This window comes from Hibiscus syriacus, unplaced genomic scaffold (genome assembly GCF_006381635.1).
Source record: "Hibiscus syriacus cultivar Baekdansim isolate YM2019G1 unplaced genomic scaffold, ASM638163v2 tig00113725_pilon, whole genome shotgun sequence".
Lineage (NCBI taxonomy): Eukaryota > Viridiplantae > Streptophyta > Magnoliopsida > Malvales > Malvaceae > Hibiscus > Hibiscus syriacus.
In genome coordinates this window covers 15,097,788-15,169,876 of record NW_024063471.1, presented here as the reverse complement: position 1 = coordinate 15,169,876, position 72,089 = coordinate 15,097,788, and the positions used below count along the sequence as shown (strand labels likewise).

At 31.8% G+C, this 72,089-nt stretch overlaps 1 protein-coding gene and 1 pseudogene across 1 annotated transcript; both read right to left on the bottom strand.

Moving 5' to 3' along the window:
- Positions 1-8,946: 8,946 nt before the first annotated feature.
- Positions 8,947-10,023, bottom strand: LOC120187457 (expansin-A20-like). The gene is made up of 3 exons (XM_039191165.1): positions 9,801-10,023; positions 9,405-9,723; positions 8,947-9,335 (listed from the first exon to the last, which is right to left on the bottom strand). Exons 1-3 carry the CDS (start codon positions 9,931-9,933, stop codon positions 9,029-9,031), a joined length of 759 nt encoding a protein of 252 aa, XP_039047096.1. The 5' UTR covers positions 9,934-10,023; the 3' UTR covers positions 8,947-9,028.
- Positions 10,024-38,214: 28,191 nt separating this feature from the next.
- Positions 38,215-42,236, bottom strand: LOC120187568 (annotated as a pseudogene).
- Between the last annotated feature and the right edge of the window lie 29,853 nt (positions 42,237-72,089).

The window sequence follows — 72,089 nt, the reverse complement described above, 5'->3', positions numbered from 1 at the left end:
GGAAGAACCCTTACCTTGGCTATGAAGGGCACGAGACTAGGAGGAAGAATAAGAGAAATTAGTTTGTTCTTAGTTTTTCCCTTTTTACCTTTTTTAAATACCCTAATTAAAATGTATTTTAAATTCATTTCCCTCTAAAGGACCAAATTACCCTTTCGTTATTCTATTCTTACTAATTGGTCTTAATCACAATTTCTAAAACATTTTCTTATACTTTACCATTTATTCAATTTAATCCTCTAAATTTTTAAATGTTTTCAATATAGTCACTGACCTGATATTTGAGGTATTACACTTCACATCATTAAGCCACATATTTGCTGCAATTGGGCCCTCATTAGTTTCTCCTTTAAATTTTGGAGCTCCCAAACTCTTTAGCTCTTTCATAACTAATGTTCTAGGAGCCTAGGGGGTAGGAGAAGGTGGAGACAGAAGAGGAGGTGCAAGTGTTATCTGATAGCGTGCCAATATCGCCTCTAAAGCATGGAGAAAAGTTCCATGATCTGGAGCTGGCACTCCCTCTTGTGTCGATGCTCCTTGTTAATCAAACTGAATATGAGGCACATGATCCACCTCGTTACTTCCATTACCAGTTCCTTCAGGAATCGACTGCTTAGTAGCTCATCTCGAGCCTTCTGAATCAGACATCTAAACAACCACATTTCAAATTTATGTTAAAAGGAGTAGAATCAATAATCAAATCTTATAGCCATACCATATCAGTAACATTGACATCTTAATGGCATGTACACATTTTCCACATAAAACAAGCTCGGTTTAGGCTAAATGTGTAGCTCTGATACCAATAAACGTAACAACTTTAACTCATATACGTCCCTAAATATGAGTCAAAGATGTCACGTGACATTTACAAACATTCTACAGTTGAAAACCAGTACAAATTTAAACCTTTGAAATTTTCTAATTTAATACTTTCAATAAAATAATTTAATCGCGTAAAGTCAATATATAATATTTAAACAACCAAATTGATATCAGTTTTAGGTAGCAACTTAACAATTTGATGTTGTTTCATGTCATAAAGTAAACTACCTAAAAACTGCCAAATTTTAAATTTCATTTCGATAGCATATAAAATATAATTTAATAAACTACTATTTATGCAAAATACTATTTTACCTACAATTTGTTATACTAAGTCCATATTATTTATATTATACAGACAATTTTAAAACTACGATAACCGAACAATATTATAAAACATATAATATACATGCCACTAATAAGTCAAAAGATCAGAGGATGATCAAATTGATACTGAATGAGAATCTGATTTTGACAGGTGATGCTCAAGATACTTCTCACTCCATAGACTTTTCCTTTCCTTTACCTATGCGTGAAACAATCACACATTAAATATAACTTAGTCAGGCATTATAAAAAAAATAAGGAGTGGTAAAATATAAAAATAACATAATATTTCAAGACAATATAATTTATTCAAATAAAACACTTGAAATTCCAAACAAACTTAAATAAGCCATCTCATAAAACATGTAAAATCAATATTTCATTATTTTATAAAATCGTGTCAACCAATGTCAAATCATAGTAATTAATAAATATTCAATTTCATTCAATCACATATTCATCACTTTCACATTCCAAATTTATTGCCCAATGTATATCTAAAGAGAACTCAAGGTAAGTGAGTCACTCGAGTGTGCGCAATATGCACATGTAAATGGTCATATACCAAGAATAGTAATATGCACTCAAAGGTGCCCATATCAATCTGCACCATAAGTGCCGCACGTGAAGTATCTCATGGCATGCCAGTTGTTCCTACGACTCTCCAGCAACATACAATGGGTTTTACAATAAAATCATATCATTTATATAACCATCATACCTATACCAGGAAATTTCGAAATATCATTTATAAAGAATCTATATGTTGGGCAATTCTTACCCTAAATAAAACATAAATTATTTCAGTAAACATTATGGAAATATTTCGTAATTTGATTCAAAACCTTTCCTTAAAAATTATCCGAGGTTGACCATCGCAAGTCTTCCTCGACCAGTAATTATTAAATAAATAAAATGCACTCAACTTTGCCTCACTATCGAACCATTACAACGATATTATTTTTAATCACGTACTTGATCCTTTGTCTTCAATTCAATTCAGTTACAAGATTTATTGTAGTCTAGACAACATCATGTACACAACATAATATTCAAAGTATATGTTAGCATTATACTAACATAAACAAAATTCAATAATAAAATCCATAAAATATAATTTGATAATTATTCGATATAAAATCATTTTATTTCTCAATAACAACTTCAATATTTCCAACATAACACTTCAATTCCTTATATTTTCGTATTTATCATCAAGACACTCAATTTCATAAACCTTACAACTTAGTCACCATTTATGAATTCTTTTAGTATTCATACCAACTTTTTCAATTAATTCAAAATGGCCCTTCACCATTTTTTTTCAATTTAATTCCAACACTAAAATTTCCAGCACTGAAATAATATTTTCAATCTAATACATTCTCATTTGTAAACATGCAATTCAATCCTCAAACTTTCCAACATATTCGAGTTATCCACCAAACCTTACCATATTTTGCAATTTGATCGAAAACAACATTCTAACTTCAAATTCTGCATTTAAATAACAATTTCCAGCATTGATCACTCATAATTGAACATTTAAACATCATTGTCTCATAATTTCCTATACTTGCAAAATGGTTCCTTTACTATCAGAATGTTCCAAAATGATCCAAATCAACTTCTAAAGCATGTAGAATTATTCCAATATCAAATATAAACCATAGAATTTTTTTGAAAATTTCCCCTATTAGAAAAATAGGACAAGAATTCTATTAGATTTCAAGCATGAATTCAACCTCCTATGATCAAATTCATGAAATTGCAATCATCCTAACATCAAATTCAATCAAAATTCAACCAACTCCTTAAGAACCTTAGCTTGGTCGAATTGATTATAACCATTTCTATATGATTTTGATCACCACACATGCTTGGAAATTATTCTACAACACCAATAACATAAAAAAACATCATTTATTTCTTCAAAATTCAACATGTTCTTCATGAACCCTAATCATGAATTTTATCATCCAAACATATTTTTCATGAGCTAATTATACCAAATGATAGAGAATATCAAGTAGATAAATTCTCTATCTAATAACTTAATCCAAATCAACCATGGAAGCTTAAAAAAAATTGAAAATCTCACTTACCTAGCTATGGGGGTACACGGCTTTGAGAATAAGAAGGCTAAAAATTCTCTTGATTTTTCTATAATAATATCTAATACACATGGCTTAATACTAAAATTCAATTAATGATAAATTATCATTTTACCCTTAGTGAAACATGATAACTTCAACTTGCCACCATAATATGTTCCATTTTAATATTCCAAATTCAAAGATAAACAAATAAAATTTGACTTTCCACCTTTAACCTGGAAAATAGAGCTTAATTCAACTGATCCATGTTAAATTTCACTATTCTAAACTATGGAAATATTATTTCTAACCTTTTTCCATCATCCTTCAAAATTTCTTGAAATTTCGATTCGATCTGATTACAAATTCTTATAAGACTTTACTACATTATAGCTCTTAATACAAATCCCAAATCAAAATTCTGATTCCCACAAAAACGTCAATTTCATAATAAACTATTCATTTACAGGATGAATTTCTTCTTGGGAAAATTACCATTTTGGTCATAAATTTTTTCCCCAGTTTATACTTTGGTCACTAAACTTTCAAGATTTTTATTTTAGTCACTAGTCCAAAATTTGGATTATTATAGTTTCGCTCCTTTGAGCAATCATTTTTTTCTTTTTTCCATATCATCAATTTTCTTTTCAACCGATCCAAACAACTCTTTTACTTCTACTATCAGTTCACTAACTTCATTAATCGCCACACTCTTTCTCAGTTTCTCCAGCCCATAAACAACTTTTTTTCAAGATCACCAACACAACACTTCATCCCCTCAATTTTACCTCTCTTTTTATCAACTTCTTCCACCATTCCAACGAATTCCACATTACTTTTTTCCACAAACTCCATTCCATCATACTTTTGGGTCTCAAACGGTTCCTCCATCCTCACTTGTCTATCATGAACCTAAAAAACACTTTGTTTAATTTGAAGCAACTCAAACATAACTAAATCAAGTTTCTCTAGCATAATTTCATTCGTACAACCCCCTTATAAGAATATTTATCTTCAGTATTTTCTTCCTCCATGGGAGGAACCTTCAAAATTAAATTACAATATTAACCGAACTTTTCAAATTTGTTATAAACGAAGTTTTAAAAGCATAATAACCAAACCCAACTTTTCTTACCTTTTTTTCCTCTTCAGTCACATCGATTTCAACTTTTCCATAATTCGCACCATATCTTCCTTACACCATGCAAGAATGCATGACATCCCAGGTTTTTTTACAGTGGCCACCCTTGCTGAATTCGACCAGAAATCAAACAACACAACCTGAATTCAATATGAACTAAATCATTTTATCCTCACATTCAGATTATTTAAATAAGTATTATAACAAAAGACATATTTACTACTTATTTACCTCTAATACAACAATGCAACCATTAAGGTATCTGTATTTTTTGAGCTTCTGAAAGCTAACTATTGCTTCAATTATTTTGTCAACAACAAATTTCTCCCAATTTAGTTCACCCTTCATCCCTTCCTCAACAACAGCTTCAAATTTTCCTTGCTCGGGGTTGTATCACTCGTTAGAAAAAAGAAATATCCCAACCATGTACAACAACCCTCTCGCCTTTAGTTGATCACCATCATATTTATCGGTTTTTATCTGTCTTAATATTATACGTCACACTCAGTTTTATTTCGAATCCCCCTCTGAAATACTTCTTCAACACAAACCTTTTATTTTTCAACCCCAAAATAGCTACAACCTTCTAAACCCCAACGGTAATGAATATCCACTGAACTTGATTCTACGGTTTTCTACATCAAAATTCTCTATCAAGTCCTGACACAACTCCCTACGAATTGGTCGTGCCTTTATTTCAATCGAAGACTCAAATCATAATTCTTTAACAACATCCAATTTTTCATTTCCTTTCAACACTTCCATCAATTCATTCATTCTTATCAATCTACATCTTGTCGACACTTCCTACATTTATTTAAAAACAAACAAATTGTTATGTTATGTTCTACACAACTTTTATAAAGCAAGTTACAACTTTATATAATCATGAAAGTATGACAAATACCTTCTTTTCATGTGCACTCCTACATGCATTATATACTTTTTTTTTTGTTTCTCCAATAATTTTACATAAAGATCATTCTCCTCTTCAGTCATCAACTTCCATTTTGCCGCTGCTTCTTTCCTCGCCTGCAATCAACTTTTGTTTATCAACAATGTCTATAATACTCTATCTCTATACCTTCTCAATTGATTCTAGATATATACATAAACAACTTTTTATTATCAAAAACTCCCTTCAACCGTCGACATTCACTCACACTGTAAACATTTCAAATTTCTCATCAATGTAAACATCTAAAATACTTTTAGATTATAAACCACCATTCAAACAAGTATTAAATAAATACATGGTTACTTACTAGGGGGCATTGTTTGCTTCAGCCTTTCTTCTGTCTCATTGGTCTCTCGATCCTCCAAGTCATTTTCTTCTCAAAGAACAAGCGACATGTCGTAACCTCCCATGTCTTTCATATTTTCCTCTCATAATTTTTCTGTCGTTTATGTCATCTTCTTCTTCTCCTTCTTTCTCATTCTTTACAATATGTTTTTCAGCTAAACAGTTATGTAAAATGTATATGCATTTCATTTCATAATTGATTAAATCCATAATTGATCATTATATTAACCGGTCATCTACAACTATATTTTCTTCCATTCAACCTATAATGTTACATTCTACTTATTTTACTAACCACACTACTTTTCCATTTATTCAACCTATACCATGAATTGATCGATTATATTACATCTTTCCCCTATAAAGTATGCCCTAATCCTTAAATCATAATTGAATAATTTAAAATTTTTCAAGCTAGGATTTCACGTTCAAATTGGGATTTCAGTTGGGTTCTTCACTATTAATATCTATTGCTTAGATGGATAACATATTCTCAACACTAATATCCCTCTTTTTCTTCTCTGTTTCTAGATTATACCTTCCTAGAACCGGATATGTTTTCTATAAATATTTGATACTTTTCCCTTTGTATCGAAATATGTAAAAGTTTGATACTTTTCAAGCCTTCTCGATTTCCTTCCTCTTTGTACATTCGAAAATATCGATACAGAGGGTAAAAGTTTTGATATAATCAGCTTTTAACACAAACTGTCCTACCTAGAAATAAAAAATGTTATCATCTAATATAATGATGTTGGTTGACATTTAAAATGTTACCCTTCTATCGGTCACACAATAAGTTAAAAGCATCTTTGTTATTAATATAATTAACATTTACAGTTGCACCGAAAAATGTTATCAGATTTTAAGTTGGTGTGGCCTTATTCATTCACAGGACAACATAATAAGTTCGTTGCTATCTCAAGAGTAGGTTACGATCTGAAATGTTATAAATTTAAAAAATATTCTCGAAAATTAGTATCGATACTTACCGGCAAAATAAGTTACGTGGTTAAGCCATTTTAAATTATTTTAACTTCCTTGCAACCGAATATATTATACTTAATTCAACATTTTTGATAGTGTTGAACCTATTTTCTTAAGTTTCTTTTAAACTTTCCGATTGCACCATTTTTTAGCCGTATATTACTGTCTTTCCTTAGAATTCCCCAATATCATTGAGTGTTTGAAGAGTAAGACTAATTCTATTATTATATTTATAGTAAGTGGAGAAATTTTAGAAAAAGTATTTCATAAAAAATGAAATTAAAAAGAATAATAAAATATCAAGCACTAATATTATTTTTTATTAAGCTAATATAATTACAAAGTAGTATATTTCGAAATACACTCAACCATTTAATTGTGAACGCTTAATCATCCTACTACAGTCGCTGCTACTCAAGCCTTTTAAGAACAACAAAGAGTACCTCTATATGAAATGTAACTATAAATTTATTATTAATCGAAAATATCACATCAAATTTTGTCATTGAAATAAATAAATTCATTAATATCAATAAAATTCATATATAAAATTTTTAATAGTCTAAGATGATATAAGATATTTATTCATAATTTTTTTATTAGTTATTAAAAACTTACATATACCTAGTAAATACGGTTGCTTGAACTCAATATTTTAAAAGAGAATAGCACTACTTTGATGTCACTTAATAGGTTTAGAATCTATAAATAAATCAATAACAAAGGACTATTTTTTATGAAATTAAAATTTGAGTATATTTCGTATAAAAAATGTATTTAACTATTACTATTTTAATTAAAATAAAAAATAAATTAGTTTGTTGGTTGGTCGATTTCTCATATGCCGGCCGCTTTCAAAATTGTACGCTTTGAGTAAAAAAAAGTAGAGGCTGAATAGCGTAATTCAAGCTTTTAAATTCATCTCCCAATCCCATTCCCATGACCGTGAACTGTATTCAGTAGCACCGGTTCTCAAAAATGCATTCGAGTAAAAATTAGATTTTATTTAACTACTTTGATTTTTTAAAAGAAAATATTTTTTTAAAATAAGGTCTAAATATAATATTTATGATATTTTTTCTTGAATTAAAAAAATATTTTTAGACGATGGATTTAAATTATCGTAGATATTTGTGAATTTAAAATTTATGTTGTACAAGATAGAGAGACATAAAAGGCATAATCTATAAAAGTCGTCTTCCAAAGCACACAGTTCACCACTGCATAGGCAGCTAAGAGGGGATGTAGACGAGGTTACTGCTGCCTTGTAATTGTCTAATTAACTTCATTGACCAAGTTATATATTGTTGTTTTTAAGGATGAATATAAAATTTTATATTAGTAGTGAATTTATAAAATTTTAAGAAATAAATAAATAATTTATCTTTTATTTTTTATTTTTTATTTGACAAACGGTGACATTAGTCTTGATGTAGGTCGTTGATAGTCTGTATTTTCTATTTTTTTTATTTTCTTATATTGTTTCTTATTTTTCTTCTGTTTTATTTTTTTAAATTTGTAATAACTTTGTCTTTATTATACATTTTCGCCTTTATGACATATTTTTCTGTCTTAGTACTTTTTTTTATCGTTTGATTGTTTTTTGTTAAAATTTTTCAAGATTAGATTTAACGACGCTTCGACTGATTGAAATAATACTTATTTGATATCATGTTGATCTTTATTTTTTGACACTCGGATTTGATTTAGATACACATTTTGTGTTTGGAGATAGGTTTTTCACAATGCTCGACTTTTATTTGAGATTGTGACAATTTTCAATACTTTAATCTCTCGTTATGGTTTGTTTACTAATAGATTCAGATATGTTAATATATATCTTTTATTCGATTTTTTAAAATAGATTTTTAACATTTTCTTTGTAAGCTTCTTATATGATCTTAAATGATTAGATTTTTTATATTAATGATTACAGATATATGTGTTGCTTATATGTTCATTGTAATATTGGATTTTATTTTTTTAATAGAACTAGTAATTTTATATGCATTAAAAAAGATAAAAATATATTCTTAATAAAAGATATAAAATATTTATATTATATAAAAATTTAAATTTTTTCATGTGGGGATCTTAAATTCTTAAGCTGCAAACTAAAAGTACATCAGCATCCAAAACATATCCGCGACTAGTATTAATCCCAACTCTGAGTACCATGAGACGACCTATTCATGTCTCTACTTTTGACTATTATACCGAATCCATGGCATGACCGGAGATGTTGTCATCTCCCACTACCTCTTCAATTACAACAGTAAACTACCAGCAGCAATGGTTCTCTTACCATCTTTTCAATACATTAAATCTCAATACGTATATATAATTGCCTTACTTGAATTGTTTCCCTTCATACGTTCCACCGAACCGCCAATTCAACGGTGCAACACCGTAAGACGCAACCGTCCGGCCGGTACTGGCGGTCACCTCAAAAGAGAGTGGCTGTCCGATAAGATTAATGTTGCAGTGCCAGTTCTGTCCCCAGTTCCTGGCCATTGGTATCCACCCTGTTTTGGAGCCCTTCACTTTGACTGCCACCACTTCCCCATCCAATCCCACATTGGTAATCAGCACCTGAAAGAAGTGAGCACTCCCACTCATGCTGAATCTAATCCCGCCCCTCCTTTCACACTTCACCCTACATATCAAACACTCATTTCATTCATGCGGAAAAAAAGTGTTGTTTAGTTTGAACATGTTTTTTTACCTCTTATACTGAACAGGCACATTATCAGCTCTTTTCTCTGCAATTTCGGCAAATGCAGCCTCAGACATCTCAAAGTGTTCCTTGGGGAAATTACACCAACCACCGTAATCGGAAGAAAGGCCATAATTCGGTGGACAAAAGTCAGTAGCCGTGAGGATGACGGAGGGGCTGCCTTGGAGACACCATAAGATGTGGTCAACACATCTGACCTCAAAGCAAGCTCCACATGTGCTGCCTTTGTTGAACAACATTGTACTAAGTCCAGCACTGTACTTCCCATAGCTGGCCTTATGAAGGTCCCCGTAACCACAAGCTCCTTCTGCAAGACCAGACCACTGAATGATATGAAGGGCCAATATGAAAGAGAATTATTGGAAAATTTTAAAAAAAAAGTACCAGTGATGATGGATCCATCTGTTTCTTTGGTATATGTTGCAGATGCTGACTTCCATTGTTCATCCTTGAGAATGGCCTGGGATTTTGTTAGCAGTAGAATCAAATGGATTACATGAAGTAGAAGGGCAGCCATTTGAAATAAATGAGGCCTCTCTCTTTTTCTCTCAGAAGTGAACTTTTGAGTTTTTCCTTTATTGGGATTGTTGTGAGGACAAGGGTAAAGAAAGCCTTCTACCCTTCAAGGGTAAAGGACCTCAGAATTGGTAATATAGGTGGAAACCGCATTCCAAGTGCATAATTTTGAAGTTAAGAAAAAGGACAAGCAGGATTTGGAAGTCCTTTGTTCACATCGTGGGGTTGCATTGCACCCAAAATCAGATTAAACATGGTATGTTTCTTTTTAGTTCCCATTTCATTTATTGTTTTGTTTCTAGTGGGAAATTTGGTGCAGAGGAAAGAGGGAGAAGGGTTTAAGGCTTTGATGTGGTGGCAGACAGACAGGAAAGGCGGAAAGTCTTGAGAGAATAAGAAAAATAAAAGAGTAATAATTTAAATTAAGAATCCTAATAACATAATTAGATTTGTTTGTGCAAATAAAGTCAAGATACATCCATTTCTCGTCTTTTTATGCAACCAAAAGAAATAGGTGAAAAATAGGGTCCCTTTGACTGTTTGGACATACATTCATTTTCCTTTCTTTTTTTTATGCTTTTGAATAACATCTATAAATACGCGGTTAGTGATGGGTTTTTTTTTGCTAGCTATCCCTGCCTGGATAATTTGATCATTATACAAATCTGAGTTGTGCTTATAGTTAACCTGAAACAGGGTTTTTATACTCTTGAAAATAGGGATTTTTATGGTAGTCGATGTTGAATCTTGCTTAGTATTAGTAGGGAGAAATTATAATAGAGGCTTTTTGCTTGCTCATCATTTCACCATGATTTTATTAAATCAAATTATTAAGTGAAGATAAAATAAAAACAAGTTTGTTATTGTTGAAAGAATAATAAATAATTGAATAAATTGATGTCATTTATATAAATCATGTCACTTAGTAAATAAACTTATTATAATAAGTCATATCATTTGATGAATTGACTTATTTTTTAATTTAAAGTCGCATCTATTTAATTATATTTATTCAACAAATCTCTCCACTAAAAGGTCTTAACTATTTGTCGAAAGGTCTTAACCTTTCAATCATTTCTCTCCTCTATATATAGGATAGTTAAGACACAAATCTTAGACACAAGTTACAACATGCAAGTTTAAAACTTTAAAATAGGAAAGTACTTAGAAAATTCCTTCGAAATTCGTTTTTTTCAGTGAAAGAGAAAGGTAAGATTGTGTTCGACTGATTACTATGGTTGTGCTTATTGGTGTGATCGTTTATTTTTTTTCCTAGGAGACTGTCGTAACCGATTTCTGACGATACGACGAGTCTCGACTCATTTTGTGAAAACTCGATTTTGTAAAAGAAATGTTTCGAAGTGACCATCGACCTTTTGGGTTAGGTAGGTCGAATACCCAAAAATATTCTTTTAAAAGAGTTTTTTTTTTAAGAAAAACGTCATTTTAAAAGATGCACTGATCCACTTGTAACCAGAAAATCAATTTTTTAGTAAGAAAAAAAGGTTCGGGGGTTGATTACGTGTGGGGAAGGATAAGCACCCCACAACGCCCAAAATTGGTACCCATTGATTATATATTGTCTCTAAATAGTAAAAATCTAAGAGTTCGAATATATATTTAAATTATGATTTCATTATTCTGAATTCAATCATACAAAAATTTTAAGGACAAAAAATTCTAAAGAAAAATATAAAATATTCTCTTATTTCCAATTGAAGAGAAAATACTCCCTAAAATACTTTAGGACGAATATTTCTATTTCCAACTAAAATAAAAAGAATATAATAATTTTTCTTAAGAATTCAATATTAAAATAATTTTTATTCAACCCAAAGAAAGAATTAAATTCATTAATCTTTTATTATATTATTAGAAAAGATAAGGGATATTCAATAATTTAAAAATACCCAGACATAATCCCTAATAAAATTAGCAAATTGTCTCGATAAGTTTAAAATAATGAATATTTCCTTTTCCCTTCAAAATTAATCAATTTTCAATGCAATCAATTTTTTAGGTTTTTCTAGTGGGAATATTTATTTATTTTAAAATATCGAAAAAGGACATCTAGTTATCTTAAGGCTATCCCTTCTTAATATTTTAAAATACATAAATACTACCCTTAATCCAATTATGTAATCGGTTAAGTTATTCTAATGAGGCTTTTAAACAAAATAAAATATGATACATTGAAGCACTTAGAGAAAAAATATAAATACACATGGATTAAAAGATCAATTCTAAATTTATTTTTAACTTTATATTACTTTATAAATATATACATATTTTCTAAATATTATATTAAACATAGAACATAATATTTATTCTAAAATATAATAAAAAAATATTTATATCATTCTATAATATTATGTACAAAGTAATATATAATAATAATAATAATACAAACAAAATAACTATATAAAACATAAAACATACTTTAATGGTAAAATAAATAATATACGTATGAATCTACTCACTATATGGTGACAAAAATAAATATATAATAACCTTAGGATCTTAAACATTAAATAAGTAAATATTCTTAGCATTAAACAAGAAAATAACAAATAGAAACACTAGAATCATGATAAAACCATAAACATAGGACTAAAATAGAAAAACATCAACATCAGTAGCCAATCTCGAACAAAAAAAATAATACAACCAATAGAGGACTAAATTACAATAATATAAAATCATGCATCTAATTCGTAAATCTTGTAAAATAAAAGAAACTAGGGACCAAATCACAAAACATGATGAACTAATAGGGACCTAAGGATAGATTAACCCTAAAAATTACTAAAACGTGAATCACCTTAAACATAAAGGACCAGAAGGGTGATTTAACCTAAAACTAGTGACCATAGTGTATGACAAGCTAAAGGTCCAGGGACCTTATCGTGGTTTACCCAAAAAAATTTAAATATCAATGCCCCATCCCTTTCCAAAATTCATTTCTGCCCGTGAATTTCTAAAATTCCCTTACTCTTTCTCTCCCTTTTCTCTTTCCTTCAACCCACAGTGGCTGCTCCCCCACAAGCCAAAACCAAAACCTAGACGACCGCCACTTGCGGTGGTCCAGCAACCCTAACTCAAACATGACCACCCTCTCATTGTTTCGACGACGGCACTACCCCGACTAAACCTCAGTAGCAGCAAGGTAAAACTACTCCCCTAAATCACTATTTTTTTTTATTTTTCGAAATAGAATAGAACCAAAAGTAAAAACAAAGATTTGAATACCTTCAAGAATAAATGCTGAAAAAAATGGTTGTATTGCTTTGATATTTTTTTTTTCTATTTTTCGGTCTGAATAACCGAGCCAGCCCTTGCTCTTGTTACATGGTTTGGTTCTTATAACCAATTTACATAGGTTTATAAAAAAAAATAAAACAATCCTAGGTCTACAATAGTGTTACTGTGTTGATGATGGTGTGCTTTTAATGCCCCGGATTTTATGGGGTTTTGTTGAGCAGGCTTGGGAAAAAATGGCAGTGGAGGCTGAAGGCATGATATCCCTAGGTATAGTTAGGTTAGGGTTCTGTTGGGTTTGAATGGGGGTTATGGGATTTAGGGGTTATGAAAAATAGTGGTTACAGTTGCCCCTCTTTGCTCATTGTTGTGAAACAAGAATGAAGCAAAGATAAAAACACCATTTTTCATATTGGTCTCTTCTTATCACATTGCAACATCTTCACTGCAAATGTCAATTATTCTCTTTTCATGATAGTTGACCCAATTGTGATGCCGATCCAGCTCCTTATGTGATGGATTTAGATGACAATGTTTGATCCATCTCATTCTGTGATGAACGAAATGTTGGTAATGTTCCAACTCCGTATGCAATGGAAACAAGTTAAGGTTCAACAAGTTCTTCTCATTATGAACTTCTTCTCCCTCATCGGATGAGTTCTTCTCATTATGAACTCTTCACTGAAAATGTTGATCCCTCGAGTGAGGTGTTGCTGATTCAACTCCATATGCAATGAATCGAACTAAGGTTGAACAAGTTCTTCTCATTATGACATTCTTCTCCTTTTTTCGGATGAGTTCTTCTCATTATGAACTCTTTTGGAAATGTTGATTCACCTCCTTCTGGGGTGAATTTGAAAGGAACAGGCTTTTTTCATCACAAACCTTCTCCTTTAAGACGGGTTCTTCTCATTATGAATTCTTCTGGAAATGTTGATCGGTTTATCCTCTCTTTGAAGAGTTTTAATCCTGCAAAAAAAATCTTATGTCGGTGATTTGTATTTAAAGTACCCGAAGGTAATTACCCGATGGTCCTTAATTCTGCTGAGATCCATTTCTTTCAATGGTGAAAAATATAGAATGATTCTCTGCTGAAGTCGAGAAATGAAATCTTTGTTGACTCTTTGAATTCCTTAATACTGCAAATTGCTGAGTTTTTGTCTTTGTTGGGTCCATCTTGGAAACGAGAATGCTCATTCTCATTGAAGTGGCCTAGAAAAGTCAAGTTGGAAGAAAGGCATTATTGAAAATGCTTCTAGGGAAAAATCTTAAGAATGACTCATGCGACATCCCATAAAAACGGTCCTAAGAAAGACTCAAACAATTCTCTAGAAAAATATCCTAAGAATGATGAAATAATTTTTCAAAATAGACTTTACAGATATCCTCATGAGAGGAAAATCAAAATTTGTCTTGTGTATGAAATGTATGATGCGAAGATGCAAATTCAGGTATGAATGCAGGTTTTCTTAATCTATTGGAAATGGTTGCAAGAGCAGTCTTCATTGCTAGATCAGTCTTCATTCTTTTCCTGGTTTGATTTTCTTCTTTATCTGTCGCGCCTGAGTTTATTCTTTTGAATCTTGACTTGTGCATCTTGCCCCAGTAAAAAAAAATTCTTTTGATAAATTTAGCTTCTTCAAAAAGATTCTTTTACAGTTATCAAGAAACCCCTAAAATTAGGCTTAGCTTCCTTTAACAACTCTTTGGAGATAATCATAAATAAACCCCTAAAAATCAGGCTTAGTTTCTAAAAATTCATTTGAAAACATCCTGCCCGAAGGTCTTATGGATAGCCCGAAGGACTTATGGATAGCCCGAAGGACTTATCATCTTGCTCGAAAAACTTATAGATGACCTGAATAATTTAAGCATCATGCTCGAAAGACTTACTTATCAAGAAACCCTTAAAAATCAAGCTTAATTTCTTAGTTGTCAAGGAACCCCTAAGAATTAGGCTTAGTTTCCTTTTAAAAACTCATTCAAAATCATCATCAAGAAACCCCTGAAAATCAGGTTTAGTTTCTAAAACTCATTTGAAAATATCAAGAAATCCCTTAAAATTAGGCTTAATTTATTTGAAATTCATTTAAAACATTAAGAAACCCCTAAAATTAGGTTTAGCCTCTTTTAAGTTCATTTGAAAACATCGAGAAACCCCTGAAAATCAGGCTTAGTTTTTAAAAGTCTTCTTTTGTTTCAGAAAGAAACTATCTCCAGCGAGATAAAATCTTCTATTTCGAGGGAAACTATCTCAAGCGAGATAAATTTTGGTTTTAAGAAAAACAATTTTGAGTGAAATGAATATTCTTGTTTTGAGTAAAATGTCTTAAGCGAGACAAAATATGTTTTGAGAAAAGTAATTTGTAATGAAACGAAATGTCTTGTTGTGAGAAAAAAATGTCTTAAGCGAGACAAAGTCTGTTTTAAGGGAAACTATCTCAAAGGAGACAAAATTTGTTTTAAGAGAAATTATCTCAAGGGAGACAAAATTTGTTCTTTGGAAAACTATCTCAGGTGAGATCAATTTTGTTTTAAATATTCCAAAATTTTTGGAGAATGTCTCAAGCGAGACGATGCTTGTTTTGAGAGAAATATATCTCAAGCGAAACAAAATTTGTTTTAAGAGAAAAATGTCTCAAGCGAGACAAATTTTTTTTTTTAAGAAAAACAACTTTGAAATTTGTGTTCCGAAGGAAAATGTCTCAAGTGAAACAAAATTTGTTTTAAGATAAAAATGTCTCAAGTGAGACAAAATTTGTTTTTAAGAAAAACAACTTTGAAATTTGTGTTCTGAAGGAAAATGTCTCAAGTGAAACAAAATTTGTTTTAAGATAAAAATGTCTCAAGTGAGACAACATTTTGTTTTGAGAGAAATAACAACCAAGAAGGCAGAGAGTCTGCTTGTTCCCGCACGTTGAGGAAATGTCTTCAGAAGATATAATTGTTGACTTCAGGAAGTTAAAGCTGTGGATGGCTTTGTTCTTTTAGGTTGAAGACATCTGGTCATTTTCGAGCTTTTATTTCTTGAAATATCGAAATGATGTATTTATGACTACCTATCTTGTATGTTTATGGGTGTCATGATGAAGTTTGTATTTTATGTGTTTGATGAATTATCGAATATTTCCTCGAGAGAGGGAAAAATGTCTTTAATGTACATGATGATTAATGTTTGATGCAAAGGTGCAAATTTCATGTGTCATGTATGTATGTGTTGATGTATGTACGTTTTCTCAGTGGGAAGTAGAATGGTTGCGAGAGAAATCTTCATTTTATCCCTAGCTCAGTTATTCTTTATTTCCACTAGGGTGAACTCTTAAGAACCTCGACCTGAGACAATTTATTTTCCTTGTCCCATCAAAATTTGCCCAAAAAAATTGGTTTTCCCTTGCCCCAGCTTCGATCTTGAGCTTTGGAGGGATATTTGTTGAATTCCAAGATATGTTTCCAGAGATATTATCTTGTTTGAAAATGTTTTTCTTCCTTTGAATTTTTTAAAATTTTAAAAAATATCAAAAGATTTTTTTTTAAATAATGCATTCTTCTAAGTTTCACAATTGCAACAAATCATAAAACAGGAGTTCATTGAATATCAAAAGAATCAACTACTCTTTAATCTTTGATAGTTACAAATCTTTGACAAATGTTAGGATCGAAAGGTTGGTTTTGAGGTTGGCTACCTAAATTTAAGGTTTGGTTTCTCAATTCATCTTTTTTTCCTTTTCTCGATCCTCGTGAAAATTAGGACATGCCATTCTCTTTTTAGTTTAACATTTTGATTGGAGGTAGACAAAATGTCACAACTAACATAGTCAATTGCTATACTTTTTAGAAAACTTTTGTTTTAGTTCTCTGAAATCTTCTATTTGTTCAAGCTTTGTAGGATCATCTAGTAAAGGTAGTGCATAAATATTGGTCTAAAAATGAGAGTTTTGAGTGCTCGTGTGATTTCGACTATAACAGGTGTTCCTCAACTCCCTTAGTCCATATTCACTAAAACTCCTTATTTAGTAAATTTGATTTAATTTGCCATAGTTGGGCTAGCTGAATTCAGCTTTATTGTATTTATATATTATAATTGCCTTGGTTTGGCTAGCTGAAGAATTCATGTCGTCACAAAGTCTTTGACCTGACAATCACAGTGGAGCAAACACTGAATTGCTAAGTACCCGATCAATGTCATGGTTTGAATGTAATCTATTCATAAAGCCAGGGCTTTTGAGTTCCCTCTATAACCAATTGCTTTAGCGGAATAGCTCAGCTTTATTGTATACATATATATATCCTAGGTATACGGATTTCATTTCTTAAGCTTGTCAAGGAGAATCTATTATATTACCGATGTTTGTTATAGGTAAGAAAAATCTCATCGTTAGAGTTCAATTTCCAAGAACTGACCTAAACTAGATTCAACTACTCGACCATTCTATCTGTGAAGATCATGATCCTCATTGAACGTCATTAACATAAGTAGGAACCAATTAGCTTAGCAATCTCATGTGCAAGTTGCCCCATTTTGTCAACTCCTAACACATACCTGAATGCCAAACCCTTGATTGACTCTGCATGTAAGGAGAAAACTAGATCGGTCCCTTCAAGATAAGGGTATGAATTATGGTGTATTTCTGGAGTAGGATCAAGGGATCCTTGTTTTGCAGGGGTTCAAACTTGTCATTTATCAAAGATTTACAATCTCAATTATTAAAGAAGTTTTTTAATTAACTTGATATTCAAAGAATTTCAAAATTGCCAGTTTGATTTAATATTCACAATCCTTAAAATAACATAAGTTCATTCAAATATCCTTACAAGAAAGTTGGGAAAAGACAAAAAAAAAAATTCCAACAAAATAATCTCAACATTTGCAACTGAGGTGGATAAAAACCTCCACTTGTTCATCTAGAATATCCCATTATTCCTAGACAGTTGGATGTCTAATTGGATTAGGGTATTTACCCTTATTTGATCCCCATATCTCGATTATTTCTCGTGTCAGGACTCCCTTGTCAACGAGCTTTTCTATCTCCTCCGTCAATGATATGCATTTATCAGTGGGATGGCCCAATGCCCCCAAATAAAAATCACAAGCACTATTCAGGTCATAGCCATAAGCAGAAGGGTTAGTCTTCATTCTCAAAGGCCTTGGGGTGAGATATTAACTCTTTATTAAAGGGGATAACAAGTCAGAAATGGGCACTTGAAAAACCTTAAGGGTCGTGTTTTTCTAAGACATCTTTTGTGGCCAGTCTCGGATTACTTCTCTTTTGATTTCCTTCTCATCATTTCCTATTTCCTTCTCATTTTTCAGCAAAAAAGAAGTATCGAGAGTTGAATCCTTTAAATTTTCCCCACATACTTTACTCTCATCGTTTTTGCTCTTTTCTTTCTTCATGTCTATTTCTGTATGCTCTTCATTTGTTTTGACCCTATCAATTCTGGGATCCGACTCCCAATTACTTGATTGAAAATGACTGATTGTTAACATCCACCTCTATAACTCCATGAGCCAACAAATCTTGTACTTTTCGTTTGAAGTTACCACAATTCTCAATGGAGTGTCCTCGGGCTTCGACATGATATTCACAAGAAACTTTCTCATTATACCAACTCTGATGAGGCGGTAACAGCGGCTTAGCCAAACGTGGAGTAATCAATTAGGCTTTGAGCAACTTGGAATATAATTTTCTATATGAAGATGAAGGGAAACTGAGTTGAGGCTCTTTTGATTTCATTTTCTCTTTGACAAATTTATGATCATTTTGAAGACATAGTGAAGGATCATTGAGATATTCATTTTGAAGGTTCAACTTTTGAATAATGTATTGTGGGAGACATTGGCTTGCAGATCCTCCCTCATTGATAAGTTTTAAACTTTTGGGGAGTTTAGGTTTTCCATCTTCAAAGTATAACAACCCTTCCGTGATGAGGTTTGGAACCTTTAATCTCATAACCGCACAACTTTCCATCGAGTGACTAAAAACTCCATACTGATAACTGCATGAATTTTTGACACCTTTCCAATCTGGACGCAAATAAGTATGAGGCTTTAGAGGAATAGGTGTTAGAAGGTCACTTTCAAAGAGAAATGGTAACAATTCTGAATATGACCCTGGAATCAGAATGAGAGGTATACTCTTCTTTTTCTTCTTGTTCTTTCTAGCCTTATTTACTGGCATTTGAACTTCCTCTATGCCTCTCTTCTTTGAGTCAGACTCAACTTTCATGTTAAAAGTTTAACCCTCAATCTTCATTTGTCCTAGTTTGATCTCTGTCACATTTTCTAGAATCACACCCGATTATCAGAATTGACTCAGATTACCATATTCCTCAGTATGTTCTTGATTATTTTTTGTCATCATATTGGCCACACAATCAACATTCAAAGTCTATTTGAAAGCCTCTATAGCATGATCCTCTGGTGATTTCTCTCCATGAATCAAGACATTCATCATTTGCATCATTTTAAACATTTGCTCCCTTGACTCATCCTGAAACTTCTTTTCTTGATCATTCATTTCTTTTTGAATCTTGACAAGTTGCTCTTGGAGTTTCTCGATTCTATTAACACGTGCTAAAATCTCATTCATGGCTCTTATCTTTCCGTAGGAAGACCAAGTTGACTCCAATTTTTAATTTCTGCCATGGAATACTCTATAAATTGCTCCCAAACTTTTATGTGTGGAAAACATTTGAAATGAATAAAATGTGAATATGTACTATAAAAAATGCTTAAATAAATGGCATGCAAAATGTAACGATGCAAATGTAGATGCAAATGCAACTAAGGTGTTGATTCCAAAGTAATCGTCATAAAACAACTTCCAAAGAATATACAATGTCTCAATACACTGAGGTATGGAAACTACAAATCACGTTGTATTGCTCGACTTCTTCAATTTTGATCGAATATGCAGGAAACAATCTTCTTTTATCCTTGGCTTGATGAAAGAAATTCCAATGTTTCGACTTCTTTTCCAAAAATGCATTTGTTGAGCGACCATATACGACTGACATCATCCACTATCTCGTGTTGGTTGTCGTTGTTGCCTGATGACTTCAATCATATTATTATTATATTTTTTTTGCTACTTGTATCTACATCGTCGTAGCACCCTTGAAAAGCTTATTTTACTGCATCATTTGAGCTTCATGTATTCCAGCTTGATGTACCTCTTCAGTTGTTTCCTGGAGCACTCTTCTGGACCATTGATGCGTTTTTGCATTTCTATTCTACCTCTTCGAGTGACATTTTCGTATTGAAAGCCTCCTAATGAGACTATTAAATCGGGAATCAATACCTTCTATGACATGATATGTATGAAATATGTGTTAATTCCAAGGTAATTATCCTATAACAACTTTTAAAGAACTCACAACGTCCTAACATGTCAAAGCGGATAAAAAATATCTACCCCTTTGTGTGACGTTGTTGTTTTAAAAACCTTCTAATTTTGATAAATAACTTGGGTATTAACAACATATTTATGCACAAAATAAAGCAACAAGACTAGTAAAAGATGTTAGCAAAAATAATAATCAAAGAGAGTAAATGTATGTTAGTGAAATATGAAAAGATTAAATTTAACTGGTAAATGAACCATAAAATAAAGTGAATAAAACACATAGAGGAAATTAAAACCCTAACCGCATAATTTCTAGTTCACATGCATTTATTAAAAAATATCTATTGAATAAATTAAAAGACGAATGTTAGAGTTTATTTCTTCTTTGTGTACACTTATTTAGGTACCTATGGACAAAGTTTCAGCATGGTCTTATATCGGGTGGGTTTCTACGGTTTACTATATGCAAAGTTTCAGTTCTAGGAGTAAATGTACTCGAATTGTCCTTGTCGGTGCCCCCTTGGGTGAGCCATACCCTCAATCCTCATCCATTATAGGCTTAAGCAGATCGAGTTTAATTCGAGAGGGTACATTCCCCTATGCCTGACACGGAGAATAAATTCTCACGAAGACATAGGGCATATAAACCCCGAAAACTACTAGCTAGGTCTGAAACGGAGAATAAATTCTCACGAAGACATCGCTTTCACTCCCACTTAAAGAGAAAGAGCTCGGGTATAGAGATTATGTTATGCAATGCATGTGTTGTGTGTGAGAAGAAATTATCAAACCTTTGACAAACAATCACTCAAAATCGAACTAAAAGGAATCTAAAATTTCAATATCTGAAAATTAATCAAATGCAAACATTAATATACAAGGATATAAAATAAAATAAAAATAATAAAATAATTGAAAGAAATCAAAAGAATCGTAAATTAAATAAAATCGAATTCTCAATTCCAACTATAAAGACAATATATAATCGATTTAAGGCATGATCCACTAAATCCCAGTGGAGTCGCCAAGATATCGTAACCGATTTCCGGCGATACGATGAGTCTCGACTCATTTTGTGAAAACTCGATTTTGTAAAAGAAATGTTTCAGAGTCGCCATTGACCTTTTTGGGTTAGGTAGGTCGAATACCCAAAAATCTTCTTTTAAAAGATTTTCTTAAGAAAAACGTCATTTTAAAAGATGCAATGATCCACTTGTAACCAGAAATTCAATTTTTTAGTAATAAAAAAGGGTTTGGGGGTCGATTACGTGTGGGGAATGATAAGCACCCCCACAACGCCCAAAATTGGTACCCATCGATTATATATTGTCTCTAAATAGTAGAAATCTAAGAGTTTGAATACATATTTAAATTACGATTCCATTATTCCGAATTCAATCATACAAAAATTCTAAGGACAAAAATTCTAAAGAAAAATATAAAATATTCTCTTATTTCCAATTGAAGAGAAAATACTCCCTAAAATACTTCAGGACGAATATTTCTCTTTCCAACTGAAATAAAAAGAATATAATAATTTTTCCTAAGAATTAAATATTAAAATAATTTTTATTCAACCCAAAGAAAGAAATTAAATTCATTAATCTTTATTATATTATTAGAAAAGATAAGGGATATTCAATAATTTAAAAATACCAAGACTTGATCCCTAATAAAGTTAGCAAATTGTCTCGATAAGTTTAAAATAATGAATATTTCCTTTTCCCTTCAAAATTAATCAATTTTCAATGCAATCAATTTTTTAGGTTTTTTAGTGGGAATATTTATTTATTTTAAAATATCGAAAAAGGACATCTAGTTGTCTTAAGACTGTCCCTTCTTAATATTTTAAAATACACAAATACTACCCTTAACCCAATTATGTAATCGGTTAAGTTATGCTAATGAGGCTTTTAAACAAAATACAATACAATACATTGAAGCACTTAGAGATAAAAATATAAATACACATGGATTAAAAGATCAATTCTAAATTTATTTTTAACTTTATATTACTTTATAAATATATACATATTTTCTAAATATTATATTAAACATAGAACATAATATTTATTCTAAAATATAATAAAAAATATTTATATCATGCTATAATATTATGTACAAAGTAATATATAATAATAATACAAACAAAATAACTATATAAAACATAAAACATACTTTAATGGTAAAATAAATAATATACATATGAGTCTACTCACTATATGGTGACAAAAATAAATATATAATAACCTTAGGATCTTAAACATTAAATAAGTAAATATTCTTAGCATTAAACAATAAAATAACAAATAGAAGCACTAGAATCATGATAAAACCATAAACATAGGACTAAACTAGAAAAACATCAACATCAGCAGCCAATCTCGAACAAAAAAAATAATACATCCAATAGAGGACTAAATTATAATAATATAAAATCGTGCATCTAATTCTTAAATCTTGCAAAATAAAAAAAACTAGGGACCAAATCACAAAACACACTGAACTAATAGGGACCTAAGGATCGATTAACCCTAAAAATTACTAAAACTTGAATCACCTTAAACATAAAAGACCAGAAGGGTGATTTAACCTAAAACTAGTGACCATAGTGTATGATAAACTAAAGGTCCAGGGACCTTATCGTGGTTTACCTGAAAAATTTTAAATATCAATACCCCATCCCTTTCCAGAACTCATTTATGCCCATGAATTTCTAAACTTCCCTTACTCTTTCTCTCCCTTTTGTCTTTCCTTCAACCCACGGTGGCTGCACCCCCACAAGCCAGAACCAAACCCTAGACGACCACCACATGCGGTGGTCCAGCAACCCTAACTCAAACCTGACCACCCTCTCACTCTTTCGACGACGGCGCTACCCCGACTAACCCCCAGCAGCAGCAAGGTAAAACTACTCCCCTAAATCGCTATTTTATTTTTTGAAATAGAATAGAAGCAAAAGTAAAAACAAAGATTAGAATACCTTCATGAATAAATGCTGAAAAAAACTGGTTGTAGTGCTTTGATATTTTTTTTCTATTTTTCGGTCTGAATAATCGAGCCAGGCCTTGCTCTTGTTACATGGTTTGGTTCTTATAACCAATTTACATAGGTTTAGAAAACAAATAAAAATAATCCTAGGTCTACTGTGGTGTTACTGTGTTGATGATGGTGTGATTTTAATGCCCCAGATTTTATGGGGTTTTGTTGAGCAGGCTTGGGAAAAAGTGGTAGTGGAGGCTGAAGGCATGATATACCTAGGTATAGTTAGGTTAGGGTTCTGTTGGGTTTGAATGGGGGTTATAAGATTTAGGGGTTATGAAAAATGGTGGTTACAGAGACCGACGTCCAACGTTACGCAAAGCACCGATGAGAGGACTAATCTATCTTAAGAAAATTATTCATACAAACCTTAACAAAACTTCCTTTTGTATTTATCTGATTCCGCTTATCCTCAATTTCATGCCAAAATACAAGTAGAAAATTCCATTTCTCTACTTCAATTCTTTATTTATTTTGCTTCGTTCAATTTATATAATAATAATTATTATTATTTTATGTCTCAGATTAATTATTTTTTTCTAACAAGCTTAAGATAAATTTCTTTTTTTTTTTTTAATTTGAAATAAGATTCTTTGAATTTAATCCTACTCGTGTACGAATGAAGTATCAAACAGGCACAAAACAAATATTGTTGGCTATTTGCAGATTTGAATGCAAACGGTGAGGCATTCTTTGCAAAACTAACATGTTGTTTGTTTCTTTGCTCTTGGTGATGTGATTTTTTTTTATTGCTCCCTATTTTTGATGATTGGATATGTCAATCATGGAAATTTGTATTCACCATGCTTTAACGTTGCTAATGATGGTTGTACCTTTTGGAGCATTATGAGTCTTTTCAATAATAAAGGAAATTTACAATTCATCGAAAATTGTTTGGAAACATAATTTCAGTAGAGGATACTTCTATGTGATTTAGTCTTACTTACAAACATTCAAATGAAGCTTACCATGAAAGGATGCACTTGTTGTCTAAGACAAGAATGTGGTTCCAAAGTGTTTGCTGCTTTGGAATTTGTAGAATTGACAAGTCATTCCAAATTGGTTAAAGACTTAATTTTATTCAAATTGTTTTCTTTTGTCTACAAGCCAAATCATTGGAACAAACATTAAGGTACGTAGAATATTATATTTTCTTTGGAAATGTTTAGTCTGCGTAGTATAATAATTTGCATGACGTCTTCTTTCTTGCTTGGACCTTCACAAACGTGATTTGGTTGTGGCAATTTGATTATCAACATGTCATTGGAAATTGCCAAATTGAGTGAAGAATAACGAAAGAGGCGTAATTATAATTATGAAAATTTTCTAATATTTGGTGTAAGTGGCAGCCTTCAATGTTTTGCATGCGCACACTGCACCTTAACCCACAAATTCTTGGTTAAGTTTGATTGTCAATGATGATAAGAAGGTTTGAGGTCCACCAACTTTTATTGATGTTGTTTTTTATAAATCTTCGGTGCAAGTGCAACCTTGGTCAAGAATCAAGGCATGTTGAATTCAAAACCTCATGTTTCAAGCGTGGTTAAGGCATGTTGGACGCAGTCTGATTATACGGTGATAAGGGGAAGCCAAGAAATTCAATGTGTGTTGGATCTTTCCAAGTTCAAAACATGTTGAACGTTGTAGGCTGCATGTCAAAGAAAATTCCAAAAGTAATTTGCAGGTTCAAAGCAATTTGCATTCTATGTAAATTAATTTATATACAATCCTTGGCAAAGAGATACGTTTTACCGTGATAAGGTACGACTACAAGAAAAGAAAAGGTTTTCTTTAACAATTGGTGATTCGACGAATCAATAAATTAATTGAAATTCTAATGTTGAATCAATAGACCACTGCACCACTGCATTATTTCTCTTTGCAAAACTAACATGTTAGTTGTTTGCTATTGGTGATGAGATTATATATATATACCTACGAAACCTTGTTGGATTATAAGGCTGCTTGTTGTATTTAATTTCTTCAAATTCAAGTTGTGCCTTATTTTTTCTTGTTGCGATGACCCAAAGATTAATGGTCAAAGTCTGATTGGCATCGATGAATATTAATGAATTTTGATCAAGAATTCAAGGAAAAATCATTTGGAAGTAACAACTCCGTTACATATTTTATTATGCTGTTTAATAGAATTGAAAGATAAAATAAATTGAGTATTTAATTTATTGTTAGAATTATTACAAAGTCTAGTTTCATGTTTTAAACGAAACATTGGACAATCCAACTGATTCACCTAAATTGTGATATGAAATGTTGTTTCCAGACTTCGAATAAATTCAACTTTATCGATGACCATGATTCACAATGAGAAGCATGTTAAATTCTATGGATAGAATTTCAAAACATTAAAACAATGAATGTTATATTTGACCATATTGAATATGATCACATATGTGCATGATGATCCTCCTATTATTAGAGAGGATGTGGTAAAAGTTATTATCACATTTAATGTTGTTAAAGTTTGGAAACATTTTGACTTTCTATGCTGGAAACATATATTGAATTGATTATTGGATACATTACATGAAGTGTATAGTATCCATAAGACAACTAAAGAATTATGCATTATAAAGAATTGAACATGAAATGATGAACATCAAAACTTGGGTTGTAACGGGACATGTGGGGGAGTTGTTATATAAGTTAACTACCTTTTAAATATGGTACCACACAAGAAAATGGAAAAGACTCCATATGAATTATGGAAAGGCAGAAAACCTTCCAAAAACTACTTGAAAGTGTAGGGATGTCTAGCAATTTGAAGAATACTCTTGAATTGCTAAAAGTATGTACCCAAAATATGCATATATTGTGATAACCAAGCAACAATTAGTAGAGCATACAATGCAATGTATAATAGTAAGTCAAGACACATGTGTCGTCGACATAATATCATCAGACAACTGATCTCAACTGGATTTATCTCCATTGGTTTCGCAAGATCAAAAGATAACATTTCAGATCTGTTAAGCAAATCGTTGAACTGAGATCAAGTTGATAAAACATCAAGAGAAATGGGACTAAAGCCTATGAATTTTTAAGGCTCTATGTGAAGGAAAATCCAACCTAGTTGACTGAAGATTCCAAGGTCTAGGTTCAATGGGACAACCTAATTGTATAAACCTTGTGAGGTCACTGTGGGGGTTCTTATCTCCTAGTCATTTCCTATGATGAAAATAGTGACTAAATTGTGGACAAAGTTAAGCAATTCTTTTAATGACCACTATATGTCTCGTTGAGCCGAACAACATAAGTTACCTATGTGAGAGTGAAGTGGAGTCGCTTCAAGGAGACTATTGGGGCATAGTTCTCTATGCTCTTGTAGAACCAGGAGATGTCCACGACTATATGGACATAACCATGAGAACTGAATCTTGCCAGGGAGATTGTAATACCCATTTCTCATATACGTTTTCCGTACACAAGTCACATGTGTCACATGACTTTTTAAAACATTTTTTTTATTTGTAACTCGTAAAATTTTGTTTCTAAATTAAAACAAAACATTTTATATATAATAATAATTAAAACATTTGCCAACTTTCCATAGTTAAAATAATCTTACTGTTATAACATATTACAGAAATTATAAGTCAAAATACAATTCCAAAGCATTTTCTTAAGTCCAAATACATGCCATCTAATTATCAAAAGTAGACATAAATGTCCTACAATTACTGATGAGGCAACCTTTGATTGATGATGTCCACTGTACTCCTTACTCCACTAGTCTTTGTTATTTCCTACATGTGAAATCAACACATGCTAAGTATTTACTTAGTGAGGCATAGTAATACAAAATGAATTGTACTTAAATATAAGCGTATCATAAATTATCGAAACACGAATGAAAATCGTATAAATCATATTAATACATAAGCTAGATTGGCGAACCAAGCTTCATTCACATAGCCTGATAAACTATATTTAGTATGCCCAGCATACCTATCAATCAATATTGTTCCAATGTAATCGTTTATTTGCCTAATTTATGTCAAATGAAATTGCAAGGTACATGCATTGCACCAAAGTGCCGAAATGCAAATTCACAAACTCATTATGAATTCCATGGATGCACACATAGTGCCAAAAGCACACATAATACTGATATGAAAATGCACCGTTATGCATTAAACAAAATCGAATGATGACTTTTATACATATGATTGTATATCGAAATTGTAAATCACAAACTCATTATGAATACCATGATTGCACATCTAGTGACAAAAGTACACAGTACTGATACGAAAATGCACCATTATGCATTAAACAAAATCAATCGATAACTTTTATACATGATTGTATATCGAAATGAACCTTTGACTCTCAATGCACATACAATGGGCTATTCAATCAACTTAGCATATTGCACAACATAAATGTTCATCTATTCATTTTAGAGCAGTTCATACTCTACAATTACTCTTGTATCAATTCCATAACTTTATCCTAGTATACCTCACTATTATGCTTTAAGGATGTCCGACTATTCGACAACTTTATCCTTGCCTTTTTGTTTACTAGACTCAGGGGCCTAATTACGATCTAAAAAAGTATCCATAATTACACATACATAAAGATATTAGTATACTATCTAATATTTACACAAAATAATAATACTTAAAAGTACTAATATTTTCAAATTCTAATAAAATTCATCCTAACTTAAAATTCCAGGATGAATAATATCGGTACCACTCCTATGGTATCGATACTACTATATTATGGTACCGATACTCCCTTCAGTATCGATACCATTTTTGCATTTTGGAATCCATTTCTCAATAATAGTATTGATACCTTCCTCTTGGTATCGATACCCCATTTCAGTACCGATACTACTTGCATAAGTATCGATACTGTTCATTGTGTTCATCAAATTTAACTCTATAGTATCGGTACTGTTCTTCCAGTACCGATACCGTTACCCAAATTTTACATATTTTACTTCAATTTCTTACCATATTTTCACCTAAATCTCTTACTTTTATCACAAATCATATCGTTAAACTTATCATTACTTAATCCAACTAACTTACATCCATAAATCTTCTCATAACATCAAAATCTCTAATGAACACTCAAAACTAAGAATCACACCAATTTTTCCAACTTGTTTTTAATCACTTCTAAGGCTTCTAATCTTTTATTTACCTCTTTGGAAAGTCAAATATACCATTAAACTTCAATATCAGACCAAATTTCATCAAATCATTTAAAAACAATTTTCTTAAATCTCAAATAAATCATTCATCATTTAGTTTTAATCCTTCTTAAACTTTCCTTAAGCCTCTATAACACTTAAGGTTTCAAAACCAACCCAAAAACGAAATGAAAACTAACTAGATAAAACCTTACATTTTTTATGGGGTATTGGGACGTGAGGAAGAAGAAGAAGAGAGACCAACAGAACATATCTTCGTAGTCTCCTATTCACTTTTATTAAATAACCCAATTAAATTAATATTAAATTCATTCAATCTAAATGACTAAATTGCCCCTTTATTCTTCCATTATTACTAATAAGTCTTAAACACAAATTCCTAAATAATCCCTTATAATTTTCAATTTACTCAATTTAACCCACCAAACTTTAAATCCTTTCACTATGTTCACTGACCCGATATTTGGGGTATTATAATTCCCCCTTAAGAAAATTTTTCCTCGAATTTTAAGACGTACCTGATGCGAAGAGGTGTGGAAATTACTTCCTTATGTCATCTTCTCTTTCCCAAGTAGCTTCATTGACTTTATGATTTTTCCAAAGTACTTCAACTAGAGGAATCTTCTTGTTACGCAATTCTTTGTTTCTTATGCTAAGATCTGCACTAGTTCTTCCTCGTAACTCAAATCTGGTCGGATCTCTATTTCATCTAGTGTGATGATATGCGATGGATCTGATCGGTACTTCCTGAGCATCGACACATGGAAAACATTGTGGATCATGTCCATATCGGGAGGCAAAGCTAACTGATAAGCTACTGGTCTAACCCTTTTCAGAATTTTATAAGGTCCAACAAATCTTGGAAACCGCAACACTTTCTTCCAAGGTGATACCTTCAAAAATACTTTATCCCCCATATGATATTCGATCTCTTTCCTTTTTAGATCAACATATGATTTTTTTGTCGATCGGAAGCTATCTTAAGATTATCCTGAATAACTTTCACTTTATCTTCCATTTCTTTCATTAAATCTGGGCAAACTAAATCTCGATCTTTAAGCTCAAACCAATTTAATGGCGTTTGACACTTCCTCCCATACAAGGCTTCATACGGAGCCATCTTAATACTCGATTGGTAACTATTATTATAAGAAAATTCCGCTAAAGGCAAATATCTTTCCCATGATCCTTTGAATTCAATCACGCATGCCCTTAGCATATCCTCCAATATTTGAATAGTTCGTTCTGACTGCCCATCTGTCTTTAGATGAAAAGCCATACTGAAATTCAATCGAGTACTCAATGCCTCGTGCAAGGACTTATAGAATCTCGAAGTAAACCTGGGATCTCGATCGGATACTATCGAAACTGGTACTCCATGCAACCGAACTATCTCTTTTACATATAACTACACATATTTATCCATCGAGTAATCTACCCGAATTGGATTAAAGTGAGTTGTCTTGGTCAATCTGTCCATAATTACCCATATTGAGTACTTTTTTACTGGGTGTCAAAGGTAGCCCGGAAACAAAATCCATTGTAACTCATTCCCACTTCCACTCAGGAATGGATGTCGGTTGTAGCAATCCGGAAGGAACTTGATGTTCAGCTTTTACTTGCTGACATGCCAGGCATCTTGCAACAAACTGTGATACATCTCTTTTCATGTTAGACCACCAATAACGACTCTTTACATCCTAATACATCTTATTCCTGCCTGGATGCATTGTCAAAGGACTATAATGTGCCTCGGAGAGAATATATATTTCTTCAGTTCTTCATTATCTGGAATGTAAAGTCTTCCACGATAATATAAACATCCATCAGTCCTCATTTCGAAGTCTTGGCCTCACATTTTTCTACTTGCACAATTCTTGCCAAGTATTTATCATCTTGTCCTTGTAGCTCTTTTATCCGATCTGTTGAAAACATTTTGATGTTTCGATATAACAAATAAAGTGTTAATGAATTTTAAGATTTTATATTCAATTTTAAATTATATATTGGATTCAATTATTCGAATATCAAAAATATTACTCCAAGTTTTCAAATGTCAATTTTACTCCTTAATTAAGTGTAAAATTGTGTTTTAATCTTAAAATATTTTGAAACAATTTTTACAAAGTATTTCGAACCTTAATCGAGCCAAAAATGAGTTTTAGGTATAGGTGTATCGATACACTCTTCGGATGTATTGATACCCCTGAATTTCGAATGAAATAATGGTATCGATACATAACCGAATGTACTGATACCCCTCATGTCATAATTGGCTCCGAGAAACATCGAATGCAATTAGTGTACCGATACCCCTAGGAGGTACCAATACACTTGGTCAAATAATGGTCGAAATATTTAAATTTTACACTGGGTGTAACGATACCCTTTGAAGGTGTACCGATACTCTTACGCTCCCAACAGATTTTTTTAAATGGAAAACATACAACAACGACTTTATTGACTTCACCAATGATCCCCAATGCTCAAAATCAATCCAAGGTGTATTTAAACAAGTTCTGAAGCCATTGATCAACAAGAATTAAGTGAGAATCAAAGAGAAAGCCTTAAACATCAAGTTTGAGAATTTTAATCCTATTTTCTATTCAATATTCATTTTTCTTTCAAGAACACCATTTGCGCTCAATTGTATTCATTTTTTAGTGTTCTTTCTTGTTCTATAATTGTGCAAACAATCTACATTATGAGGTTTTTCTGTAAAGTTTGCGATTTTGTAATTTTCTCTTTGGGAGAGAGTGTTCTCAAGAACTTGGGGTATAATTCTTGAGGGAGTTGTAAGGTTGCTCTTTGTCCTCAAAAGAAAGACAAATTAGTGAATTTGTGGAAAATCCTTAGTGTGGATAGCTAAGGTAGTGGACGTAGACTTTGGTTGAGAAAGTTGAACCACTCTAAATTGTTGTGCAAATATTTTCAATTTTCTGTCAAAGCTTCCACCGAAATTTTAATTTCCAATTCACCCCCTCTTGGCTATTTCGTCGATCGATTAAATCAACATGATCCAAGAACATCAACTATAACTTACGCTCAACGATCAAGGAGTCATCTTCCTTTAAAGACATACGTACATCCAAAGCCCGTAAAGTTGCTAAAGTCTTTCGGCTAAGTGTATCTGCTACTACATTAGCCTTCTCTCGATGATAATCAATGATCATATCATAATCTTTTAAAAGCTCAATCCATCTTCTCAGCCTCAACTTCAGTTCTTTTTTAATCAAGAAATACTTTAGACTTTTGTGATCTGTATAAATATGGCACCGCTCTCCGTACAGATAATGATGCCAAATCTTCAAACCAAACACGGCTGCTGCTAAGTCTAGGTCATGTGTTGGGTAATTTCTCTCATGAGTTTTTAGTTGTCTTGAGGTATAGGCCACAACTTTCCCCTCTTAGATAAGCACACATCCCAAACCGTTATGAGATGCATCACTAGAAACTACATAGTCTTTACCCGACTCAGGTTGTACAAGCACTGCTGCCTCGGTTATAATCTTATTTAGCATTTCAATACTTTCTTGACATTTCTCAAACCAAACAAAAGGCACATCTTTCTGTAATAACTTTGTTAGCAACAAAGCTAACATTGAAAAGTTCTTTATGAACCGCTTATAATAACCAGCAAGACCCAAGAAACTCCAAACTTTCAAAACATTCCTTGGGGGTTGCTAATCCACTGTAGCTTGAATCTTTTTGGGATATACTATTATACCTTCTGCGGAGATTACATGGCCAAGGAAAACAACCTCAGCCAACCAGAATTCACACTTGGATAATTTGGCATACAACTTCTTCTCTCGAAGAGTCTGAAGAACCACACGAAGATGAGCATCTTGCTCCTCTCTTTACTTTGAATATTCTAAAATATCATCGATAAATACCACCACAAAATGATCTAGGTAGGGTTAGAATACTCAGTTCTTCAAATCCATAAATGCTGCAGGAGCATTAGTCAATCCAAATGGCATCACCACAAATTCGTAATGTCCATACCGAGTCCGAAAAGTTGTCTTTGATATATCCTCCTCTTTAATCTTTAATTGGTGGTATCCTGACCGCATGTCTATCTTAGAGAACACTGCTGCGCCTTTCATTTGATCGAACAAATCATCAATCCTCGAAAGAGGATATTTATTCTTTATTGTTACTTTATTTAGCTGTTGGTAATCTATATTTAATCACATAGACCCGTAATTCTTTTTTCACAAAAAGCACAGGTGTTCCCCAAGGAGAAACACTGGGTTTGATAAATCCTCTGTTAAGCAGCTCTTGTAATTAGGCCTTTAATTCTCTTAGTTCCATTGGAGCCATTCGATACGGAGCCATAGAAACAGGTTCAGTATCCGGGTAAACATCAATATGAAATTCCACCTCACGGTCTGGAAGTAAGCCCAGTAATTCTTCCGAAAACTCCCTAACTGTTGGAATATCAACTAATCTCGCTTCTTAAATTCGAGTGTCTATTACGTTGGCCAGAAAAGTTGTACATCCTTTCGACATCATTTTCTTTGCAGTCATTGCTGATATCACATTAGATGGTGATTTCGTTTTTTCACCAATCACTACGATTTCTGAGCCTTCCTCATCTTTAAAAAATAATCGCTTCTTGTGACAATCCACCCATCCATGATGAGGAGACAACCAATCCATGCCTAAAATAACTTCAAATTTTTTGAAAGGCAATTCCATTAAGTTTTTCGGGAACACAATCACTTGAATCTTTATCGGGCATTTTCTACATACACGCATTACTCTTGTACTATGACCCATAGGGTTTACCGCTATCATCTCACTAAAAATTGGTTCTAAAGGAATTTCTTTAGCTCTAACCAACTTTGTACTAATATAAGAGTGTGTAGAACCAGGGTCAACCAAAACAAATATAGGCTCATCGAAAAGATGGAATGTTCCTGTTAAGATCTCAGGGTCATCTTGATTTTCACTAGTCTTAATATTACATATTCTGGCTACTCCACGAGTCTCTGGTTGCGGGATTATCTCATATTATCCTCTGAATCTACCTCTTCCTCTATTTCTATTCGAGGTTGCTACTGATCTCTCAGTTTAAACTAAATTAATCCCGGATTTCTTACAAAAATTTCGAGCATAATGACCTATTTCACCACAATGGAAACAAGCTCCACTAAGAAATCTACATACTCCACGATGAAATTTACCACAAGTCTGACATGGAGTATTTCTTTCTCCAGAAGCTCGACTCGAGCTAGCAGTAAAAGACTGTGACAACTTACTTTTCTGTGAAGCTACAACAGAACCATCTCTATTGTTGTATCATGAACTCGAACCTTGCCACTCTTAGCATGATGGGAAGTTGAAGAAGTTCCAACTCTTTTTCCTGTCTTCATACTTTGCTCTGCTGTTAGAGTCTCTTCTTGAGCTCTTTCAATAGCCTTAGCTCAATTTATAACTTCTTGTATATTAGGCAAGTTTAAAGCCAACATCATCTTTTCAACTTTGGCCTTAAACCCTTGATGAAAAAATCACGTCAAGCTTTGTCATTGGGAACTACCTCAGTAGAAAAATGACTCAGCTTGTTGTACTCAGTCTCGTACTCATGTATTGCTCGATCACCTTGTTTCATATTAAGAAACTTCAGCGGCATCACCCGCCTAAACTGCTCACCAATATACTTGTTCTTAAATTCCTCCTAGAAGAACTGCCAGACCACTTGCTCCGGTGGTGCATACATTGTAGCATTGGTCTACCACACTCGAGTTGATCCTCGAAGTAAAGATATAGTTGTGCCTAGCTTTGCAGAATCCAAACATTGAAGACTCTTCATCATCAACTTAATAGCATTTAACCATAAATCAGCGTCTATAGGACCTTCGTCCTCTTCTCCCCGGAACTCAGGAGCTCCCAAACTTTTCAGCTCTTTTGGGATCAACATCCGCGGTGATGGAGAAGCAGGGGGAGGCAGAGGAGGCTGGAATAGAGTCAAAATGGAATCGAGAGCTTGCATAAAAGCTCCGAACTCTTGCACGAGCATACCCTAATGTGCAGATGCACTAGCATTTTCGGATGGGATCAGATGCTCACTATTAGCTTCATAGTTCTCACTACTTGACCCTTCTCTATCCTCTTGATCAGTCGCTCTCCACGAATTCATAGATTCTGATATCTAATAAAACATACATAATAATAACACTCAAGTTAGTAAGGAGTGACATCAATCATCTAACTATATCATATCAGTAACCTTGACATCTTAGTTGCATGTAAACCCCTTTTTTTAAAAGTAAAATACACCCAATTTTAGTCGAGAATCGGCTATACCTGTAGCTCTGATACCAATAAATGTAACACCCATTTCTCATATACGTTTTAAAAAATTTACGTATTTGTAACCCGTAAAATTTTGTTTCTAAATTAAAACAAAACATTTCTATATAATAATAATAATTAAAATGTTTGTCAATTTTCCATAGTTAAAATAATCTTACTGTTATAACATATTACAAAAATTATAAGTCAAAATACAATTCCAGAGCATTTTCATAAGTCCAAATACATGCCATCTAATTATCAAAAGTAGACATAAATGTCATACAGTTACTGATGAGGCAACCTTTGATTAATTATGTCCATTACACTCCTTACTCCACTAGTCTTTGTTATTTCCTACATATGAAATCAACACATGCTAAGTATTTACTTAGTGAGGCATAGTAATACAAAATGAATTGTACTTAAATATAAGCATACATAAATGATCGAAATACGAATGAAAATCTTATAAATCATATTAATACATAAACTGGCTTGGTGAACCAAGCTTCATTCACATAGACTGATAAACTATATTTAGTATGCCCAGCATACCTATCAATCACTATTTTTCCAATGTAATCCTTTATTTGCCCAATGTATGTCAAATGAGAATGCAAGGTACATGCATTGCACCGAAGTGCCGAAATGGAAATTCACAAACTCATTATGAATTCCATGGATGCACACATAGTGTCAAAAGTACATATATTATTGATAAAAAAATGCACCGTTATGCATTAAACAAATCGCTCGATAACTTTTATACATGATTGCATATCGAAATGGTAATTCAGAAACTCATTGTGAATACGATGATTACACATCTAGTGCCAAAAGTACACACAATACTGATACAAAAATACATCGTTATGCATTAAACAAAATCGATCGATAACTTTTATACATGATTGTATATCGAAATGCACCTTTGACTCTCAATGCACATACAATGGGCTATTCAATCAACTTAGTAGATTACACAACATAAATGTTCATCTATTCATTTTAGAGCAGTTCATACTCTACAATTACTCTTGTATCAATTGCATAAACATTATGAAAACATATTGAAATACTGTAAAACATACTTTAAATTAAACATTCGAGGTTGACTCATCACAAGTCATCCTCATCTCATATAAGTACAATTAATGCAGTACCTGGTATGCCTCACTATTATGCTTTAAGGATGTACGACTATTCGAGAACTTTATCCTTGTCTTTTTGCTTGCTGGACTCAGGAGCCTGATTACGGTCTACACAAGCATCCATAATTACACATACATAAAAATATTAGTATTCTATCTAACATCCATACAAAATAATAATACTTAAAAGTACTATTATTTTCAAATTCTAATAAAATTCATCCTAACTTAAAATTCCAGGCTGAATAGTATCGGTACCCCTCTTATGGTATCGATACTTCTATACTATGGTGCCGATACTCCCTTCAGTATCAATACAATTTTTGCATTCTGGAATCCATTTCTCAATAATAGTATCGATATATTCGTCTTGGTATAGATACCCCACTTCAGTATCGATACTACTTGCATAAGTATCGATAATGTTCATCGGGTTCATCAAATTTAACTCTATAGTATCGATACTGTTTTTCCAGTATTGATACCCTTACCCAGATTTTACATGTTTTACTTCAAATTTTACCATATTTTTGCCTAAATCTATTACTTTTATCACCAATCATTCCATTTAACTTATCATTACTTAATCCAACTAACTTACATCCATAAATCTTTTCAGAACATCTAAAATCTCCAATGAACACTCAAAACTAAGAATCACACCAATTTTCCAACTTGTTTTTAGTTACTTCTAAAGCTTCCAATCTCTTATTTACCTCTTTGGAAAGTCAAATATACCTTTAAACTTCAATATCAGACCAAATTTCATCAAATAATTTAAAAACTCATCTTCTTAAATCTCAAATAAATCTTTCATATTTTAGTTTTAATCTTCCTTAAACTTTCCTTAAGCCTCTATAACACTTAAGATTTCAAAACCAACCCAAAAACGAAAGGAAAAACTAACTAGATAAAACCTTACCTTTGCTTTAGGGGCACGGGACATGATGAAGAAGAAGATGAGAGACCAACAGAACTTATCTTAATAATCTCATATTCACTTTTATTAAATAACCCAATTAAATGAATATTAAATTCATTTCATCTAAATTTTATATCCTTTCATTATGGTCACTGACCTGATATTTGGGGTATTACAGAGATATTTGTGTGAGGTATGTCATCGATTACATAAACAACATGACAGTTCAAGGACATCACGTCTACTGGACAATCAGTAAGGTAAACATATTTTAATAAGGGAATGTTCAAAGGGGGACGCCTACCTATCCTATGCAAATATCGAACATAGAATCTATAACGTGTCAGTGTTTGAAATCATCAATTTCATTCATGTGGAAGATTGTTGGAAAAATAATAAATAATTGAATCAAATTGATGTCATTTATATAAATCATGTCACTTGGTGAATGGGCTTAATTATAATAAGTCATGTCATTTGATGAATAGACTTATTTTTTAGTTTAAAGTCGCATCTATTCAATTAGACTTATTCAACTAATGTCTTCACTAAAAGGTCTTAATTATTCGTCAAAAGGTCTTAACCTTTCAATCATTTCTCTCCTCTATATATAGGATAGTTAAGGCACAAATCTTAGACACAAGTTACAACATGTAAGTTTAGAACTTTGAAATAAGAAAGTACTTAGAAAATTCCTTCCAAATTCGTTAATTCCAGTGATAGAAAAAGGCAACATTGTGTTCGAATGTACACTACAGTTGTGCTTACTGTTGTGATCGTTTGTTGTATCCTGGGAGACCGGTGTCCAACGTTACTCAAAGAACCAAGGAGTGGGCGAATCTGTCTTAAGGAAACTGTTCATACATGCCTCAACAAAGCCTCATTTTCTATTTATTTGATTCCTCTTATCCTCGATTTCATGCCAAAATACAAGTAAAAAATTCCATTTCTCTACTTCAATTCTTTATTTATTTTGCTTCGTTTGATTTATATAATAATATTTATTTATTATTATTAGTATTATGTGTTAGATTAACAATTGTTTTTAATAGTTCTTTGAACCCATATGTTGAAGTCAGAGTTCAATTGCTCTTGGTGGGATAAGAAGCCATTTTATTTATACCACAAAGGCCTTGAGGTTTTCCAGTGTCCCTCTTCATCCTTATGTACCATTTTTCTCCCAATGTTTGCCCCCACGAATTCTTTGGAATTACATAATTTGAACCCTTTGATGTTCCATACCTAACTTGGTTCCATACTTCCCATCGAATACTCCCTGTAAACCCAATTTAAATAAAAGAAACTATTTTTTTTCTACCAGAGTTTGAGTAGTTGTGTCTATGCATGTACATTGTCAATATATTAAGAAAACCTTTAAACATATACTACCTTATAACCATGTTATACTATTATAAAAAAGAGCTTATCCCACTATAGAATTGGAAATCTCTATCAGAAGCCTCAATGGCAACACTGACTGGTTGATGAGCCAGTGCTTTCAAAAGACTTTCTCATCATTTTCTGGCATGTCACAGTAACCACTAATGGTCGCCACCTCTATTTCCTCCTGAATATAAAACAATCAAGAGAAATGATTAATCAACCAACCCTTTCTTGTAAAAGAAGTTACTCAACTTTCCATGAAAATGACCTTTTCTTCATAGGTGCCTTGTTCCATAAGTTAGGGGTAGTCTTCACCTTTACAAAGCCCACCATTGGTGACAATGAACTCGAATACGTAATCCATCATACCTCTATTGCATCCATTGTCGAAACTTGTATCACAATCAATCAGCTCTTGTTCGGACAAGGAAGTTAAGTTCCCGGTTATGATATTGTTTATGCCCTCGACAGCCGCCACAACTGAAAAAGCCCAAAAACTACTTCCATTCATGTATTGTTTTAACCATCACTGTCATGAAAAGTGCAATTACCAACATCTGATTTAACAAATTACCACAATTACGTTGATTCTTAACTTGTGTTACAGCTCTTTTATTTTTCCAGTCCACAGAATTGGGCAAATCAATAACATCTCTGTAAGTTAACTCCCTAGGTGATTCCTTGGTTTTGAAAACACTGGTTTGAGTCCTAAATACTTGTTCTTAAACTCATCATGAGTCAAATCAACAAACTCGTTCAACCCGAGCCAGTAGCTGCTGAGTTCCTTGTTCTTCTTGTGTTACGGAAGATGGCTATCGGATAGAGCAAAATCACAACTGATAATTTGAGAAAATAAAAAATGAAGATAAAAGAGACATAAAATTTACGTGGAAAACCCCTAAATAATATAGGGTAAAAACCATGGGAACGATAGAAGAATTTCACTATGAGAAAATATGAATTACAACTTCTATCGATCTACCAAGGAGAAACAATGATAATTCTCTCTTGATAAAAAGTAGAAAACAACTCTCAAGAAACTCTCTAAATTCTCTAGTGTTGGGAGAAAGCTAGAATAATTTGGGATGATTTTGAAGCTAAATGGGTTAGGGTATTTATAGCTGAAGCTTAAGGGCTAATCTTGAAAATAACGTAAATTACAATGACTAAATGTGAGATTGTACCATTTCCAAAATTCAACTAAAATTTTGGTGCATTAATTATAGGCACTTTCGGTGCCTATATTACTGACTTTTCAATAATCTCCCACTCGAAGATTTGATTGGAACAATCATATATTCACATCATTCTTTCTACCTTGTACCATCATGTTGCTTACATCTCTGACAGGCCACAAGAGGATCGAAACCAAGTAAATGTATCAGCATTTACTGCCTTTGTCATGAAATCTGCTATGTTGTTTTTGGTATGGATCTTCTGCATATCTACCATCCTTTCTTCCACCTTTTCACGAATGAAATGGTACTGAACTCGTATGTGCTTTGTCCTTGAATCAAATGTTGGATTCCTTGCTAGATGCAAGGCACTTTGACTGTCATAAAATAGAGAGAAATACTCTTGATTGTGCCCAAGCTCCTCCAATAGCATATTCAACCAAATTGCTTCTTTACTGGCTTGTGTAGTTGCTACATATTATGCCTCTGTCGTGGATGTAGCCATAACTGACTGCAATTTTGAAACCCAACTTACAGCTCCACCAGCAACTTTTAACACATATCATGTAGTAGATTTTCTTTTATCCAAATCCCCTACATAGTAATAATAGACATACCCATTGATAAGTAAGTTTGATCATCTATAACATAATGCAACATTTGAGGTCCCTTTGATGTATCTCACGATCCTCTTTACTGTATTCCAATGCTCTTTGCCTGGATTTTCCATGTACCGACTAACTACTCTCACTGCTTGTGCAATATCTGATCTTGTGCATATCATAGCGAACATTAAACTTCCCACTGTCGATGCATACGGTACTCGAGACATCTCCATCCTCTCTTTTTCACTGCTAGGACTCATACTGGAGGATAATTTGAAGTTAATAGGGAGAGGGGTAGAAATTGGCTTACAATCTTGCATGCTAAATAGAGACAAGATCTTTTTCAAGTAATTCTTTTGTGAAAGCCAAATCTTCATATTACTTCTGTCTTGGTGAATTTGTATCCCTAGAATCTTGTTTGTTGATCCCAAGTCCTTCATCTCAAATTCCCTAGTTAGTTGTTCCTTCAATTCTTCAATATGATCTTTGTACATGTCATCCACATACAACAGCAATATAACAAAATTGTTATCATCGGACTTTTTGAAATAAGCACAAGGGTCTGCATTAAGTTTATTATATCCAAGGAATATAATGAAGGAATCAAATCTCTTATACCAATACCTCGGCGCCTACTTTAGATCGTACAGAGATTTGTTCAACCTGCAAACCAAATTCTTCTTTTTTTTTCTTCAAAACTTTCAGGCTGGAGCATGTAAATCTATTCTTCAAGATTTCCAAGTTATTTTAACATCTAGCTACTCTATATGTAAATTCAATGTAGGACATATTACCAAGACTACTCGAACTGTTGTAAATTCAAGTTATTTCGACGAGTTGTTAGAGCTTCAGAACTCTCTAGTTCTTGTTCATCATGTGCTCGTTCTGCTTCAGAAGAATCTCCTTGTTCAAGCTCCTTTTCTACATGTATATGTGTAGTCTCTGACTTTTCAGCGTTATCATTGTCTTCTTTTCTTTGTAGTTTATCTTTTACAAAGATAACATCCCTGCTAATAATCACTTTGCGGGCAGTGGGATCCCCATAAGTGATACCCCTTTACACCATCAGCATACCCCAAGAATTTTCATTTACTGGATTTTGGATCCAACTTTGAAATTTCTTGGGGGTTATACATTACGTACACTATACATCCAAATACATGGAGGTTTGAATAATCAGCTGGTTTACCAGTCAACATCTCCATTGGTGTCTTCAACATCTCCAATTATTGAGGAAGACGGCTTCGGATAGAGCAAAATCGCTACTGATAATTTGAGAAAAAAAATGAAGATAAAAGAGACAAAATTTACGTGGAAAACCCCTAAATAATATAGGGTAAAAACCATGGGCAACGGTAGAAGAATTTCACTATGAGAAAATAAGAATTACAACTTTTTTCGATCTACCAAGGAGAAAACAATGATAATTCTCTCTTGATAAAAAAGAGAAAACAACTCTCAAGAAACTCTCTAAATTCTCTAGTATTGGGAGAAAGCTAGAATAATTTGGGATGATTTTGAAGCTAAATGGGTTAGAGTATTTATACTTGAAGCTTAAGGACTAATCTTGAAAATACCCTAAAATACAATGACTAAATGTGAGATTGTACCATTTCCAAAATTCAACTAAAATTTCGGTGCATTAAATATAGGCACTTTCGGTGCCTATATTGCTGAATTTTCAACATCTTGTTGATGTGCTTCAAGTTATCAGTAAAAACCTAGAACCACAACAGCTTGTCTTCAATGGATTCATAAAATTTGGAATGCTTAGATACCCACGAATCAAAGAGCTCAACAAGTTTATCACTGGAACTCAAATGCTCTGGTGAATACCCCACAATGGAGAAATCATGAGCCACAGATGAAACTAGCAAACTTGATGCGGTGAACGTTAGAATGGAGAGTTTGGAAAGGAAAGAGAAAGCCATATAATTTTTTTTGGTTTCTAACACGGAATGAATAGTGAGTCAATTTTTTAGGGTGGGATTGTTTTATTGATTTATAGATTTTGATTGGTTTCTTTGAAGTGCATAATTGGAGAAATTTGCTTCTAGAAGACTGAGCCTTTTATTTCAAGTATTGCTTTATCTATCTAGGGTAAACTACATATTTAGTCAATCATCTATTTATGCAATTTTATTTTGATCACTAAATATTTTTTTATATGATATTATCTTTTAGTTAAATTTTGGTCACTGACATTAAAAATTAGCGGTAATATTGATGTATCACCATAAGGTAGTATCATGTTATCATTAAAAAATATTATGCAACAGTTTTGTTTATTTTTTAATAGTGAATGATCAAAATAGAATCAAAATGTAACGTTACATATGATTTTTAAAAATAATTTTTTATTAAATTTAAAAATAATAATTAAATAAACAAAATAGAAACATGAAAATAGATAAATGACTAAGTACATAATTTAATCTAAATTTTATTTATATATTTATTAAATATAGTTGTTTTTACAAGTACATATAGAATATTATCTTGTCTCGAGGAGTTCGGATTTGTAATCGGTTTCTCCAAAAGGTGTTCTGTTAATCATGAAACGGTCGAAAATCATTCGACTTCCTTTGTCGCCGACCTTGCTCCGCCATTGGGTCGTCGTAAGTTTTTGGTATGTTGCTCGTCATTGTCTCACCGTTCGGATTTTTGGAAAAAGACTCCAAACGTCGATATTGGTCTCCGATCAGAATGGGTAGTCTCCTTGTTTTCTCTTCATTTTCTGCTTTGTTTCTTTTCTCCCTTCACTTTTTTCTTTTTGCAGGTCACTTGTTTCACTCATTAAAAATACACGCACGTAAAACTAAAGTGGAAGTAAATAAAAAAATATTTTATTTCATTTGATTTTCCAAATACAAGTGGTTGCCTTCAAAATAGAAATCAAGAATGTTATTAATGGTTTGTGTAAATCAAACCAAAATTGAAGTTATATATATAATTATACTAAACTAAATGAATACTTTTTAGAGCAATGATTGAGCTTCTTATTAGCACTTCGAAATTTTATAAAATATTTATTCAAAAGACTTATCTTTAAATTAAATGTTGTAAAGAAATATGTGATGTAATGATAAGAAAAAATAATCCTCTTCTCATTATAAAATAAAAAAAAATGTCGTCAAGAAGTATTGTTGCGTGGATATCAGACTAACAAAGACAAATTCAAGTGATAACTGACTTGCGCCTTCCTAATGACTACTTTACGAGAGCGACTTGATTATTTTTAGGATAAATTATTTGAATTATCTCTTGATTATAGAGTGTTATTTTGTTGAGTATTTTGACTATTAAAAGATATACAATAATTCCTTAAGACGATATTTTATTAAGTCTCCTAACTATTCAAAGTTATAAAATAATCACATGACTATTCATATGTTTCAAATCCATCATTTTCCATTAAAAATTGATGGACATCTGACTTGGATATTAACATGTTAAATTGGATATGATAAAATTATATTTTAATGATATCATTAGTACTATCATCGCTTTCAAGTACTAGCTCGGCGTCAAAATATAAACGGAGAGTCGATCCACAAAATTAGTTCAAACAATTTTAGGATCATATTTCATCATGTCTCGGTCAACAGGTTAACATCCAGCTCAGACAGTTGTCAATTATTTAATGAGAAAGGACAAGTTTAGAACATATGAACAGTATAATGATCATTTTATAACTTTTAATAGTAGAAAGACTCAACAAAATATCGTTCTAAAATTGAGGGACCATTTTCTAACTTTTAATAGTTTAAGTACTCAACAAAATTACACTATATACTCAGGAGATCATTTATATATTTAACCCTATTTTTTGTGGTCTCCGAAATCCTTATAGTTGTAGCTTTTAAGTCTTACTTTGTTTCACCTAATCAAAACAAATTATAACGGTAAATATGTTTGGTAAACTACAGTCATGGTCATTAAAGTTTGGGTATATTTTTTATTTTTATCATTAAAGTTTCGAAAGTTATATTTTAGACACTAAATTTATCGATAAATAACAAAATGGTCCCTTGTACATTAACTTGTTGGGTTTTCCGGTAGAAAGTTCTGACCTCAGTGGAATAAAATGCAACGGAAAATTAAAATTTTTCTTTCCAAAACCCATCGAGGACCACTTGCATTTCATATAAATCGAAAGAAGGGTAAATGAAAATTACCTTGATTTGTTAAAGATTTTATTGGATACAAATTTCACCTAATCCAAGTGACTGCCCGAATGAGGATTGTGGGCTTGGTGCGTGTTTCTGCCTCAACCAACTCCAATATCAACACTAAATATTTTTTTAAAAGGACTTGACCAACCTTTTGGCGATATCAATTTAACCTACGCCTAAGCAAGCCTTCAACCAAATTTATAATGTGACTAAAATCGATTGTTTACAGATATTCAATAATTAAGAATACACATATTGTATTATACTCTATAAATTTGAATTTTGATATTCATCTAAAATTATAACATCTCTATTTAATAAAAAAAATCATTCATCTACATCGAGTATTGTGTTTTGTGAAAATCAAACTTGTTTTTTTAAGGGTTTACGGAGGTAGAGCGCTTCCGATCTATCTCATTATCAGTCATCTGTTTAATCTCCTCGGAAAATTCCAGTAGTACATATAGACACTTTGGGACAGTGCCCAAGCACATTTCGCAATCCCATCTGCGTTACGTTTTATACTCTTGAAAGTCAAAACTTTATTTTTCATACGCTTGTGTTAAACACATTGGAATTATTATAAATAATCAAATTAATTGACATAAATTTTTTTGCTGAAGCTTCGGTTAATTAATGTTCATTAAAACGCTTTTTTTAATATAGTACTCCATTTAAAGATGAACTTTCATAATTATTAATTGACTTAATCAACTTAATATAAATATTGTCGTAACCGGTTTTCGCCCGGGCACGAAATTTTTACTTGGCAGGAAAAGTGATGTGTGAATAAATGGTTTTTTTAAAATGTTTTGGGAGTCGCTATCGGCCTTTTGGATCAGGTAGGTCGAATACCTAAAAATTTTCTTTTAAAATAGTTTTTAAGAAAACATCAGTTAAAAGATAAACTGGTCTGCGTTTTAACCAAAAATTTGTTCTTTTTAATAATAAAAAGGGATTCGTGATCGATTACGTTTGGGGAAGGATTAGCACCCCACAACGCCCAAAATTGGTACTTATTAATTATAAATTGTTTCTATTATTAGAAATTTAAATATTCAAAGATGTATTTAATTTATAATCCTGATATTTCAAAATAATTTTATTTTTATAAATAAGATATTTATTTATTTAGAAATACCAGAAAAAGACTTTTAGGTGCTTTAAGACAGCTCTTTTCTTAGTATTAAAAAATTAATAAAACATTTATCTAAAAATAAAAAATAGATTAATATATATAATTTATAAAAGTAAAATATTTATTTATTTAAAAATATCAAAAAATGGACATCCAGTTGCTTTAAGACTGTCCTTTCTTAATATTGAAAAATAAATATATTAAAATATTATTTTTTTAAAGTAATTTATAAAATTAAATTTACAAATAGGATTTTAATAAAAAACAAATAAAATAAATAAATAAATGAATATGACTAAATAATAATAATAACAATAATGATTAAAGTAATAATTTAAACATATTGAAATTGAAATGATAATAATATAAATTAAATTGCAATTAAACATATAAATAAATAAAACAATAACAAAAAAAGAAAACTAAAATTATAGGATTAAAATATAAGATATATAAATTAATAGACAAAATGAAAATTATATAAAAAACAGTGACAAATATATAAAATATGAAACCTAAAGATTCTAATTTGAATTATAAAAAAAGATATGTACTAACAGTGTAATTTAGCCTCAATATTAATTATCCAGGTTAAAATAAATTTTATTAAAATTACCATGGACTAAATAAAGTATTTACCATAAATATGTAAGTATAATAATAGTGACTAAATTATAAATTTAATAGAACTATAAAGCCGAATTGAAATAATTAGAAGTTGATTTTAGTGACTGAAATAGAAAGTTACAAAACTAGGATGGCTACACGCGTGATTCTTCCCAGATGGAAATTACATAAAAGTCCCTCCCCAAAACGACGTAGTTTTGAGGAGGGTATAAATAGACCTTAAATAGCCTAAATAACCGGTCCGGCTGGTTACCGCCGGTTACTATTTCGACCACCGTCGATCACTATTCCGACCACTGGTCACTATTCACGGTGGTCAAAAAATATAAAAATACCCCCAAATCATAGATCCAAACACCCTAAAGCCGAATCCGACCTCCGTTTTTCCTAAAAACTCCTAGAATTTTCTAGATCTAAATTTATACCTTCGATATTTTGGTTTTCTGATGACCGTGATAAGCTCTCTCATTCCTTTTCCTTTCGATTTTTTTACTGCTGTTGGTAGATTGGTTCTCTTGCTTCTTTCCTTTTTTTTCTTCTTTTTCTTTGCATGTAAATCGAGTGCCTTTATAGGGCTTGTTGAGGTTCTTCTCGATGGATCTATCATATGAGGGTCCTTGGTGAGTCACCAGATTGCGATGTGTGCGGCTCTCCTTGAGTCTTCTAGAGTCTTTGGTGACGTGGATGTCATGGCAGTGGCTGGTTGGGGAACATAACGATGGAGTGGTTAAATGGAGGCGGCGGAGCAGTTGGAAAGGTGAGGCGGCGCCGAAATTATCACCCTAGGGTTGGTGAACCCTAGGGTTTCTACCAGATCCATTTTGGGCCGTTAGGGATGAAACCCTAGCTGTATCTAGATCGAGTCTGTTGGGCTTCCTTTGTAATTTGGCCTCCGGGTTATTGTATTTGGCCTGATTTGTAATAAAATTATTTATTAAATAATAATATTAAAATAATAATAATAATAATATGAGATAAAAACTTAGTGTTTACAACTGTCCCTCTTTGCTCATTCTTGTGTTGACAATAATAGAGCAAAGACGAAAAAACAATAAGTTTTTGTCCAGTTGACTTTTCTTGATTAAGATGGAAATGTTGAATAAATTTTTTTTTATTATGAACTTCTTCTTCTTTGGGACTAGTTCATCTCATTATGAACTCTTCCACTAGGGATGACAATTTATCTCCTTCTGTGATGTAATCTATTAAAAAGTTGAACAAATTCTTCTCATTATGAACTTCTTCTTCTTTTTCAAATGAGTTCTTCTCATTATGAACTCCTTCTGGAAATGCTGATCTCTGAAAGAGGGGTTGTTAGTTCGACTTCATATGTGTAACCCCCTAGACCCGGCCTATGCGTTTCGACTAAGTCTAGTGGATCACATTATGATTCTTAAAGACATTTTCTGAAACTGTTATTCAATCAATGTAAAATCACATTATAAATGTCATGAAATAAATTATACCATCAAAACCCAACTTGTAAATATAATACCAATAAGTAATAAATTAATTTAAAACAGGTCTTCAAAATCAAAATCACAATAAACCGAACAGTAATAGCAAAAGTGCCATCATCCTAAAATACGATACTTTAAAATAAGGTCCATGTCACCAAAATAAAGTCAACTAGCAAGATAAAACATTACAATCAGATATACGTCAAGAGATATGTTGATCCTCCAAGTGCTCGAACCGATGTATCTAACCAACAGTATCTGAAAGGGGGAAAAACATTTTCGAAAGGTGAGCTAGGCTCAGTGTGTCCCAATATTACCTTAAAATCACAATAGGTACATTAAACAAATCATAGCCCAGTAAATCTCATAAATTCATAAAAGAGTTTAACTTTTGAAAATCATAGTTTAAACTCTTTTCTTGTACACCATCAGTAATTTCCCAAACTATTTTCCATATAGCTTACTCTAAGCACACAACAAAAAGAAAGCCAACCTAAGGATAAGCTTTATAGCTTGTATCCTTAAGCCCGTAAGTCCAAGTCCATATAGCTTACCCTAAGCACACAGCAAGGGAAGCCCACCTAATGTATCTTGGGGCCCCAAGAGTCATATTAGGCCCATTCTATTTATTAGCTTGATCAGAGCTATACTATTGTAATTCAATCCAAAAGTTCAATTGCACCGTGACACAAATTCCATAAATCATCACATTAAATTGGTGCATCAATAAAACAGTAACCAAAGAACTCAGTGTACCTCATATTAAAACCAATAAAATAGTTCAGTAATAATTAGGGAACACACCTCGATAATAGGTTCAAATAGCAGATCTATTGATTGCTGGTTTCACCACGCTCTGCTACAGTTTTCGAACCTAATTTATAATAACACTATATTACTAATGGGTAACATAAACAAATCTTTAAAATCATAAAATTTACGGGTCTTAAGGGTGAATACTGGCATACGTGGTTTAATTGATCTAGAAGAGCTGGGTCGAGCTGTCGAACGATCCGGAGAGTCTCTTGTACCTTCAAACAATAATAATTTATCAGCCCTAAAATCCTACTTAATTGTTCAAAGCTAAAATTCTTAAGTATATAAGTATTTGCAGGGTTTGACTATCAATTTGGAGGATTTTGATTCTGAATTTGGTCAAACGGATTGCGGAATCGGAATCAGGACGTCGAAAAACATAAAGTATGACTTTTCGAAAATTTAAATTCTTGGTCAAAGTCAAAGTCAACCACTTTGACCGTCGATTTAGAGGCCTTTGGGTTCGAATTTGGTGAAACGAACTTCGGAAACGGATTTGGGACATCGAAAACTATCAGAATAGGTATACTTGAAAATTATTTACGGTCGTTTAAGGGTCGGTCAAAGCCATTTAAGGTTTTGGTCAAAGAAAGTCAACGGTCAACGGTCAATGGTCGGGTCGGGTCGGGTCAACGGTCGGGTCGGGTCAGACCGGTCAAATCGGTCAAAACCGGTCAAACCCGGAAAAATTTCTAAAATTTATTTTGAGCGATTTCGAGATACTTACAAAGATCGGTTCAAATTTTTGAACGGCGTAGAGCTCGATTTCAACTCGACCGAATCTTTGACTGCTCCACCTCCTCACGTGCCGCCGTCGACTGAGACCGAGGATGACACCGGCGGACTCGAAACGGCACAAGGAACACGATGGTGCAGGAGGTGTCGTAAACGGAGCAACGATCGGCGGTGAATTTGAGATTTTCTCGACGATAGAGCTAAAAAAAACGTCGATGCTTTGACTTGAAATTCCCGACGTTTGGCAGCATTTCGCTTTAATTAATTTAAGGGGATTGTTCCTGACTCGATAACGAACACGATGGTGATTTCAAAACGACGATCAGAATTCGGACGGCGTCGGGATCTAAGTCGGAAACCGGCGTAGGGGGAAGGGAATTTGGGAGCAATTGAGGTGTGGTTTTCTGTTTTGAAACAGAAAACCACGTTTATAACATAACATACCTAACTTTCTTGGGTAAATTCAAGGCTTGGTCCCTGAATTTTCTTTAACTCTAAAACAAGCTCCAAGTTTTAAAATCTTTCAATTTAGTCCCCACAATTTACCGATTTTCACAATTAAAACCTCCAATTTCAATTAAATATTATTTTGAAAATATCCGGGTTGTTACAATATGTGATGAATTAAGGCAAGGTTGAACAAATTCTTCTCATTATAAATTTCTTCTCCTTCTTCAGATGAGTTCTTCTTATTATGAACTCTTTCTGGAAATGATGATGCTGATATATCTCTTTTTGTGATAGAGTCATGCAAAAGGTTGAACAAATTCTTCTTATTATGAACTTATTCTTCTTCTTTAGATGATTTCTTCTCATTATGAACACTTCTGGAAATTTTGATCTATCTCTTTCTTTGATAGAATCGAGCAAAAGGTTGAACAAGTTCTTCTTATTATGAACTTCTTCTTCCTTCTTCAGATTAGTTCTTCTCATTATGAACACTTCTGTAAATGTTGGTGCTGATCCATCTCCTTTTGGGATAGAATCGAGCAAAAGGTTGAACAAGTTCTTCTCATTATGAACTTCCCCTTCCTCTTCAGATGAGTTCTTCTCATTATGAACTTCCTCTGGAAATGTTGGCCCATCGAGTGATGGAAATTTCTATTTCTAGTGAAACTGTCTCAAGCGAGACAAATCTTGTTTTAAGAAAAACAATCTCAAGTGAGATAAATTGTTGTTTCGAGTGAAACTATCTCAAGCGAGATCAGTTTATTTTAAGAAAAACAATCTCAAGTGAGATAAATTACTATTTGAAAACATCCTGCACTGAAGGTCTTATGGAATAGCCCTGAGGTTTTATCATCTTACACTGTAGGTCTTACAGATGACCCGGAGGCTTTAAAAACATCAGAAAGCTCCCAAAGGCTTTTTGAAAACATCTTGCACTGTAGGTCTTATAGATGACTCGGAGGCTTTGAAAACATCATGCACTGAAGGGCTTACAGATGTGGGAAATAGTTTACTAAGTAAGAAACTATGAAAATCATTTTCTTACTATTCAACAATTTCATTTTTATAAAAGATTATATGAGAAACTTTGGAAATCGTTTTCTTATTAAAATAATTTGTTAATTGGGTAACATGCCCCAAAATAATACTTCTTCTTTGAATTGCGTCCATCTATTCTTCAGATGTTTGTGTGATTCCTGCATTTGAGGTTTTGAATTCTACCTTTTTCTTGTAAGGTATTTTTCATCATGAATCTTCTTTTTCATACGAAAACTTGTAAAACCTTATGTTTGAATGTAATTAAATGTAGTAATCTAATGTATTTTCTGTTATGCAAATGATGTTATTATAAATGCATGAATGTTTATGCAATCTTCATTTGACTTCAAAGTGGTGAACTCGGTCTTCCTTCACTTCATCATTTATTTCCAGGGTTACCTTTGGATATCAGTGTAGCAACCTATGCCATAAAGCTGAAGAACCATTTGATCAACTTGTATCTTTGTGTCTCCTTTGTCTCATGAAAGTCTTATAAGAAATTTATGGAACTCTTGTCGTAGTCAGAACTATGACCTTGATGCTCCATTATTGTCTTTGATAACATCGGCTTTCTTCGTTTGGACTTGTGTAGAAATCCAATAAAGCGTTCATATTTGAAAAGAGAATCTATCATCTTTAAAGAGTGTATATGTAGATATGTCTGACTCAGTGGGGATTAATTAGGGGAGTAAAGTTTGTTCTAATTTAACTTTTAAAACACATCACAAGGAGGATTTATCCTAATTCCTTTCATGTCTTCACATCTAATCAGATCTCGAACAAGGCAACTTGGACTAAATCATGTCGAGATGCTTAACAATAACCTATCGTTCAACCTTAGTTGGATCCACTAGTTTCTTGTTGTTAAAATTTCTACTTCCCTTTCGGGGAAAGAAATCTTCATCATGTCTCACTTCTGACCTTGGGGTTGAAGATCAATAAATGAAAACATCATATGATAGCAACATTGGTTCAGCACCATAATCACTGGTTCGTAAAACATGTGACAATACATTCATCCTTTCTCGTGGCTTCTGCCCGGATTTTCGTAAAGCTTTTGATAACACATTCATATTTTTTTATGGTTTCTGTACGGATTTCTGTTCAATGAATCTCTTTGCACAGTATTCAAAGCTTTTGTATGATGTCACAAGACCGCTTAAGAACAAAACTCAGTGGGAATAGAAGTGAGATGTTGGTGTGTTTCATGACCAAAAAGTTGGTCAAATTCACAAAATATGTTAATGTTGAATTGAATAAGAGATACCAACTGATCTTGATATCATCTTGAGCAAGACAAGTGTGATACTGATCACGTTTTATTCCGTAATGAGAATTGTAGGAAGTAGAAACACATCAACTATAGAATCCATGTACAGAAGAAAGTTCATGGAATTCTTGTTGATGTAGATGAAACGCACATGATAAACAAAATAGATGAAAACTCAGTTCATCCTGACTGGCAATGATAACCCCAGTAACAACGGGAAAGGACAATATATGTAAGCTGAGCCTCTTTATTCAATGTCATCAAGTAAGCGAAATTGATGTGAAAAATGACTTTGTAACCTCAACAACATGATTGAAACTAACTGTCGGGAATCTCAAAGAAATATTTCCAATCATCACCGACATACAAAATATAAAATTCAAAGCCGAAATTTTGAGGAATTGAATCCTGGATCGAATGGTCTGCCTGGGGACCATCTTTATTCATGCAACTGTGATGTAGCTTAACAAAGATCATGCTGTCATGTGACACATGGTTAAAAAGATTAGGTATTTGAAACCATACTTGTTGAGTAAATATTTGTTCAACATCAGGACCCTAATGCAACTGTTTGATGAATGAAGCAATTATGTATAGTCAGCTCGACTGCCATTGCTTCTCCATTTTCATTCTTTATACTTTTCTATCTCATTGGAAATATTTGCTCAAGTCAATGATCTTGACTCATGATGATATGGGTCTTCAGCATGCCCTAAGATTTGCTGATATGAACATTCAAAATACATCAACACTCTTGATTCTGATTGAAATGGGGCTTTTAGCATGCCCCAACATTGACTATTACAAACATTCAAAATGTGTCAATATTCCTGATTATGATTGAAATGGGATTTCAACGTGCTCCATCATTTGCTTCTTGTTAATCTGAACCTCCAAAAATGCCCAAATATTCTATTGCCATGAGCTTTCAAAATGTCCCAACATTTTATTTATGGTTGAAATGGATCTATCTGAATTGGGCCTTCAAAATGCCCCCAACCTTCTGCTTCAGATTCACTTTCAATGTTTGTTTGTTTTCAATATTATGATCCCCACGAGTTCCAATTTTGACAATGCACTGTTGTGGGTACTTACAGCTTTGTCCGTGCCTCAAATCTGTTTATCATGAATACTCTCATTTTGGTGTCATTAAACAACAGTTGTCAAATAATTTGAGGAATTCTCTTCATGTTGTCACAAACTTAAGAAATACTCAATCATTCTGACGAAAATATCTGAGATATGTGTCTCTTCTAAATGATGTGCCCATTTTTTGTATCTAGTGGGATCTAGTTGGACAGAGTGGTATAAATCGCTTAGTAATTCATTCCAGACTGACACAGTGAACCTTGTATTCAGTGAAGGCTATTTCTGGAATATACTTTTCTGTGGGAGAGAAACCAATTTATGTTAACAATAATCTTACTTTGATGCAATAGCAAGACTATATATACAGTGGTACAGGTTCTTGAAAAATTCGCACTCATGCAACATGTTGATTCTGATAACTACTCATCTGATTATGAAGCAATCTTTCAGGATGATTTCACAGATATTGATAGTTCTTCTGATACAGAAGAACTCCTGAATTCTTATTCTTACGAGGAGAATAAACTGTTATACTTGCCGAAAATAGGGTACTCAGAGGCTGAGGCTTCAATAGCCATGGAGAGATGCGGCTGAATTCATCAATTACAGAGTTGAGAGATTTTATATGTGTTGCTCAAATGTCTAAGGCTGCTGACGCACTTATTCTGGTAGAAGATAGGAAACCATTATGCAATGACCCCAATTACAAGCAAAAGTGAAACTCGAGCTATGATTTTTGGAAAAGGAAGAAGCAGAGGAAGCTTGAAAAGAAGCTTCCTAATGAAGGCGATCATGCAGTTTATCTTTCAAATCCAATTATTGGTTTTAGGGTTTCTACCGAACCAGATCAGATAACTCAAAGAACAATTCCAAAAGATGATATTGGGCCTCCTTATTTCTACTACGAGAACGTGGTACTTGTTCTAGTTGGTGTTTGGACCGAAATGTCATGGTGCTTATACGATGTAGAGCCAGAATTTGTAGATTTGAAGTATTTTTGTGCTGCTGCACGAAAAATGGGCTATATTCATAATCTGTCAATTGAGAACATATGTCCTCTAATTTCGCTTCCTCTATGTACTATACATGATGCTTTTCTATTGACAACAACAAATTGTGGCCTTCTTGGGATCTAAGAACAAAGTTGAATTGTTTAAAAATATGTACAGGAAGTGTCAAATTGATAGAAAGGATCTGTAAGGCTTTTGAAGCTTATGACGATGAGCCACCTTTGAGTGTCCAGAAGTATATTCTTGATGAATGCCGAAAAGAAAATCTGGTATGGGTTGGGAGGAATAAATTTGTTCCACTTAAACCTGATGAGGTGAAAATGCTTCTAGGTTTCCCTTAAAAACCATACACGAGGAAGAGGATCTGCTAGAGACCTGTTCCCCGGTGGTATCAATGTTCTGTCTCTTTTCTCTGGAATCAGTGATGCAGTGGTTATCTTTTACTATCTTGGCATATCCTTGAAATGTGCAAGAACTGAATGGTGATCAGTTGGAACAATTAATGAATAGATTTGGCGAATTCGACCTTGTTATTGGTAGCATCCAGTATAACAACCTTACTGGAAGAAATAAACATCATCGGGATGAACTAGAAGATTTTTGTTGGTGCATTTTCTTGTAATGACTGCTACGGTGACTGGCTCTTCTACTACTTCAAGATAGACACCTCCATATCCAATTCTTCCTGAACCATGGAAAGGTTTAGTTGAAATGGGTTTTCAGTATGTCCCTTTAGTACAAGGTAATTATTCTTGATGAGTTGCTGATAATATCACAAGAAAGGGCATTACAAATTCAATTCTCCAGACTTTTTGGCTTCTTGGACCACTTTCTTTCAAGAATGTGAAATAATTCATCTTTTTGGCATCACTTTCTTTTTCTACAATAAAGGTAGAACATGCAACTTGCTTCAAGGACCTTTCTCATTTGAGACTGTCCTGTTTGAAAATGTTTTTTCTCATTTCTTTATCGAAGAATGAAAGAATTTTGTAAAATATTGCCTATTATAAGTTCACAATAGAATCAAATCATAAGACATGAAATTAATGAATATAAAATAAATCAACTACTCTTTTAAATCATTCAAAAATCATAGTCCTATGGCAAGTGTCAAAATTATTGATTGATTTAAGGTGTAGGTTGATTATGGTAAAGTAGGATTTCTCAGGTTAGTCCAGCATATATGTCTCTTTGGGCTTTCATTAACTTGAAGAAATGGTTGTTATGCTTATCTGGTAGAGATATTTCTTGTTGTTATGCTCATCTCGTAGAAATACTTCTTGTTTCCAGACTCTCAGGAACATCTTTGGGATGTGTGGTGCTTCATTAAGAGCTTAAGATCATCTCTTATGTCGTTGTTGCACCATTTAATATTCGAGCCACCTTTTTAGGTTTTTAACTCGAATCCTCCTTTGGTTTCAAGATGTTATTCAAAATTTACATCTTGAACCCCCTTTTATCATTTTTCATATCATGCATTAAAGATTTTAAAAACTAATTTTTGCAAATAAAAATCAATCTTGAAAGGCGGAATGAATTCTGAATATATTATCTTTTAATTAGATGCCTTCAATCTTGCTTTGCTTGACTTGGATCTGCTTTGCTGGGGATTTTTCCATAAGATTCATTCATCTCTACTATTTCTTGCACTTCTTGTTGAATATGAATCTTTGAACTAATAGTACTTAATCAACCTTGTAACTTGAGGGTCTATGAGTCGCATATTTTGATTCAATTTTTTCTTTTTTTTCCTTCTTTCTTTTTTTTTCTTTTTTCTTTTTCCTTTTTTTTCTTTTTTCTCTTCTTCAAGTATAATATTTCTTGACAGAATCTAAGTTTATTTTGTTTCTCATAACTTTCCCATCCATTTCTGCCAAAATCAATGCTCCTCTGGAAAAGACTCCTTTTTTACAACATATGACCCTTCCTAATTAGACATCCATTTCCCATGGAAATCTTTATGTATAGGCAATATCTCTTTTTTTAAAAAAAAACTAGATCACCCTCTTGGAACTCTCCCGTATGTACTTTCTTGTTGTAATCTTTCATCATCCGTTTCTGATGCATCTACCCATGGTAAATAGCTTTCATTCTCTTCTTATCAATAAGGTTTAATTGATCAAATCAAGCTTGGATCCCTTCAACCTCCTCCAATTTTACCTCCTTCAATATACAGAGTGGTGGGATCTTAACTTAAATCGGTAAATATGAACAATAAGGTATTGCCCCAGTGATGTTCGAACATTATTTCGATATGCATATAAGGCAAAAGGTAGCTTCTCGTACCAATCCTTGTAAGTTTCAGTGGTGTTTGTAATGATCCTCTTAACGTTCTTATTTTCTCCTTCAACTGCCCCATTCATCTTTGGGCGATATGTCAATGAGTTTGCATGCTTAAACTGTGCACAAAGTTCAGTCGTCTCATACATAGAAGTCTTTGTAAAAAGAGGTATCTCCAAGGGGATGAATATTCAAGATTAACTTTCATTTACATGAAAACAATGTAATTAATGCATGATATATTTATTTAAATCAATCTCTTTTTTCTTCTTTGAGTATGCCCTAATCACTCGAAATTATCTTCAATAAATTGATCCATGATGCCTCATCTCGTCTAATCTTGCAGGAAAATTGACGGATAATTTGAAAGTTTGGTTATTTTGAAGTTTTTTGGTTTATGATGGTTTTGTATTTGGAAGGACAAAAGTGTGACTTATGAAGTCATGTATATGGTGGAAGGTAGTATTATAAACCAGTAAACATCTGGAGTTGGTCTCTCAAAAGTAGGTAGAGACATTTCTTTAGAGTCTCAGATAATTGTAGTATTAGGATTTGGTTTTGGTAAGGGTTAAGTAATTGGCGTTGGATGGGATATGGAAGATATAATATTACCACTTGCCAAAGATCTATAATTCTTGAAAAATTAAAAGAATATTTAATCTACTTGATACTCAAGAATTTCAAGATTAAAACTTAATTCCTTGTTCATAACCATAAAAGCAACAAAAATTTATTTATTGTACAAAAGACGGAGAAAAGGAACAAAAAACAAGTTCAAACAAGATGCTGAAAATGAAAGGTACTACAGTGGTAGATATCAACTTCCATTTGTTTATTTATCATGCCTCATTATAATGTTGGGTGTGTAATATGACTAAGGTTTTTGTCCTCATTTGCCCTCCATTTCTTGATCATCTTTTGTGTCAACTTCTTTGGATAAACCCTCAAATGCTCAAATCTTTGTTTCTTCCTGATCAGCCTCTATCATCATCTTTTTCTTCCCTGAGTGGAAATTGGGCTCAATTTTATATTTAGAACAGCTTCCTTTGGTGATGATAGTTTTGTTCTAATTCTGAATACATCTTGCAGCTGTGATTGGAGTAGTATTCACCAAACTCTTTATATTGCCCACTGCTTCACTTGTCCTCAGAAAATTTGATACAAATATTTGGGGTTTCTTCAGAGTTATATTTTTTCCATTCATTATTAAACTTGTGGGCTAGTCTCGAATTACCTCTCTTTTTATTTCTTTCTCATTTTTTAGCATCAGAGAAGTATCAGGAGTTGAATCTGTCATACATACTTCATATTCCTCAATTTTACCCTTTTTCTTTTCAATAACTTCTGCTGTATGATCTTCATTTACCTTGACCTTGTTAACTTCATTTTGGGGTTTGAATCCCAATTGTTTGATCAAAATGGACTGACTATTAACATCCACTCTTATGATTTTATAAACTAAAAGGTATTGAACTTGTCGTTTGAAGTTACTACGATTCTCGATGGAGTGTCCTCGGATTCGAGCATAATATTCACAAAAGACTTTCTCATTATACCATATTGGATAATGAGGCAACAAAGGCTTAGCCTGACATGGGCCAATAAGATGGGCTTTGCGTAACTTAGGATATAACTTGCTGCATGAAACTGAAGGAAACTTGGGTAGAATTTCCCCTGACATCACTTTCACATTACAAATGTTTACTTTGCTTTCTTGTGACTGACGATCTAGATGTTTTCTTTGTTTAGCTTTCTTCAATGGCACTGAAATTTCTTCCATGCTTCGCTTCAACTTGATCTTTGTCGCATTCCGATTTTTGGAGATTTATCGAATTTCCACATTCCCTGACAAAGTTCTGGTCATTTACTTCCATTGTATCAACTACATCATTCATAATCCTATTCAAATCTTTCACAACAGGATCCTCTAAGGGTTTCTCTCCATGGATTACAATATTCACCAGGTCCATCAATTTGGTCAGTTGTTCCTTTGAATCATCCTGGAACTTTTTTACTTGATCAGTCATCTTTTGTTGTGTCTCGATAAATTGCTCTTGCAGTTTCTTGATTCTACCAACCCTTGCTAAAATCTCATTCATGGCTATTATCCTTCTTTAGGAAGACCAAGTTAACTCCACTTTGATTTCAAAAATTCTGTCATGGAATTCTCCACGAATTATTCCAGTTTTCATGATTAAATGCATGTAAAATAGTTTGAAAAAAAATGTAATTATGCAAATATGCAAATGCAAAAATGAAAATATAAATATAAACATAAAAATGAAAAAAATGCAAAATGCAAATGTAAATATGTGAATGTAATAATAAGAATGCAAATTGTGCAATACAAAAGAAAACATAAAAGTATAAATGAAAATGCAAAGATGCAAAATGAAAATGCATGTATGAAAAGGTGTTACTCAAGAGTGATCATCTTAGAACAGATTTCATTGAACACAAAAGTTTTCGTGCATCAAACAAAACTTTACATATAGGGGACAACTTTCAATCCTAACTTCAACAAAACATTACATATAGGGGATAACTTTCCCTCTTACCTTCTCTAAAACTAAGATTATTTCCATTCATGCTCAAAAGTTGAGTTATCAGCCTGCTTCAATTCCTTGTAAAGTCAGCTTGGTCTATCAGCTTTTGGGCCATATTGCTTGTCTGGACTGCAGCTTCTTCCATGACATTCTCTTTTTCCTTCATCTTTTGTGTCAATTCTAGGAGTTGCTCATTTTCCCTTGTAAGAAAACCTTTGTGTCCAAGAAGTTCTTGGATAAGATCTTCATATATGTTGCAGTTCTTTTTCAGTTTGGTGACCCCTGTTATCCACTATTTTGGGGTGTTTCCTATGCCAACATTTTGAAAGGCTTGACTGATCTTTTGGAAATCTTTATGTATGGTTTCCATTTCCGTGCTCAATTTCTTGTTTTGATCCTTCAAATAACATGCTTGAGCTTCATAAAAACCTCCTCTACTCTGAATGCCCTGACTGATGCTCTTACCATAAACTGCTTTTGGTATCAATCTAGCAGGATCTTTGTGTAATACTTTTGGTATTAATATAACAGGATCTTTGCGTGCATAACTTGCTTTTATCCTTGGGGTTTTCTTAGTATGTCTTTCCTTGGTTGTATCATATTTTGTTCGATCATAAATTTTTTTGTCCATTTATGAAGTCTTTCCAATTTGATGAACAGTCTTTCAAGTCAACACCTTTTGGTTATGCCATGATCATGCAATGTAAACAAGTTAGAGCAAAATAATATGCATGGGAAAAAATAAGAAATAAAATAAAATGGTTAATACCAACTAATGAAAAGAAAAGATTCTATCTATCATGGTATATATCCTAACCTCATGCTTTCTAGTTCCATGCTTTGTTTGGAAAAGTTAACCTAATTGCATGATTTCTAATTCGCATGCATTTATTCAGAAAAAAATCAAATCAAATAAATTAAAAGCTAGAGCTTATTTCTACTTTGTGTACACCTATTTTGGACAAAATTTCGGCATGGTTTCAGATCAGGAGAGTTTCTAGGGTTGATTAAATGCAGGGTTTTCAGTTCTAAGAGTAAAGGTACTCGAACTGTCCTTGTCGGTGCCCCTTTGGACTACCAAACCCTCAATCTTAATCCATCACAGACTAAAGTGGATCGAGTTCAATTCGAGGGGACACATTTCTCTATGCCTGACACGGAGAATAAATTCTCACGAAGACATAGAGCATATAAACCCCGAAAGCTACTTGCTAGGTCTGACACGGAGAATAAATTCTCATGAAGACGTCGCTTTCACTCCCACTTAAAAGGGACAAGCTTGATTATAAAGTTTATGTTATGCAATGCAAGTGTTGTGTGTGAGCAGAAATATTCAAACCCCTGACAAACAAATAAATAATAAAATTTAATACTTGAAAATAAAATAAAAACATTAATAAAAAAATAATATATATAAATATTAGGAAAATAATAAGTATATATAAAAATTTTGAAAAGAAAGAATTATAAATTAAATATATGAATTATTAATTTCTATTTGATAGAGACAATTAATAATTGATTTTAAAGTTTGACTCGTCCCCAGCGGAGTCGCCAAGCTGTCGTAACCGGTTTTCGCACGGGCACGAAATTTTTACTTGGCGGGAAAAGTGATGTGTGAATAAATGGTTTTTTTTAAATGTTTTGGGAGTCGCCATCGGCCTTTTGGATCAGGTAGGTCGAATACCTAAAAATTATCTTTTAAAAGAGTTTTTAAGAAAACATCAGTTAAAAGATAAATTGGTATGCGTTTTAACCAAAAATTCGTTCTTTTTAATAATAAAAATGGATTCGTGGTTGATTACGTTTGGGGAAGGATTATCACCCCACAACGCCCAAAATTGGTATATATTAATTATAAATTGTCTCTGTTATTAGAAATTTAAATATTCAAAGATGTATTTAATTTATAAATTAAATAGAACTATAAAGCCAAATTAAAATAATTAGAAGTTGATTTTAGTGACTGAAATATAAAGTGACAAAACTAGGATGGCTACACGCGTGATTCTTCCCAGATAAAAATTACACATAAGTCCCTCCCCCAAAATGACGTAATTTTGAGGAGGGTATAAATAGACCTTAAATAGCCTAAAATTCCCAAAATTCCTCATTTCTTCATTTTGCTTCTCTCTCGAAAGAGAGAGAAGCTCTCACTTCTCTCTAAACTTAGCCACCGGTCCACCACAGCCGGTCACTGGCCGGTTACCACCGGTTACTATTCCGACCATCGCCAATCACTATTCCAGCCACTGGTCACTATTCACGGTGGTCGAAAAATATAAAAATACCCCTAAATCGTAGATTGAAACACCCTAAAGCCGAATACGACCTCCGTTTTTCCTAAAAACTCCTAGAATTTTCTAGATCTAAATTTATACCTTCGATATTTTGGTTTTTCGATGATCGTGGTAAGCTCTCTCCCTCATTTTCCTTTCGGGTTTTTACTGCTGGTGGTAGATTGGTTCTCTTGCTTCTTTCCTCTTTTTTTCTTCTTTTTCTTTGCATGTAAATCAAGTCCTTTTATAAGGCTCGTTGAGGTTCTTCTCGGTGGATCTATCATAGGATGGTCCTTGGTGAGTCACCAGATTGCGATTTGTGCGACTCTCCTTGAGTCTTCTAGAGGCTTTGGTGGCGTAGATGTCATGGCAGCGGCTGGTTGGGGAACATAATGGCGGAGTGGTTGAATGGAGGCGGCGGAGCAGTTGGAAAGGTGAGGCAGCGCCGAAATTATCACCCTAGGATTGGTGAACCCTAGGGTTTCTGCCAGATCCATTTTGGGCCGTTGTATCTCTCCAGATCCAATGGATGAGATTGATGGCGGCTGGAGATAGGGATGAAACCCTAGCTGCATCTGGATCGGGTCTGTTGGGCTTCCTTTATAATTTAGGCTCCGAGTTATTGTATTTGGCCTGATTTGTAATAAAATTATTTATTAAATAATAATATTAAAATAATAATAAAATGAGACAAAAACTTAGTGTTTACAAATATTATATAATTTATAATTTTTTTTATAAAAAATAGATAATATATATAATATGAATTATATTTATTGACTTTAATTCTCTGAAAATAGGAAAGCAAAAGAAAACAACTGGAAACAATAAAAATTACGTGACTATTAAACAAATATAAAAGAATTCCACCAGATCTCGTCTAGTATTTTTATTGCCATATTTTTGAAAAAAAAAATTAAAACTTCATTTTATGATATATCTATTTTTTAAAATAATTGATATATAATCTGTTTTAAAAAAATATTATAAAATAAAATATTAATTTATTTTGTTCAATATATTGAAAATATTATTTAATTTAATTAATATTTCATGTAAAAATAATAATTGATAATAATAAATTAACTGTTAAATAAGTAAAATATTTTAGCCCTTTACTTAAAATAACAAATTCGTATTGATAAGTAAAAATATGAAAACTCTACCTGGTTCTAGATTAAATGAGTTTATCATTTTAAACTTTTTTCTTATCATTTCAATTTTAAGATAACGTTTATTTTAAAAAATATATATATCTTTTCACAGTATTTTTTTTAAAAAAAACCCAAGCTTATTGTCTTTTCTAACCTGTAAAACCGACTGAAACTGATTCGAGTCAAAACTATTTTTGATCTGAGCTATGACGATCCAAAACCGAATCGAGTCGGAACTGGTGTTGACATGAACCCGAGTTGGACCTGGAAATTGTGGATCTTAACCCGACCTATGCCCAACATGAGAACGACCTGAAGCCGAATTGAATAGAAAATATGATACCAAAACCCAAACTGCATCCGACTGATATAAACCCGAACCCGAGTTTGACCTGGTAAATAACTGATATTACCGGACCTGTTATGAATCTGACTTATTTTCAACCTGACTTGTAAATGATCCGACTTGTTATTGACATGATCTGATATTTACCTAACTTGACATTTATCTGACTTATATATTACCATTGATGAAATTATAAGATTTTAATAAAATTATGAGATTTTGAGTTTATAATAAATCATACTAATTAATATGATTAATTTTTAAATCTTATAATAAAATTAATTATGGTAATTAAATTAATAAATATACTTATTATATTAATTATGATTCTTATATTATGATTCTTATGTTATAAATCTTCAATATAATCATTAATTTTTTTTTATTAAGTAATTTATGCATTTAACATTATTAATTAAATTAATTATAATGATTACAAGTTAGAATAATTTATATATACTATATAGTTTATTAAATGACCATTAAAATTAATGAATTATATAATATATAGTTTATATATACTATATAGTTTATATATACCATATAGTTTATATATACTATATAGTTAGAATAAATTTATTTTCTATGTTAATTTTGATCATTAGATTAAAAAACTTAATTATGACCATTAAATTAGTTTAATTAAATGATTTATTTGTTGATTATTAATTTTACTAGATTAAAAATTAGATCATGTAAAATATCAATAAGTTTACATCGTTATTATAATGTATAAATGATTAATAATTTAAGTAAAATAATTAATACAAGTAAAGGATTAAAATAAAATAAATTTAAACTTAAGGGGCTTAACTAAGTGTTTAGAAACTATCCTATTACTAAATTAAACAAATACAAAATTGCAAGCTAAAATTAAAAGCAATTAAAACACGCAAGAAGACTAAATTGAAACAATTAAAAGTTTTTAAAATTAATATTGAATTGGAACTAAATTAAATTGATTTAAATTGAGGATCGTATTTAGTGCCCCAACAACGGTGACAATAAACATCATTAAAATATAATTTTATCATATTTTAATCAACAAATTAACATTCAACTTTGATAACCTTCAATTTTTAACGAAAAAAGATTAGTTTGGAACATATAAATAGTTGAGTTACCATTTTATAATTTTTAATAGTCGGTGACTCAACAAAACAACATCCTCTAATTGATTAACTATTTTGTTACTTTTAATAGTTGAGAAACTCAATAAAATAACGTCCTATAGTTGAGGTATCATTTGTATATTTTACCCAAAATATTAATCACATAATTATTATATGTTATGTATGAATTAAAGTAATTGTATAATAATTTATAAATGACATTGTAGAGTGCAAAACGACACCGAGGTCCCAAGGTTGATTTTGGTGGGGATCAATATTGCAATTGGCGGGAAGCTAAATTTTGAAAGGGTAAATATGGAATTTACTTCGCGTTACGGTCTCGAGTGCTCATATTTTTATTACAGAGCGATTGGGAAATACTAATAAATTGTCAAATTAGAGCTGATGGAGCTCAAGGAAAGTTGATGGCGCGTAGGAATACTTTCAAAGCGAGGGCAATTATGGTATAAAACAAGGCCAACGATTATATACAATGACCCCCTTTTTTTAGTTTTAATAAAAAATTCTTTCATCTATCTTTGGTTTAATATAAAAATAAATGTCTAAATTATACATTAAATTTATTTTATATGTTTAAAGAACTTTTATTTAAAATAATGCTTTTAACGTTACGACCTTCAATGGTGGAACTCAACATTATTTGTTTGGGAGGCATTTTAAAATATATATATATATATATATATATATATCAGTTATAATATTTTACTTCCTACTTCAACTAAAATGAATTTAAAAATTAAATACTTAATAACTTGAATAAAGTTCTTAACTCAAAGAAGATGAACAACCAAACAAAAAAAGAAGACAAAAAAAATTTTATATCATGAAATCTGAAATTATAAAGGAGAATATATTTTCATTCAATTAAAAATAAAAAAATAAAAAAAATGAATGTTAACTCTTTTAAATAAATGATAACTAAATTTTTAATATCATATTCTAATGTTATAGTAAATAAAACCATGTGTATATATATATATATATATAATTATTTTAAATTAAATTATATTTAAATTATTAATCATTTATACATTATAATAACGATATAAACTTATTGATATTTTATATAATTTCATTTTTAATCTAGTAAAATTAATAATCAATAAATAAATCATTTAATAAAACTAATTTAATGGTCATAATTAATTTTTTTAATCTAATGGTCATTATTAATTTATACTATATAGTTTATATATACTAATGAACTAATAATATATAGTTTATATATACTAATGAACTATATACTATATAGTTTATATATACTATATAGTTTATATATACTAATGAACTATATAATATATAGTTTGTATATACCATATAGTTTATATATACTATATAGTTTAAATATACTAATGAACTATATAATTTATAATTTTATATTCCATATAGTTTATATATACTAATGAACTATATAATATATAGTTTATATGTACCATATAGTTTATATATACTATATAGTTTATATATATTAATGAACTATATAATGTATAATTTATATATACCATATAGTTTATATATACTAATGAACTATATAATATATAGTTTATATATAGTTTATATATATATATTAGTGAACTATATAATATATAATTTATATATACTAATGAACTATATACTATATAGTATATAGTATATATAGACTAATGAACTATATACTATAAAATTTATATATACTAATGAACTTTATAATATATAGTTTATATATACTAATAAACTTTATAATATATAGTTTATATACTAATAAACTATATAGTTTATTAATATAATTATATAAACTATATACTTTATAGTTTATTAATATATATATATATATATATATATATATATATATATTAATAAACCATATAGTTTATATATAGTTCATATATACATTACATAGTTTATATACAGTATATAAAACTATAAATATAAAATATATAGTTTATAGATATTATATTAATATATACTTTATATATATATATATATATTAATATATTGTTATTATTTTTAATTTTTTCTGAACTTTTGAAATGAATGCAATTTACTATATTTTTCAGATTTACTTCACATTTTACAATTATTTTGATTTCATTCCTTTGCGTTCTTCACTTTATTTAAATTTTAGTTCGTTCATTTTCATATTTATTCAATTTAGTCATTAAATTTATAGATGCATATGAATTTGGTCCATTCCAATTAGTTTGGAACATATATATATTATAATAGTTTCAATTTTTTCTCAACTTCTGAAATGAATGCAATTTAGTCACATATTTTCTTCACATTTTATTTTTATTTCGATTTGATCCCTTTGTGTTGTTTAATTTATTTAAAAACATTAATTTCATATTTGTTCAATTTATTCCTTAAAATTATATTTGCATTTGAAATTGGCCCATACTTATTACTTATTTATATTTTTTAATTGGCCATAACTTTTTAAATGGATATAATTTAGTACTTTTTATATTAATTTCAACCTTACATTTTAAAATTATTTTGATTTGGTCACTTATCAATACGTGTTGTTTAATTTATTTAAATTTTTGTAATTTCATTTTTGTTCAATTTAATCCTTAATTTTATATTTTTCATAAAATTGATCCATGATTATTTACATTCTTAGTAATTTACTCTAAAACATATACAATTACAAATTGCAATTCAACGTTCGCGAAAGACGAAAATAGTTAATCCAAAAAATAAAAATTGACCCGATTTGAACTCAATCTGTATCTGATAAAGATTCACCTGAAGTCTATCCGAACCTGAATTAACCTGGTCTTTAACTACTTCAGACTTGAACTGTTTTAACCAGAACTGACCTCGATCAAAACTGAAAGTAAATCGACCTGAACCCAAACTAAACCTGGTGTCAAATCAACATGAAAATGACCCAACATGATTTGACCTAGACCCGACCTGATCCGAGTCGAAGCACCAAATTTACCTGACTTGACCTGTATCCGATTTTACCCGATCAGACAAAATCTGGCTGAAACCTGAACGATTACCTGATTTTACATCCATACTTATATAAAAGGTTTTCCCCATTTTTTATGAAGAGCTTGTATTATATTCAAACCATTGTTAAAGTTAAAGAATAAAAAAGATGGAAAGATATTATTAAGGTGTTGTACACTATATTATGGTTGGCATTGTCCTCACGTTGTACGTTATTATGATGTTGTACACGATAATTTTACCAAAAAATAAAAAAAACACTAAAAAAATCATTATCTATCGAAATAGAATTATTTGATCAATATCTATTGAATGTCACCCTTTAAGATGAAGTGTATTTGTAAACCGCGCCTCAGGCATACGTAGCAAAAGCGCGTTGCGCCGTATGTTGATTTGGCTGCACACGTGAAAGGTGCTTTATATAAAACACGAGGAATATGTAGAGAATCTTTAGAAAAATAGAGAAAAAGCTCTTTCACAAGAAGCACTTTCACCTTTTGCAGGGATTCTCTGTCATGTCATAGTGTCTCATCCAATCAGGCATGGGAGTTGTTGTGATGAATAGTTTTGAAAAGGGAACTTTATATCACAAATATGTTTCTAGAATATGTAGAGAATCTTTGGAAAAAAAGACTTTTTCACAAGAAACTCTTTTGACAATAAATGCTTTCACCTTTTATAGGGAATCTCTATCATGTCACAGTATCTCATCCCATCGGGTATGAGAGTAATTGTGATGAATAGTTCAACAAAGAGGAACTTTATATGCACAAATATGTTCCTAGAATATGTAGAGAATCTCTAAAAAATTCTTTTCACAAGAAGCGCTTTCACCTTTTGGAGGGAATCTTTACCATGTCATAGTGTCTCATCCCATCAGGCATGAGAGTTGTTGGGATAAATAGTTCCTTGAAGGAGAACATTATTTGTACATATATGTTTCTAGAATATGTAGAGAATCTCTACAAAAAAAGACTATTTTCACAAGAAGTGTTTTCACCTTTTGTAGGAAATCTCTGCCATGTCATAGTGTCTCATCCCAAAAGATATTAGAGTTGTTGGAATGAATAATTCCCCAAAAGAGAACATTATATGTACATACATTTTTTTTCTATTCATTTTAATACTTACATTAACTAAATCTCTACACTTTTTATCTCTAAATCTAAAACTCTTAAACTCTCAACATCATAATCTCATCTCTCATAGAATAAGTCGTATTTTTACTGTTGTTTATTATCATTGTCAAATTTTGCAATCCAAAATAATAGTTTTATTTTCTTCAAATCAAAGTATTATATTCCCATATCCTTAAAAAGAAACATCACTCTTTAGGAGTTAATAAAAAGATTTCTTTAAAAGTTCTCATAAATACATACAAATTAAACCTCCGACACATATGTCTGAAGTGGATTTTGACACAATGTATGAGCCAAAATTTCTTGATATGCCTAATATTGGAGACTATGGAATTAACTCATCTGTCAATGATGGTGAATTATATATTGGAATGTAGTTCCTATCTAAAGAGGTTGCAATGATGGTGAATTTCTTGATATGCCTAATATTCACAATTTATTTCATTATACAGTCAAACGAACCACCCATGAAAAGTATGTTTGTCATTATGTTCAACATGATAACAGATTTAACTAGATTGTTCGTTTATCAAAGAGAAAGAGAAAGAACAACATATGAGAACTAAATAGATACAATATTCCTCATACATGTTGTGCAAGAGGGATCAACCAGGATCATCAGAACTTGGATTCTAACATGTTTTTCCAAGCAATCATGCCCATTGTCAAAGCAAGCTTTCATATAGCTATTTTAGTGTTGATTTCTACTATACAATCACAATATGACTACACCGTCTCATACTAAAAACATGGAAGGAAAAACATAATAACATTATAAAATTGCTGAGTGAGTGGGATTCATCTTACAACAAGCTATCTAGTTGGTTTAATGTAACAAAAAGACTCAATCTTGGGATAATAGTTAAGTTCAAAACTCACAATGCATACGATAATGATAGAGTGATCCAAGGAAAATGCTAATTATGTCATGTTTTTATACTTACCTACTATGTATTAATGCAATCAAATACTGCAAACGGGTTGTCCAAATCATGGGTCTTTCTTGTATGGAAAATACAAGCAAGTTTTATTGTTGACAGTTTTCCAAGGAAGTAACTGAAGCATTATTTCAGTTACATTTTTCCTAGTTGATGGGAAGATACAGAGTCTTTGGTTTTTCTAATAAATTTACACTTTCATGTAGCAAAAGGGTAGAATGTGGAAACCTTCACATGTCCAACATTGTTATTGTATTTGAAATATTGCAACAAACTACCATACAAAAATTTAAGAATAATGATGAATTCCAATTACTCATACGCATGTGTATGCTATTTTTATTAAATTTTATTTCTAGTCATTTTCATTTTATTTAGTTGTACTTGTCACTTACTAGTACATATGGCTTAGGTTACGTACTCTTACCTCAAAGGTTTGAGTATATGCTACAAGAGTTGCAAGCCAAAAATGAACAAGGCTACAATTACATTAGACTCATCAACAAATAAATGTGGACAAATGCATACGATGTGGGATATCAATATGGTCATATGATAATCTCCTTGGCTGATACTATCTATTCAAGCTTAAAGGGGACAAGTCATTTACATGTAATTGCTTTGGTTAAGATGACATATTTTTATTTAGGTAAGCTTTTTCCGAAGCTTGGGAGACAAGCTCTTACTTGGATACAAAACGACCATATTTTCACACAAGATTAATAACAAATATACATAAGAAAGTTGCAACATCAAATGAGAGTTTAGCAATATATTTTTCTTGTACATGTGAATTATTTCATGTGTTGAAGATGCCACGGCCTTTCGAAAGAATTGAATCTAACTTTTTCAGACTGAATCTACAAGAAAGGTGGTGTGATTGTGGCTTTTTTCAAGCTCGAAAGTATCTATGCTCCCATGTCATATCATTTTGTTCATGTAATACCCTAATTTTGTCCTAAAATTAAAAAGGACCAAACATGTATTTTACCTTTTTTATTTTGGGAGCTTTAAAATCCAAAAAGTAAGAAGAAACAAGCCCCCTGTTTTGGTAGAAAAAAATAAAAGCAATAAAACATGGTCTTTGTATCCTTCATATCGGGGTTTTTTTTATATTGTCTTATTCTTGTTTTAGTGTATTTCACGCTTTGGTCACTATCAGGGGAAAACCACGCGTCAAGTCCCCAATCTTGGTATGTTATCTTTTTTGATCACTATTTGCTATGTTATTTATTTCAAGTTAACTACTAACTTTTATTTTATTGCACATTAACCACTGACTTTTATTTTCTTGCATTCTAACCATTGGTTATTTATTTATTTATTTATTGTTTATCATATTATTCGACCTTGTGGCCGATCCGGGGTACAATCCACAATATTATGATTCAGACTCTACTAACCACTAACCGCTAACTTTTCTAACTTACTAACATTCTAACTTTTATTTTATTGTTTATAGTAACATTCTAACTTTTTATTTTTATTGTTCATACTAACTTTTATTTTTATTGTTCTTACTAATTTACTAACATTTTATTTTATTGCACAAACTAACCTACTAATTTTCTAACATTCGAATATTCAACGACCTTGCGGTGACCCACCTTGGGGGAGGATCCACATTATTTATGGTCTGGGTTAAATGGTTAAAAAAACCCCTAATATTTATTTTATTTGTTCATACTAACATACCAACTTTTTATTTTTGTTGTTCTTACTAACTTACTAACATTTTATTTTATTGCACAAATTAACCCGCTAATTTTCTAACATTCGAATATTCAACGAACTTGTGGTGACCTGTTCTGGGGGACAATCCACATTATTTATGGTCCGGGTTAAACGGTTAAAAATAACCCCCTAACTTTTAAATTTATGCAATTTATTTCTATTTTTTATTTTTTTATTTTTCATGCACTTTGAATTCCAGCATTTTATTTTTCTGTCTTTTAATTTTCCTGCATTTTATTTCAGTCCCTTTAAATTTCCAGCATTTAATTTTAAGTATTTGCATTTAAGCATCTTAACTTACACTGCATTTTATTTTAGTCACTGATCTTGCCTATGGTATATTTACATCTAATGCCTACACTTTTCATTTTTTACGTTTCAAATTTATTTATTTATCCTCTTATTTGGCTGGTATTTTAATCTTAGTCGTTGGTTTATAAAGTTTGCATGTTGGTCCATTGTTTATGCTAGTAGGCTACCGATGTTTGACTCGTATTTTAGATTCAAAATCCAAATTGGTTATCTTTATTATTAATACCCTTTTACGTGCATATATATTATTATTTAAACTTTATTTTTATATAAATCATCACTTTTGTATATATGTAAATAAGAAAATTTTGTTGTGAGGAAGATCTATGAAGACATCTCTCAACTACAAAAGGTTTTTGTATTCGATTATCTTCTTTGTTTTACTTTTTTTATTTTATTATTTTTTATCTCATTCTTTTTTTTTATTTTGTTTATTATTTTTTTATCTTTGATATAAGGAAAAATGTGAGGCAATGTCTTTTTGTGAGGGGAATATATCAAAAAGTCTCCTAACTACAAATGAAGTGCATTCCCGAGGATTATTCGCACAAAAAGGTGTTATTTTATCTGAACATTTCTAAAAATTTAACATAATACTATATTCTTTTAAACTATATCATCCATAAAATTAAAGAAACACCATTTTGTGAGGGGAATCCATAAAAAAGTCTCCTGACCATAAATGAAGTGCATTTTCAAGGATTGTTAGTACAAAATGATGTGTTTTCTCTTATAAAAATAACTATATTTTTTTGAATTAAATAAATATATTTATTCTATAAAATATATATTGGGCTCTGTAATTTTTTGTAACCATTGCATTTTTCATTTGTCATCAAATTTTCATTTCCTTATTTACAAAAGCAGCGTTGCTTTAGCTCTTTGAAAGTTGACATATTCTTAAATAAAGTCGAATGAATAGAAGGATCGTAGTTGAAATATATTTTCGAGTTTGTAATTTCCAATATTTAAACATCATATAATCGTTTAGGTACCAAAAATTGGGTGTTGTGGGGGTGCTCACTATTCCCCACACGTAATCGACTCCCGAACTCTTAAAAATAAATTTATGGTAAAACACAAACCATTTTTTGTCTATTAATGATTTTTCTGAACTCATTAAAATAATATTTTAGGTATTCAACCTACTTAACTCAAATGTTGATGGAGAC

Coding starts and splice junctions, on each gene's coding strand:
- LOC120187457 (XM_039191165.1), bottom strand. CDS start 9,933: ATGGCTGCCCTTCTACTTCATGTAATCCATTTGATTCTACTGCTAACA. Junction 9,724..9,800: donor AGATGGATCCATCATCACTG/GTACTTTTTTTT, acceptor CTGGTCTTGCAG/AAGGAGCTTGTGGTTACGGG. Junction 9,336..9,404: donor GTGCCTGTTCAGTATAAGAG/GTAAAAAAACAT, acceptor TTTGATATGTAG/GGTGAAGTGTGAAAGGAGGG.